The sequence below is a fragment of the Barbatula barbatula genome, assembly GCF_947034865.1.
Source record: "Barbatula barbatula genome assembly, chromosome: 22".
Classification (NCBI taxonomy): domain Eukaryota; kingdom Metazoa; phylum Chordata; class Actinopteri; order Cypriniformes; family Nemacheilidae; genus Barbatula; species Barbatula barbatula.
Window position 1 is genome coordinate 3,419,763 of NC_136785.1, and position 72,089 is coordinate 3,491,851.

At 39.2% G+C, this 72,089-nt stretch overlaps 2 protein-coding genes across 3 annotated transcripts in view; both read left to right on the forward strand.

Annotated features, from left to right (window-relative positions):
* Positions 1-12,471: 12,471 nt before the first annotated feature.
* On the forward strand, positions 12,472-56,404 carry ccbe1 (collagen and calcium binding EGF domains 1). Of its 2 annotated transcripts, XM_079487454.1 has the most exons (12): positions 12,472-12,617; positions 13,152-13,399; positions 13,553-13,633; positions 42,747-42,799; positions 43,708-43,842; positions 45,384-45,521; positions 47,332-47,438; positions 49,387-49,495; positions 49,749-49,888; positions 53,793-53,828; positions 55,776-55,811; positions 55,972-56,404. In XM_079487454.1, the coding sequence occupies exons 2-12, from the start codon at positions 13,293-13,295 to the stop codon at positions 56,230-56,232; spliced, it is 1,203 nt and encodes a 400-aa protein (XP_079343580.1). In that variant the 5' UTR covers positions 12,472-12,617; positions 13,152-13,292; the 3' UTR covers positions 56,233-56,404. The 2 variants fall into 2 exon arrangements, with proteins under 2 accessions (XP_079343580.1, XP_079343579.1); XM_079487453.1 differs by having other exon boundaries at positions 12,472-13,399.
* Positions 56,405-64,590: 8,186 nt separating this feature from the next.
* Positions 64,591-72,089, forward strand: part of lman1 (lectin, mannose-binding, 1) — an 11,075-nt gene continuing 3,576 nt past the window's right edge. Inside the window, exons 1-10 of the mRNA XM_079486322.1 lie at positions 64,591-64,898; positions 66,327-66,481; positions 67,410-67,517; positions 67,987-68,048; positions 68,341-68,440; positions 68,537-68,660; positions 68,796-68,854; positions 69,048-69,180; positions 69,712-69,899; positions 70,100-70,170. Of these exons, the coding sequence (XP_079342448.1) occupies positions 64,706-64,898; positions 66,327-66,481; positions 67,410-67,517; positions 67,987-68,048; positions 68,341-68,440; positions 68,537-68,660; positions 68,796-68,854; positions 69,048-69,180; positions 69,712-69,899; positions 70,100-70,170 (1,193 nt within the window). The 5' untranslated portion in view covers positions 64,591-64,705. The remainder of the gene's footprint in view (positions 64,899-66,326; positions 66,482-67,409; positions 67,518-67,986; positions 68,049-68,340; positions 68,441-68,536; positions 68,661-68,795; positions 68,855-69,047; positions 69,181-69,711; positions 69,900-70,099; positions 70,171-72,089) is intronic.

The following is a 72,089-nucleotide window of genomic DNA, read 5'->3' on the forward strand; positions in this document are numbered from 1 at the left end:
CTTAAAATAATTACAAATGTATAGTGTCCGTTTACAAAATTTAAGAAAAATTATAGAATCAAGCATAGCGTCAGTCCTGGCAGGTCAAGTTAGTCTAACTTAAGTTAGCTAATCAATGTTAACCAATATTTATACAACACATACTAGACTACGTCCTATTTAAGGGGCCTTTCTCTGCTCTTTAACCCACCTCCATCCCCATCTCCTCCATGTCTGCCATGTATCTGTCGGATCATTTTAATTTAATCCTGTTAAACTCTCCAGGTGGATGGAACCGGTTGCCCAGAACAGTTTCATTCCGCCAACCTTAAATATTGCAGCGGTGCCTATAGAAATGAATTTATTGATTCCTTATGTCATTGCTCATATATTTCGTTTGTCAGATTCATTTGGATTGGAAACGTGCTTTCATATTTCTGCAACGGTTTGACGGATTAGGCTTTATAAAGCAGCTTTGCTTTTATTCTGCATGTGTTTGTGTGTGTTGGAGAGTATGAGGGCAGACCCTGGCATGGGCTGGGCTGGTTGGATTACCGTGTGCCCTGTCTCATTGTTACCGAGCTGGGATGTGTTTACACACAATTGAAACACAAGCCACCTCACCTGCCTCTCACATACACCCACAGGGTTAGACTTACCAGGGTCTGCAAACAACGGCATTTTGCATCCTGTGTAAGTGTAAATAAGATTTCCTTCAGATATTGTTTTATTTGTTTTTTTTAAACAACAGAGCACATGCAGCAAGGTTAAATCTACCACCTGTATATATCTGGCAGAAAAGCGCGAAATGCCCTTCAAATGCCGAGCTGTGAGAGGTAATAATACGAATAATTAAACACATCAAACATACAACCAACTCCACACTGTTGCCATGGCGATAAGAACGTATCCTCCGACGTTATGATGACTTCCTGTTGGGAGAGGTTTCTTCCTGAATCAAATTAGAGCATTAGAGTTGGCAAAGTTGGTTTTGTTGAATGCGCAGCTTTTCAAACTACGCACGAACGATGTAAAGCCTGGATGTGATTTATGATGCAGTTATCTAGGCTGGGGTGGATATATCACCGACACAGAGCCTGCTGAATTATGGCCCTGCAGATTGTGACGACAACCTCGTGTAAGACAACATATATGGGCCAGAGAAACAAATGACCGAAAGACTTTATGCAACACTATATGCACAAGACGAGCGTGAAAGGAATTTGTAGCTTGTGTTTTCCATCTCATTATTTCAAGTGATATCTTTAAAATAGCTCTGCTGATATGACGGGCATAGAAATTTCAGACTGGTGCAGGATTGCTTATATTGGTTATACGTATAGTCCATTATTTGGGCAAAACAGCATGATGTTTGTTGGTAAGAACAGGTTTTTTGTCATTGTTTGATAACATGAATTGATTTTATCATTGTGTTCATGAAAAAAACAGATGTCTAGCTTTTTTCAATGTGAAAGATATTTCATTTCAAATTATTGTCTTCCATTGCTCAGGGTCCAGGATTTCTACTCTTTTGTGCACTTGGCCTTGTTTACAAGTTTCTATTTTTCTCATTTATTTCTTTTAAACCGATATAATTTCCAGCTTTGTAAAGTTTACAGCATCGCCCAGCTGAAAAATACATTAGAAACCATAATGGTTTCTATTAAAGAGCCAAACAAACTATTCGTATTTCCATTAAAACAATTACAACAATCATTTTGTAGTGTATTTAGGGCTTTATTCCAACAAGATTAATCTGCCAGAAAACATCCCACCAATAGAATCCATCACATACCAGCAGACATCATTATAGTTTCCATTAAAACCAATTCAATTCCCATTATAATCATTAAATCCATAACATTTTCTATTGTGTTTTTCAGCAAAGTATTCTGAACATTAGCATCATGCCAATCTAATACTTATATGCATAAAAACATACCTAGCACATGCAAACATTGGGTAAATAGACAACAATTGAAAAGACTGAGCTTTTCATGTCAATGTACATTGTGATTCGTACACAAATGTACAATTACAAATAAAAAAGTAATACTTAAACCCCGCCCCTAAAACGAACATCACTGGTGCAAATCAGCCACGTCTTAAAAGAGTTTGTGAGATTGTGTTGGCTTTGTGTGCAATTTCTAAAATGTAATTGCAACTATGACTTAAATGTTTTTTGTGACTTCTACTGTATGTTTAAGCTACTAAACATTACCATCTCTCTTTCTGCATTGCAGTCAGTCAGAGAGAGCTTTTCACATTCCTGTGACTGCGTTTTCTTCATCATCCTGTTACCTTCATCCTGGTTCTTTCCCAACCAAATGGTGTCATCATTCAGATTGTGTGTATCTGTATAAGTGCGTTTATACGTCTATGTCATTGTATTTGCATTTAAGAAGTCTGACCTTCGGCAACATTGTTGTCTCACAACCCTGCCTGTTTGAATCCCAGCATTAATATACAAGGTTTTTTTTGTCTCTAATCTCTACGTCTCATGCACACATCATTGGAGCAGATGGGAATCACCAGATGTTCATGATTATAAAGAATACAAAATGATTCCAGATAAAAAAAACAGACTTTTGGCCTGGGTACTGTGAAACAGACAAGGATGCCCTTCATGTACGGCTGTCATTTAATCACAGATGATTATATGGAGAAGTCAAACCGCTGCTCAGCAGATGTTATATAAAGCTGGACAGACAGAGAGAGAGAGAGAGAGAGAGAGAGAGAGAGAGAGACTTTGGTGTGGCAGGACTCCTGGAGTGGGTGATTTTATGCCATGCTGTTCAACGATTGGTTGGTACCTGGAAGAAACTAGTTGATAGACAATAACGAGACAGGATGGAGAGGAGATGTACAGACGTAAATTATGTATGTGTGTGTAATGCACCTTGTGTATGATATTATGGGAAAAAGTTTGTCTTTAATCTAAAGATTTATCAAGAAAATCTAAAAAAAAAATAGTTTATATTGTTTATTAATATTTTAGAAAAATACACACGTGACAGAATATGCAATTATTTATTGATAAATGAAATGAGTAGCTCAATTTATTAATATTTATATTTAAAATGTTTGAAAGAAGACTTTTGATTTTGTCAAATGTGGGCAAAACTGGGAATCAGATTTTTTTCCTGTAAGATCTCATTTCTTACTATAAGGTATAATTTCCCTCTGTTGAATCTCGTTCATCTCCGAAAAACAATTTAGATATTAAAGACATTTCATTTGTGATTTTTCTTCACTAGGGGCTGCCTCACACCAGTGTAATTGCTCTCCTGGAAGATTCCCTAATAAAACCGTTTTGTGTAATGACTGACCCGAGGGCAGTCTTTCAGAAGATAAAAGACTCCTTTGACGTCTTATCTGACCACAACTGTGCTCTTTCTCTCTCTCTCTCTGTGTAAACCGTGAACAAGCGTCCAGAAGTGTGGTGGGTTGAGACCTTCTACATAGAGCCTAAAAAGTCTTCAAAGTCTCTTTGAAAATTCTTATTAGTTCCTTGTTTTAATGGTTATTATTTCCTTTTGAGAAAAGAATAAATTCATATTACATTACATTTTGCCCCCATCACTTTTAAATACAATCTAAATTCAATAAATATCTACTATCTGGTCGGACCTGTATCTGAAAACCTTGTATGAGATTCTCTACTTTACATTTTTTTGTAATATAAATACAGTAACATTGATGTGTATCAAAATATTGTATCTGTACATTACATCTAGTCTTACAGTATAGGCCTACATGACAAAACACTGTAGGGTTAAGCTTCATCTTCAAGGGCAGTACTGAGACAGGAGAGCCGACAACTTTCCAATTCATAGATGAGTCCTTCTGGTATTTGAACCCACAAGCCGCTGAGCCAACACTTAGGCCTAGGAGGTGTTTTTTAATGACATGAATTGAAAACTTGATTTTCAGATATAGCCTGGACTTTGTTATTGCGTTCCTGTAAAATGCAAATACACACATATAACGTCTTGCGTGTGTGTGTGTGTGTCGTCTGGTCTTCCAGGCAGGAATGTCACATTAATGTGAAAGAGGATTCATGACTGACAGTCACCTACAGCCATATTTCACCATCCTGCTCTGAGGAACACTACCAGACGTCATGCCGTTCGACAAATGACTTTCACACACAACTGAAAGGGGAAAAGTTAATCAGGACAAACTTTGATTGCTGATTGGTGGAAGCTGAGCGGTTTCTAGGGGATTTTAGCTGGTTGCTAAGGTGTTTTCAGTTGTTGCTAGGTGTTCTTAATGGTCATTTTGTCTGGTTTCTAGGTAGTTGTTAAGATTTTTTTTGTGTTACAAGATGGTTCATATGCTTTCAGGATGGATGGATACACACAAACAGGTACACACAGCGTCCGGTTCTCACACTTGACCTTGTCGGTCGAAGCACCATGACCTAGTCTGATCAAAGTCTAGAATATCTGTCTAACTGATTTAGGGAGGGATCAGATGACCTGTCTCTCTGACACAGCATTCTCACACCAGACACCTGCGAGACTGTAAGTCGTGAACCACCGGGGCCAATGAAAAATTCAGACTGGTGTGAGAAGTCACTTCTTCCAGTGCAACATGCCCTGTGAGAGGACACATCATAGAAATACAGAGGAAATGCTATTCCACCTTGAGAAACTGATACTTCTCACATTTTCCAGACATTTACGTCCTGTTAGAGCATGTAAAAAGCTCATGTGCGTCACCATCCTGGACTGGCCTGTTTTATGGTCTAAATAAAGCCTAAATTTGATTTTGTTTTTATAAAATTCAGTTTGAGATCTGACAAATTGTCTAATAAATAATCTTGGATGATGATTAATTTTCTAAAAAATTATAATGATTGTTATGATAATTGTTTATACGTTTTAAGGCTTTGATAGATATTACATTAAATTTGGCTTTGTGCTTAATAATTTGATAAATATCACAGATTATGATTATTTATCCTGCTATCAATTTAATTATAAAACCATGATTAGGCAATTATGTAGTCATTGTGACTATTATGAAAATTATATATTTTTTTAAATGAACCCTTATGGCATACCAAATGTATAGTATGACTTCCTTCCTTAGCTGAACAAATATGGCGGCACATTATTAAAGTTGAATCTTATTGGTTTGTGCATGTCATGTGACAAAGAACTAATGAGATTTGTACTGTATGGTGCTATGGGCACATGACATAACAATCCCTAAATAATCTCAAAATATTTAATTTTCCCACAAATGTATAATTTCACTGTACTTTTTGGAGCTTGTCCAAGTTGACCCCTCATATAAGAAGATAACACGATGCTGTTTTAATATAACACTATTCATCCGTGTTCAACTGAAAACAAATCATAAACTGGGAAGGCATGATGGTGTGCAAATTATGAGAGATTTCTGCGAACCATTCCTTTAATATTCCAGCACATATCCACATGCAAGAGACATAAAACACACAGCACATCTTGCAAACACATGTCACATCAACCCTTTTCTCTTCTAGTGTGTGGTTAATGCGGTGACCTCCAGGGTCAGGTGAACTCAAAAGCTCTCCAGGGGTTAGAAACACTCAACCCTCAGGCCATATATGCAACAGTGAGAGGTACAGCCTCTTGACTGAAGGGGATTATGGGATATCACAAGTGTACGTTGCCTTCGTCTGCCAGATGAGCTGTCATATGTCCATTCTCATGGGGAGAACAGAAGAAGCATAGCTGTCCTTGAAAACCCTTTGTGCTGAGAATGTTAAAGGTGTAAAAGGTTGTGTTTTCCATTGCTTTCGTCTGGTCAGGATGTTATTAAGGTGTTTCATTTTCTCTCCGGGAGCTGTTAAAGGACAGAAACACAAGAGAGCCGCCTTTCACTTTGTGTTGCGTAAGGTAGAAATATTCACCCATAGGAACAGAAGCTTGTCACGGGGTAGCAACCGCACTTAACCCCTTTGTACACCAGACAGGGTGTTGAATGGAGCTACCGTATAAACCAACCTGTATTTTTAAAGGTACAGCGTCATAAAATCTTGCCATGGGATGTCAAAGAATTTGGTTCAGCAATGGAAAGGTCACTGATTCGATCGCAGACATAACACATGTTGATAAAAGAAATACAATGTTGGGGAAAACTGTGCCAAATGCTTAAATGTAAATGTACAGGTAAACAAATAATAGAGCCCCTCAATATGTCCAGCCTTAGCCGAACTATATTATTGATTTAAAGATAAAGAAAATCCAATATGAAGAGATGTAAGCATTAAAAACTAGATCTTCACATATTCTGGAAGAAAATTGCATGTGGGTTGAATAGGCAAGAACACAGGTGGCTTTTACGACGTATGTATATATAATTATTGTATAAATAAATACATCACATCATATTCAGGAAGACCACTGAAGAGATAAAACTAGGTCAAAAGCAACTTTGGTGTAATTATACACATAGAGACTTGATCTGAAGTCAGGTGTATTGATCGAGGTTATTAGAAAGGTCACTGCAGTCTATTATAATGTAAATCATTCATTTAAAAGCACGAACAGGTTCTGTGTGTTGCATAAACTCACTCTTACAAACAGATTTACAGTCTTTGTAAATTCGCTGTTATTGTTCTACACGTGATCAATCTAGACTTGTTCTGGCTTTTGTGATGAGTTTCTATGTTTCTTTGCTGCTGTCCTCCTGAAACCTCGTATCTCCATATTTTGCGATTTCTATTTTTTGCCAAAACTGATTATTATGGGTCGCCCTTATGTTTGTCATTAGGTTTTGCAAATATCTAACCAATAAAATGTATTATCCGAGGTTTCGGAAGGACAGCACTGTTATCATCATGTCTTCTCAATTTACATCCATCTTAGGCTGTCTGATGTCTGTTTTAAAGACCCAAGCAAACATGCCTGTTCTGTTGTTGCCGTCAGCATCACTTTTTTTCTCTCAGAAATATGTATTTGTATTAGAGTAAGCTATAATGAAACCCTTCAGTCCGAATGATGATAATTCAGTTTTACAATCTTCAAATAACAAAATAGAATTAAAAATTTTTTTTTATACATTTATAATAATTTACTGTCCATCCATCCATCCATTTTCTTCCGCTTATCCGGGGCCGGGTCGCGGGGGCAGCAGTCTAAGCAGAGATGCCCAGACATCCCTCACCCTAGACACTTCCTCTAGCTCTTCCGGGGGGACACCGAGGCGTTCCCAGGCCAGTCGGGAGACATAGTCCCACCAGCGTGTCCTAGGTCTTCCCCGGGGTCTCCTCCAAAGCTCATGGCCATAGGTAAGAGTAGGGGCAAATATTGACCGGTAAATTGAGAGTCCATGCTGCATCCCAGTGCATGCTGAAGGTCCTGGTTTGAAGGGGCCAACACGACAACACCATCCGCAAATAGCAGAGACGAAATCGTGTGGTCCCCAAACCTGACACCCTCCGGCCCCTGGCCACGCCTAGAAATTCTGCACATAAAAATTACGAACAGAACCGGTGACAAAGGGCAGCCCTGCCGGAGTCAATAGAAATCAAAAGAGTGAGTGTCATTACAATGGGAATTAAAAATCACATTGCATTGTGGAATATGTTATTTCAATGTGTTAACATCTTTATGCTTTTAACATGAATTATCAGTAGTAAAAGAACATGTGTGTTTATTACCAAATATCTAACATCTTCAGGTGGCCAACCAGTCTGTTGGTTTGGGTGGATGGATTTGCTGGGACGCCGGGGACTGTGTGTTTATCTGAATAACGCCACCAAGTGATGAACCCATATACTTGCTGACAGCTCTGTATGACAATGATGGATGCTGATGTTATGACAGCGTCCGTTTGCTACGCCAGCACTGGGTAGGTGCTGAAGAGAGCAGAAGAGAGCTGGCATGCGTACAGAGAGATGCTGCAAACAGATTATCGTGCGGTTCTTTAATCCGGCGTCCTCTTTCTGCGACAGTATTTTCCAAAAGTCATCAAACTCATCTATAAAAATGGTGTCATTTGTGTCCCTTGTAAAAATGATTTGTGAAAAAAATTGCTGACGCCAGCTTTTACTCTGTATGAATAAAGACATGTTTCTAAACATCAACAAAAATGTTTAACTTTCTAAACAACTGATAACAAACTAAAAGGAGCACTTTCTTTCACTTTATAAATACTAATATAAAAATAATATGCAAAATGTCAACCCTGTTGTCAGATCCCGTGGCCGTGTGGGCAGTGCTCCAGACGTCCTTTCCTGATTCTGCCCCCTCTCCTCCTTACGCTTCTTGTCTGTCTATACTGTCCCATCAAAAATCGAATAGCAAAAAAATGTCAACCCCGTTATCATACTAAGTATTAAAACTCTTAAATGGATAATTAAATGTATATCCCATAATAAAATGTATTCATAATTACACATTATTCTGATAGACGGTTTAAAGTAATAAAAAAACATTTAAATCACCTTTTTCAACATTAAAACAAAAGAAATGAAAGTGATGTAATAAAGCTGTAACAGACGGGCAAATTGAAGAAAAAGACATTAGTTTGGTCAAGTGTGTGTCCATAAGACAGCATGATGCCCTGCAGTGGACGTGCCAGGCGTTGTGTAATCACCTTATGCCCACCAGAGCAAAGCTTCCCTGAACACCGCAGGGCAATATGTGACAGACAATGTGAGATGTGCACACATTCATTTGGTGAGCAGTTTGCACACAAGCTCTGACACATTTTGAGCGCAGGTGATGCTTATGCGGGCAAGGGGAGTTCGAATCCAATACATTATTTTTGCCAGTTGCCTCCCCCCTCATTCTGCATGATTTAAAAATGCATTTGTTGTCAGTTGCATTGATATTTTCAAGCAAGCACAGTTTTGCACCACGAAAATAAACTGGCTCCTTTCGTAAACACTGTCTGTGTGAGAGATGTTTGCACCTGGAGACATAATGGCCCTGCTCACTCTATTTAGCTGTCTTCGATTTTCCTCCCCTCTGCTGAGCCATCAAAAACAGCAGAAACTTAAATGGCACAGCATGCACCTCCCTAGTCGTGACGCACCCCGGTATTTATAACACCGGTCATCCATTTTGTTTATGACGACGGAGCGCAGGCAGCTCTACTTCGGTGTTAAAGAGACAGCTGGTGGTCATCAGCGGAACTGCAATTGCAGCTGTTTTGTATTTAAACCTGTTCAAGGGACCTTTTGTCAGTATTTTAAACAACAAGAACAGTATCAAAACGTATCCTAGATGATACAGTGCACATGTATGACATGAAAAGCTTTTTAATCCATAATATCTGGACGTGTGTAGCGACAAGAAGATCCTGGGAGTTAATCTCAGTTCACAGATTTATTGTCCACTGTGGGTCACGTGAGGCGGAAAATCCCACAGATAGTAAATCTCAAGATCTTTAAGGAAAGCAGATTTAGCCCAAAATTGTGGGTACTACATAGAAAACATACTAAATGATGTCTTACGCGTTAAAAGGTTTGTGTGAGAGTGAAAACGAATTAGATAGTAATTAAAATAAACTGAAGTTACTGGAAGGTGATAGAAAAGTGAAATGCTAAATATATCACAGGTCTTGTCCTGGCCTCTGATGCAGAGTGGTAATAAATCCCACAGTCTCATTTTCTATTCACGGACTCTTTTTACATCCTTCACATCGATTCACAGAGCAGTAATTTAAACATGTCTTCCAAAGAGATGGTGTGAAGGGAGAGAGAGAGAGAGAGAGAGAGAGAGAGAGGGAGAGAGAGAGTGCAGCGCCCCAGGTTGACCTTGATTATGGACCATTGATTTGGGTCACCTAAAGGTCAAAATGGCAAATGCTTCCTGTTCTCACGCACACACATGTAAATGTCATCAGGCCAATCCTAACAGCCTAGTGTATGATGTGCATTCTGTGCAAAGACGTTTCAAAATCCCTTTCATAGAAACTATGAATGTCAGTGAATTTCATAACAAAAATATTTTAAACTAAATTAAAGTGATAGAAATTGTGTCATCATGTGGTCACCCTCTTGTCATTTCACACCTGCATGACTTTCTTTTTTCCGCAGAACACAAAGGAAGATATTTTGAAGAAAGTACCCGAACAGCACCGGCACCCATTCACTTGCTTTGGGTTTGTGTCCATACAATTGACCGGTTGGGTTACTTTCCAAAGAAATATCCTCTTCTGTGTTCTGCGGAAGAAAGAAGGTTTGAAATGACAAGGGGATGACTAAATGATGACAGCATTTTTGGGTGACCTGCGACTTTAAGAGTTGATGGAACTTGGTTCCATGGTTAGGCTTTGCCTGAAAGAAGGGAACTGACTTAAAAGTGCAAAAATGCCAATGATAAATAGAGTTAGTTCTGGGAAAAGCTCTACTATCGTTTGTTTAAACGTCCACATATTTTGTGGTCTGCTTTAGAAAATGTGCCTAGATATCGGATGCTCACAGCCAAGTAAAAAAAGGCCTAAATGTTTGCACAAAACAAAGAGGCTTAATCCAGATTCAAATTCATCCAATTGATTTTAAACTTGGCTCTCTGGAGCTTCGACTGTTTTAATGGCTGCGCATATTTTCCGACATTATTTCAAGGCTCAAGTCGACCTCTATTTCTTTAATAAAAAACAAAACTCGCAACAACGTCCGCAAAGGGCGTTCGTTCTCATTAGCACAATTTTTGCATCGTTTCGAATTTGGCTGACTTATAACTTTGTGTCAACACAATTCTTCATTTTGATGTAAATGAGACTATCCCCTTTGAAGCAGAACAAAAATGTTCAATTGTTTTATAACTAATGTTGTTCTGTTACACTGTATAAAATGCCTAGTTAAACTACATAAACACAACAAATAGATCATCGTTGTTTGATTAGTTGTTTATTTCCTAAAAAAGAGCAGGTGTTCTCCGTCTGAAAACAATTTGTTCTGTATTTATTTGTTCTGTTCTGTGTTTGGATGTTTGAACAGCACAGCATGAATAATGTAACCACCTGAGACATTCAAAGGATTGTACATCAACAGCTGTACAGAATTAAAAAATGGGGTCAGTGCAATTAAAATGTGATACCCGCCCTTGTGCTTCATCTGACAGGTTTGGAGAAAGTCTTCTGTGTTTTTTTCCAATGTGTTTGTGCTAAAATGTGCTCAGATATGCCAAGATACCAAAGTCAGAGGGTTGACACATTAACACATACAAATCACATTAAACTTAGCTTTTAAACTGTCTATGACTCTATATTGTATGTTTTTTGTATCTATTTTTTTTTATTTAGAAAGTTGTAAGACAAAAATGAGAATCACTTTTAAAATACCATGGAATTCTACCAAAAGATGAAACTGTGAAATGAGATCCACCAGCAGCATCAGTGCTCGAATTGAAGAGGGGCTGGGGGGATCCGGGACCCCCCATTAGGCATTAGGCACCCCATAACAAGTAAAAAATAGACTTAGGGGGGTACCTCAGATATTTTTATTTGAGTAAAAATGATATTGACAAACGTGATTAAATTTATACAATGGATTTGGTAAATTTTGTGAATTAATTATTTACAATAATTGATATTAAGTTTGTTTATGGGCTAGTTGTCATGTGACTTTAAATTTGAAACGCCAAACGACCGTTCAAATGTAATTTCTGTTCACCAAGCCTGTATTGATTTTTATGTAAGCCTGTTTTGAATAAATATAGTTATGCATATTATGATAAAATATATTGTGTGTTTTGTATACATTGTATATTTACACAAAAAAAGCCTTATGATGGGGACCCCCATAAGTCTTGATTCAATTCGAGCACTGAGCAGCATCATACAAAGAGCTCCATGAAGACTCGTCTTTTTGCAAGTAGTTCTAAACACGGGATGTTTTGTCATACTAGATGCTTCTGAAATGAGCTTTGAGATTATTCATGAGGGAGGATTTCTGCTCTATGGACGCTTGTAAATGCAGTGAGATCATTTTTAGTCTGGGCCACAAACAAGAAACGGATGCTGCTTTGTGAGCCACTAGAGGGCGTCCAACAAAATGTGGCCCTGAATCTACAATGAAAAAATGAAGTTATGAATGACAACAGCAACTCTAACATAAAAAAGAAAATATATAATGTAAAAGAGAAGGTATATGAATAATCAGTGGCAGTTAGGACAAAACAACCTAAATAGTTCAAGGACTTGCAAACGGAGAAATTATATTGTTATTCTAGTTTATTCCGTTTTGCATCTCAATTACAATTTAAAAGCGTCATTAAATATGATCACCACCAGCACACCAACACAATACACCAATTAGGCCACCGAACGCCCTACGCGCTACAGATGTGACGTCACGCCTCACGTTAAATGGGCTACAAATGACGTAACGTTACGTTTGTCATAAACAGGTAGGCTAATATTTACGAGTTATACAATATCAGAGCTAACTAGATGTACAGTAAACTGGCTCGAGGGTTGTAAATGAAGCTTTTTCACCTCAGGGATGCCCGGATTTCTTATCATGTACATACGAGGACACATTTTGTGCAGGCGCAGGACAGACACCAGTGGCAGGGATCAGCTCGAGCTGAACGCAAACTTACTTTGGTGCACTTGTAGTCAGCATAACACGCGTTTTCTCAGCCTGACAGTTGCATGGGGCGTCAATGGTAGTAAATTAACACATTAAGGTCATTTTATACCTGCATGAGTTATTTGAGTGCATTTCTTGTTGTTGTTGTTGTTGTTGTTTATTTGCGCAGCGAATCCATCATGGCGGACAAATGTAACAGCAGGTGAAGTTACAACAGGTCAACGTTACATACAGTTTATTGTATTTTTAATCCACGAATTGATAATAAACTTAGGTGTTTAAAATGGGATGGTCCAACAAAACTGCAATAAAAAATAATTAAAGCCGTCATATTTGCAGGTTGTATTAATGGGTATTTGATTGACTTTTGGGTGACTATGTGACATTGGGGTTAATTCAGGTAAATACATTTATTCAAGTCTTTGATAAGTCATCTAAACATCAAAAAGTGTTTATTTACCCGAATTCGTATCCCACGATGATGTAAGAAATATAAAAAGTAAACGCACGTGTTATTTGTCAACAACCTCACTTCTTTTACATTTCGAACCGTTGCACGCGGTACATCATTGCAGGAATAACTTTTAATGCAATGATTCAATGTTAAGGTTAAAACTTTGGTTTGGGGTAGAAGTTGATAAAGTGTGGCAGTGGGAGGGGCCGGAGGGATATTCGTGAACTGAGGAATCGCGCTCGTGGCTTCGCGGGAGGTAACCGATCAATACTCTCCCAATTCCAATGGAAGAAACGCAACTCTGGCTTTAAACGGACGATGAGCTACACGGGCAGAGGAACTCATCTCGGTCTCGCTGTCGTCGCAATATTGTTCTCATTGGGGACGTCGTGGACGTTCCGTGACGAGAAAGAGGATGCGGACAGGTAAAGTGCGCGCGGAGGGCGCTTGGTCTCCAAAGACGCGCGCGGTCAGTTTGCTGTAACCGCAAACTCGGAGGGAATTAAAGTTTGTCTGCTGTGTGGCAGATGTGTTTTTATGAAAAAGAAACAGCTGACGGATCATTTGTGTTATTGCAGAGATGTGTGTTCGGAGAACAACATCGCCACGACGAAATATCCGTGCGTAAAGTCCACGGGAGATCTGGCCACATGCTACAGGTACGAGACTTTTTCTTGGGCTTGTTTTAATGTGCGTGTTTTATTTAATACTGTATTTATGTGAATGTTGCGGGCACTCCGATACATCACATCTTATTCCTGTAGGATGAATGTTCCTATAGGTATCCGTGAATACATTTTAATTTTACGCTTTATGTTCATAATTTAGCATTGGCAGAAATGTCCTGCTGTGCTTTACACGCTTCGTGGTTTTTATTGCATAAACGTGTCTTGCCTGAAGGTCATCTGGAAATATTATTGGCAGGGTAGCTTCCAAGAAATTATTTTTTGTAATAGTTTTGTGTTTAAGATTGAAGTAAGGTCATTGGTTTCATTGCCAATGGCTGGTTTTAGTTTATTAAATGTATTGGTTTACCACAGTTGTGGTTAACATATTTTGGTATTCTACATCGCTAACAATTCACAGACTAACTGTGTTTTGTTATTTTTAGATGAGATGGTGTTGTCCTAACAGTTTTGCTCAGCGAGTGCATTGCTATAAACATATTTTTAGTATGTACATAAAAAAGACTATTGCAAACATGTTCTCAAAGAAGGGACATCTGCCATTTCCGTCATTAAAGTCTTTCTTTGTAATGTTGTTGTCTGTTAGTGCTGTGTTTGTGTCCTGTGAGGCAAATAAAATAATCCTGTTTTCATTCTCCGTGAGCGTTCAGAGGTAGTTAAAGAAAGCTGTTACTCTTTGAAGGTTAGGGATTAGGATGCTGGAACTTTAAGCTGGCTCCAGGTCCAAATAGACCCAGGCTCATCCGATTTACCATGATAACTTAAGCCAGTTTTTATAGCAGGTCTTATTGTTCTGGTCTGGACTGTTATCTGGGGATGGATATTATATTTTAGGGTTATTATGTTGCAGCTAATCCCCTCAATTGAATAGTAATTTGTCTGAAGTTGTTGTAAAAAGCTGTTTTGTTTTCCAACTTTTATTATCTTTTTCAACTTTCTCTCCCTTTTTTCTTTTGTCTTCTCTCTGGATTTTTTGTGGGAATGTGTTTCAGTCCACCTGCATGCCGGAGGTTGCACGTTAATGCACAAACTACTACAAGTCTTTTATTTCAGCAGGCGTTGACGGCAATGCTTTGAAACTCATGCCAAAATCGTTGTTAAGCTTGTTCTTGTTAAACGCTCGGCGTGTGTGGTGCGCCGGCGCTAGTGACCTCCCTAGTCCCCGGTCTCTCGAGCGTGCACGGAGAGCGTTTGTGTGCTGCGTTTGGAGTGAGAGGGCCTGTCATTACCATCTGGTCTTTAGCAGATCACTGAAATGACTCATGGCTGTTTTAATGTGAGCTCATTGTAAATCATCAGGTGCATTTCATTTCATTTCACCCACCACACCTCTGTTAGGTTATGGCTTGGCAGCTTTAAAAGTCATTACACGGTTGGTAAATATTTGTGTTATTGTTCAATTCATGTATTAATGCTTTAATGTCTCCGGTCTTTGTTCATTAGGTTTTTGAGCATCTTGCATTTTACGCCAGCGAGCCGTGGGTTGGTCTCTTCTGTAGATTAAAATGTCAAACGAAGGAGCAGTACGATGTATTGAGATATTATTGTTTGGTTGTGATCCATTTTGGAGTTAAACGGCTGTGAAATCTGGCTTGACATTCTCTCAATCATAAAGATGGGGTCACGATGAAAAACACGTTTGCCCTGAAGTTCAGCCAAAAATTTTAATAAACATGCATGACTTTCTTCAGCAAAACACAAAAAAGTATTTTGAAGAATGTTGGTCTCCAAACAACATTGGCAACATTTCTCAAAATATCTTATTTTGTGTTCCATAGAAGAAAGAGCGATATACAGGTTCTGAAGAGCACATTTTATTTTGTGCTGAGCGTTTCTTTTAATATGGCACAGACAGATGTACCAATTGCTTGAATTTTTTTGCATTCTACTGTTTTCGGACACATGAATCATAAAAGTGATTTGTATGACCCATCAGTCAACAAGTTATTGCGTTGCCTTACTAGCGGGCTAAAAAATGTGCAGTTTTTTGTGTCCTTACTGCATCATTGAGTGTATTTGAGCTTTCTTTGGCTTCAATAACTTCTGTCCTGTCTCTCAAACTACCTACACATGTGTGCTAGTGTAAAGCTATTTTTAGTGCTTTGTTGCTCCAGTATGTATGCATTCGACTGCCAATACGCGATTGCTAAAATGTGTCCCAAAGATTAATTGTGCAGTCAATGCAAGGTTTTATTGAGGGTTTGAGTTTAACAGAGGAAAGCTCGGTTTGCTCACATGCCACTGTGCAGGTTGTTGATATAATGCAGACTAATTTAAAGGCCTGCCGTTTAAATGATCCACACAGCAAACAAAATGAGTTGGCATTATAATTTTTGGATTAATAGATGTATTGTTTCTAAAAACTGGAATCAGGGGAAGTATTAAAAAGCTGGATGAAAAAGATCACGATTAGCCACATATGGGAGGGGTTTCTAAAAAAACGGCACCCTTTTCAGCACTGCAGCGGACTCGTAATTGAAATACGCTTGGTTGTTCTTCCAAATATTTCTGGTGGTTACAGGCCTGTTCTGAGTTCTGATGTTAAAGAATTCCAGGCCAAAGACAAAGAGATCCAAAGACAAAAGCTGTATCGTATAAAACTTCATGGATATCTTTCATTCGATTCCATCGCAAACTCCCCCAAAACAGCCTTGAACTTACACGAGAAGTTCATCTGACCACAAGCACTTGCTCATCGCCAGCTGAAAGCTTTTTAATTATTGGCTCAACCTTTAAAACAAACTAGGCGTCCAGGCACACGTTCTTTCTTTGCCCTAGGCTTCATCTTTATGTCCAATGATATCTCAAGAGAGCGTTTCCAAAAGCGAACGTGAATCGAGACGGGACCATCTATTCATATGATGTTTTTCAGGTCAGACATATCTAAAAGCTCTGTTGAGCAAATGCAGATGTGTCTGTCCTATGCACAGTAAGTTACATAGCTTGAGAACAGTAGTGGCTACCTACTGCTCATTAGATTCAAGGTTGGTTGTTCAGGCAATATAAATTTACTTTCCAAGCATAGATTGTAGCTTATGTAGCAATTCATTTTTATTTAGTTATTTGATAAAGTAGTATAGATTTCGAATATTGCAAATTATGAAAATAAATTGTTAGAACTTTAATATTGGCGTATTTGGAAAAATATTGACTTTTGATCTTTTGTCAGAGAAACTCAAAGATCTTCTTAAGTTTTTAAATATTTTATAACTATTGTTTTTGGCATTGCAATAATAAGTCTTTTTTTGGGTGTTGGTGTAATGGAATGTAGTCATCATGTCATGCCTGAAGCGTGATGTCCTGGCTCACACTGTCTTTGGATGTCACCACGAGGCTAACGTTTTATTGTCAGGGGACCGTAATCTCATCCCACCCTATGCTGAAACCAGAAAGAGAGACTCAAATTGAACTAATGCTTGAGTTGAGGAATGTGGTAATGGTCTTGTTTTTTTATTTATTTGTGGAAGATTTATTTTTATGCTTGTGGTCATATTTGAGTTACTTTGAGGTTAAGTTAGTCCACAGATGTAAATGAGCCGTGATCAGACGGAGCGGTCAAGCCAAGCGAAGTACACACTTTATATCGGCATGCTTCTTTCTCAAATTCGCGCCATGTTTCCTGTCTGTGCATAGCAGAACTGATATATCGCAATTGTGAGTGAGTTTTTACAATCGATCACTTTTAATTTGTGTAGATGTTGCCAGCGTGTTAATCAATAGGACACTAAAACGATTGAACTTTGGCAGCTATTAACACTTTTTCGCATGATATTTGAAGCATGATATTCCCGCCAGTTAAAAACCAGAATACCTAAGTATGATTTATTTCCAACAAATATTTTTTGAAGGTTTTGTCTTCAACATTTAACAGACACAAGCTGGAAGCAATGGATGCAGTTCGCTCTCAGAGGATCTGCCCTTTGGCTTTCCAGTATATTTAGTTTTACGACTTGGTCAGAAATATTACGCAATTTTAGAGTGATTAATACCGTTCTTGGTTAAGTCCAGCAGATGGTTCGTATCAGCGAAAATCTTCATCGATCAGTTCAAGTGCTCATCAGGCAAGTTCTTAAAAATGTTGTCATCCAAACCACTGACCTCCAGCTCATGAAAATCGGCGGAATCAGATATTGGCATTGTTGACCTGTGAATAGAGAATGGCGACTTGTTTAACAGGAAATCCTTTTATATTGTTCTCTGTCTCTTTACGACATCTGTTGGAATTAATGGCAGCGGATCAAACCGTGCTCTATGTCCCCGTCTTTATTTGTGCCATTGTTTTTTGAATTCCTTGTGCATTCCTGTTGGTTTACTCACACAGGACAACTCTTTAAGAGAGTTCAGTGGTTGCTCAGTGGTCCAAATGCTCTTATTTTGACTAAAGTATGTGAATGACACAATTGCACTATGGGTGTTTATTTACCTAAATCAAACGCACCTCTGACCACTCCGACAACACCACTTGAGCATATTAACAGGCCTTTTAACTTGTTGGTATTTATGACAGGGATGACCCCTTTTTTCTCCGACGGTTAATAAATGTCCACTGGAGTTCTCAGCTATTCAATAACCCAACACCGCACGTTGAAGACGTGAGACGAGAGAGTTAGATTGAATGTCTGATTGTTGCCGACGCAGCCAAAGTTTACTCGGGATCATTTGAGAAGAGCTAGTCAAAGCATGGAGAAAACTCAATGCATTACCCAACAACCCCTGGAATTTACACGTGGTGCACACAAGGCCCCGATGGAGTCGGTGATAATCCAAAGAAAGCGGTGCCAGTGGAAAAAGCCCTTTGTTTTTCGCGCTCCTTGAATCATTTTTTCTCCCTGCTTTCTACATCTTGTCACAACGGTGGTTCTCGCAACGACGGGTTGAGCACTGCTGTGTGTACACAGCTGTAAGCTATGAATTTGTGAACTTCTTAAAAATATCTTGAAGAAATTATTCAAGGTGAAAAATGGTTACGGCCCATTTATATCTAAACAAAATGCGTCAAGTTGAAAGATTTGCTCATGCAATCTCATAAATATGATTTTGGCGTGTTATGGTATTGGCGATAAATTGGTCTAATTTGACCAATTATTCAAATCGGTCATAATAAAACACATACAGCTACAAAAAGTAGCTGAGGGAAAATTGACCGAATTACGAAACAACCGCAGTCACTTTGTGGTATGAATGATGTGATCTTAATATTAAACAAGTGCATGTTTTGACTACAACTACAAGCTTGCCGGTCTGTACATGAAAAGCTTTTGAATGATTCAATAAACCACAGTGGTTAGTGAGAAATAAATCTTGCCAATTATGAAAGCGATTTAATGTTATTATAATAAGATCTGATGATGTCACATACAAATAACAGCATCGCTCTTACGTTCTTTCACAAAGGTTAATTTCCTGGGCAGTTTTACATAGTTTGGCTAATAATCGTTGTTCTCTTTCAGTAGTTGGAAGCAATGGTGGTCTGTTTTGTCTCACTGGTCAAACCGATACAGTCTCTTGGTTCGGTCGGTAATGGTTTGCGCATGCAATTAGGAGGTCAAAGGTCAACAACCTGAATAATTGTGGCCTGCTGTTGGAAATCCAGTTAACCATGTTGCAGTTTAACCAAAGTTCTCATCACTTTAGATCTCTGTTTGTAAGAAGCTAATGTAGAAGTTCAACTTTTACATAAAGAAAAGGAAATGTTCTATTGAAAAATAGTACTGTTTAAAAGTTGAGATTGTAGGATCGAGGAGAGAGGGGTTATCGCTAAACTAACATAACTGATGATGACTCTCGGCTCTCAAACACTGTCGCCAGTTGGCTGAATCCTCCCAGCTCGACTTTTGCCAGTCTTTGGGTGATGAATAACTCCACATCTCAGCTCATTGAGAAACGTCTCGGCTAAAGCAAATGTAAAATGTGTCTGTCTCCATTCTGGCATCAGAGATGGCTGGAAGCTTCTCATTTATCCCCAATTCTCCAGTAGTTTACTGAAAAAAAGCATCTTTCATCACACCCTGAGAGCTCGATTGAGCAATGCGGAGTCTGTAGTTTTATCCGAGCAATCTTAGCAGACATGCGGGGGAAGAGAGAGAGAAAGAACGTGTCTTTTTTGTTTTGTTGCATTCCTCAGTGATGTATCAACTCTGGTCTTGCTCTCGCCAACATTTGCTGATTATGCGACATGTTTTAGTCCCTCCATCCCATAATATCCACATCACTGTCTTTCGTCCAGCTGTCACATGATCCGGGTGCGTTCTTAGTGCACAAAAGTACAGCTTTAGACGGAATTTCCAAGTCAGCCATTTATAATTTCCAAGTTGGCACCGGTCCAGATAACTATTGTTCCAAATATTTATAATAATTAAATATATTCATATTTTGGAGAAAGAATTATATGTATTTATTTAATATATGTTAAATATAAATATTATTACTCTTATTTTATTATTCTTTTTTGTGTAGTAAAAAGTTTCAAGTCACGTTGAATATTACCTCAGTTCTGTGTAGAACATTGTGAATGTTCAAAACAAGCTTTTTGTCCTTTTTCATTGTTCTCATGTCAGTCTTGTAAAAACAATGCAAGCTTCAACAAAGCGAAGGCACTAAAAAACTCATTGTATTTTGCCCAGGTGAAACTCTGTTATTCTACTGTACCTTCTTTATGTATGATTTTCTCTGGACTATCATGGCTGTGAAGATTTAAAATGCCTTTTTTGCTTGATGTTTTTGGATAGCCTTTAATAATTTATTCCGTATTGTATTATAGTCTTGCTTCCTTCTGCAAAGAGCCATATGTATTGAATCAATTACATTGCAATGTATTTCGTTCATAAATAAAATTCACAAAGACATATGCATATCTGCTTTTATCTTGAATTCTCCTGGATTTAATGATTCATTTATCATCGATAGGAGACGCTTCTACATAACGAAATCCTTTTTGAGCTCGTATCAGATGAGGTCAAGCAGCAGTATCTGGGAGACGAAGGCAATGATTGATGTTCTCTGAATTTAATAAAGTTTTCAGAAAGAGCCGTCGGCAGGGCTAATGTGAACACTTAATTGATTCGAAATTTGGACGAATGTTGCTTTTGACAGGTATCTTACAAACGAATGAATTAAATATTGTGTATACAGCAGTGTTAAATCTTGACAGACTGATAACTTTGGATTTTTGCCTGAGCTCATGTAATGAACTGGTACAGGAATATCACAGCAGGATATCTCATCCTATGCCAAAGCATTGGCAAACCACCACATTAAATGTCATACACGTCTATGAAGTCGTATATATTATCAGAAGTGTTCTTGGTTATGGCTGTAGGCAATGTATATTTTATTGTCAGTACTATACCATAGCGTGACTATTTATGGTAAAGTGTTTCTGAGTTCAATATGAAAAAATGTCAATCCAGTTTTAAGTTGTTAAACACCTTTGGTGTTGTTGTGCTTGTGTAGAACTGAAATTGTTTGAATATTTGGCTCTATTTATAGGCACTGTTTATATTTTGACGTTCTTGGATGGTTGTAGTACGGTATTTATGGTAACACCGTAGTGGGGAAGTTTAACGTGGAGATAACTGTCATTATAGCGACCCATTCGCTAGTTTTTTAGCTTATTTGTGATTTAGTTTAGAGATCCTATTAATCGCATAAGTCACATAGCTTCTACTTCGCTTAGATCAACAGCCATAAAAGCACCGCACTACAGCCAGTGAGTCTTTCACGGGTAAATATCACCCGCGCTACTCTTTCACAAGCAAAACAAGCAGAATAAATTTGTAAACAGTATCTGAGTATTTTTTACGTAGGGCTGAAGAATGAATTGCATTTGCGATTAAATCGCGATGTGGTGAAATGCGATTTTCGAATCGCAAAGGCTGCGATTAATTATGTGTATGCACAGTGTGATGCGACCCTGCTCCGAGCTGACCAGTACCATCTTTACCGACCGAACTCAAAAACACTGAAATGCATGGAAAATGTGCGGCATTTTCTCCTTTCCCCCAAAGAGCTCGGGACGGAAGCTTGCTCTCTCGTGGTGACTGCGTGCACGTAAGGAGAGCTTGTTGCACCACATGCGCCGCTTCCCGCGCTTATGCATTTAAAAAAATGACCTGTTTTACAATGCAAGTTCCTTTAGATGAGACGTTAAACCGAGGTCCTGACTCCCTGTAGTCATTTAAAATCCCATTGCACTTTTTGTAAAAGAGTAGGGGCGTAACCCCTGTGTCCTGGCCAGATTCCTTCCAATGCCCTTGTCAATTATGGCCTCCTGAAAATCATCCACCTGGTGAACGCAATAGCGCTGTTGTACTGTGGCTGCCGTCGCATAATCCAAGTGGATGCTGCACACTGGTGGTGGGTGAGGAGAGACCCCCTCATGTGATTGTAAAGCCCTTTGGATGTACAGCAATACACAATAAAGCGCTATATAAATGCATCATTCATTCATTCATACAATAGCTTCAGGCTCGACAGGACGTGGCACTGTGGAAAATGTGTAAAAGAGTAACAGCACTTACATAATAATAAAGACAATATATAAGATAATACATAGGCCTATATTAAAAAAGTACATTCTTTTACTTATTTATTTAAAGATTGTCTAGTAAGTTAATAGACAGTGTTTAAGTGCATACAACATGTTTATCATATGTTTATTCCAGTGACTGCATTATCAAATTACTGAGTGTGCTAAAGCCACAGTTTTGTTTAGTTTCTGAGATTAACGACTTTCATGTTACATCAAACCTAGTTGTCAGTGCTTTATGTCATGATAATTATTACACGATTACATGGCTAGATATTTTTTAAATCATTCAATATATTAGTATGATTGAGGTAGTTCTATAAAAATATGTCAATCAATTCATGCATCAATTTATATAATCTTAAACCTGGCCTATAGTTGATAAATCTGTCTAAGATTGCGTTGGTTACCATGATTTATTGATTTTCTTAATTAAATAATACAGAAGATAAGGTTCTTAAAAAAGAATTGCATATTAAATCGCGATCACATGTTGATTAAAAAAATAACGATAAAAGAATAGAGTTCTATGTATGTCACATGAGGTATCGGTCTTTGGTATCGGAGTGTCATTAATTACGAGTAAGAGTACATGAGCTTGGTTTCGGGCCCGATACCGGTACTGGTATCGGTTCATCCATAGTTATTATATAAGAACTCATGTGACATTTTTGGGTTAGCTTTGATTTCTTCAATGGAAAGTTTTTCTTTTTATGAAGCTTCGGGGGAAAAAACTATAATTTGTACTGGCCTGAGTCCTGCCAACTTAATTTCAGGGCCAATAAAGGGAAGTGCAGTTAGAGGTTCATTCATATTACAGCTGCAATCTGTGACTTTTATTGGTTGATATGAACAAAAAAACGTTATTGAGGAAGTATATGAAACATCATGGTTTTAAAACCAATAGTTAAGGATTGTAGCTTTTTGTGAGCAGTGACCTTTTCAAGAAACAATATTAACTAAATGATTTGTATTTTAAAACTAATAGAATCAGTAATGTTCAAAGTAGTTTTTTATTTGTTAAATAAAAAATGAATTTTGAGTTACCTACAGAGGAGACTTTGATAATGATCTTTCTCTGCACCGATGACATCTTTGTTCCAGGGCTTTATGTTGCATATAAACTAGCAAGCTAATTGATATATAGCGTTTTATATATGCCAAACCTCGACCAGATGTAAAGAAGGCACGTGATGAGCTGCGTATAGTCAAAGTTGAAGTAATTCAACACAGGTACCCTATGTAACCTAACAGTATAAATGTGTAGTTGGCTCTTATCCATCATCATTGATTGTACCAGACACAACTTTAGCTGTCCAGACCTGTTAGCCGGGCACTGAATCATCTTCTAATCCATGCGGTTAGTGGGTAGGTCAGATGGGATGTGACGGAGCATGTCGGTAACTTTAACCGTTAAGACACACACGCCAAGCCATGAAACTCTGATTCACAGTTCTGTGGTTTACTTTTTCAATGCTAGCCTCAAGGTTTTTGCTTGACAGAGGACAACTCACCCCACCTTCAAGCTTCTGTAGATCACGGGCGAAGTCATAGATGATGCACCTCTCGCTCATTATTTGCAACTACGAAGGGCATGTGTTTTTATAAACTAGTTTCATTTGAAGTATGTTGTCATGGGTTTATCTACTCATGTTTAGACTAAAACTTCCTCTTTTTGACAAATATTTGTCCCCTGCCTGGAAAGACTGGCGCGTAGCTTTGTGACCATTCGCCTGACATCAGTTTGTCTGGGAGTTGTAAACAGATGTCGAATGTTCAATTAAAATCTGTTTCATCTTTGTTTTTGGCCTTTTGGTCACTAATTGGTACAAAGAGTAGCCAGAGTGCATGAAACAAGGAGAAACAGGAAATGTTGTAAGTCGCGTTGCCCATGTGAGCTCCAGGAATGACAGTATGTGTTATCCTTTGGGATGGTTCACCCAAAAAATGAAAAATTCTTTAATAATTTACTCATCCTCAGGTCATTTCAAAGCTGTATGACTTTATTTCTTCAGCAGGACACAAAGAAGATATTTTGAAGAACGTTGATAACCAAACATCACATACATTTCTCAAAATATCTTCTTTTGTGTTGACAGAAGAAAAAGTCATACAAGTTTCATATAATGATAAACCATTTTGATTTTAATAGCATCGTCACCCTGTTTGTGCCACACCATGCTTATCTTTTTCTGACAATATTAAATTTCCTCTTGCCATGGTTTCAGTGGGTTCATATTGAATAGGTGCCAGTAGTTTGAATTAAAGCTGCCCGGCGGAGTTGGCTATGTAAAGAGAAACAGATGTGTGCATCAGTCTCAATTAAAGCAAGAGGGCCTGAACACAGGTTGATGATGTGTAGGGCTTTGTACTGTGTCAACATGTGCATGTGTGCGTTCATTTGGTTAAGCGTGCTTTGATGGAAATAGTACCCTGGACCTAATGATAAGATGTGAATACTGGGATATCCTGAGAATTTAAGAGGACTGTGTTTTGCATCAACATGACCCCCGCTTGCACCCTCTGAAAATTAGGTTTACATACTCGAGTTAGCAGCATTAAACCCTAAAACTAAAGCTGTAAAATTATTCTGAGTAAACTTTTATTGCTTTTTCTAATGTATTGTTGGAATTGGCTTTTCATTATGATTTTGGAAGGAATTTGAGCGTGAATTTCATTCAGTTGTTGCAAGTTTTATCAATGTGATTTACATTTGCATACATCTATACGCATTTGGCAGACACTTTAATCCAAAGCAATAAACAGTGATTTAATGCTATACATTTTTATGATTATGTGCATTCCCTGAAGAAGGAACCCATGAATTTGGCGTTGCTGTCGCTGGTCTCTTTAAAAAAATTGGAGGCAGGAAAGCTTGCAAATTAATAACAATTTTGCAGGATTTGAACGTTTTCCCACATAGGCAATAAAATATTGAAAATGAGAATTCTGATTTAAAAAATAAGAACATTAATGTGAATTTTGTGTGATTGATGTACCACGGGTGATTAAATCAAACATTGTGATGTTTATGTGGGTATGCACAGGAAATTGTACATGGTCTTGCAAAACCGCAGTCTGCGTTTATTCTCTTTTAGATGGTTAACCATATGCCTGTTATGAGATTTACAGCACATATTTCACTGACTGAATGTTTGGCTGTTTTGGTCTTGCTTTTTTACACAGTTCGCGGTAATTTTAACTCTTTATTTAGTCTCCCATTAGGAGAAAATATAATTTATCAGTCCTTTAAGGATTTTAGCCAGTAAAAAGAAACGTTATGGACAGCAAAGAGCCACAGTACCAACCTCTTCTATTGCTAACAGCTGGATATTCTAAGTTAATAAAGAATTTGCTTGATGTAGCAAATTTTGACGTGACTGACATCGTAGCGCTATTGTAATCGTGTACGCTTCTGAATTTGAATATTTTTGTCCGTCAGATGGAGTTGCTGTAAATGCCAGGTCATGCATAACTCTGGCACGTCAAGCTGATCTCAACTAGACATACGGGTCTCGGTTCTGGACATGCACATCACAGTCGTCTCGTTGTTCTCTAACTCGAAAAACGGTGGACATTTGATACCTCGTAAGCCTGTGACTCTGTGAAGGTTAGATGTGTAATGTGTGAGAATACTTGAACAGTGCCCATCTTTAAAATTGCCTTGTTGATGTGTAGAATGTATATTTTCCCCTTAACCGATTTGTCCTGATTAGGTGTTTTTGTAAACTTTTCATTCTCCAGGTCAGTGCCTGGGGACCAGTTACCATTAGATCCGTTTTTCAGCTTTTTTTTTTTGATACATTACGTCCATCGTTTATTCACGTCCACCACCGCGCGTGTCCTCGGGCATAAGAAAGTGTCGCCGTTTATAAGGTGGTCAGTCCGTGCACTTGACGTTTTCCTGGAAATTTCGTCCATTAGTGAGAAAATGGGCTGCCTGTTGACGGCTTCAGTAGTGAAAGCAGTCTCTCCACAGCGAATATGGCCCTGGGCCAGGGGTGCAGTATGGTTCGAGTTAAAAGTATAAAGGCGTCCGTAAAAAAGGGATGTCCGTAAATGTGGGCTCTGTTGAACAACTTATAGACAGACATGTTCTCTGTAATTTCCGGGGTTGTCAGGGTGAGAGACATCACGCATATTCGAGACAGTGCCAGGCCTGCTTAACATGCTTCTAAAGATACCTTGACTTCATCCGCCTGTCATATATTGAAGCCAGACACTCCAGCTCTCAGCCTTGTTTTGCTGGGGCCGTGTTCGAATCCAAGACGACACACACATCTTTTCTTTGTTTTGTTTCATTAACCTTCTCTCTAGAAGGTTTTGCCTAGTGTTTAGATCACGCTGATAACGAAATTGGTTACTGAGTGTGAAGACACAGATAGACATCGCTCCATATCAAATTTGTGTGACTTCTGGCCAAAGCGAGATTCTGAACTACATCTAACTACAACCACATGGGCTTTGGGGGTCCTTTCTACAACCATCGACTCTTGTCAAGACTAAATAATCAAACCTTTTTAATGCCAGCAAATGTGCAAAAACTAAAATGAGACCTTTTCAGTCTTCGGTTGTAATTTGGATATTTTAAAACCTTCGAAAAACAAGACCTCACACAATAATGATATAAATATTTGGCATTTGTGGGTTGGCCAGAGTGTCATTCAGGGCCAAAAAGTGTTTATCAAAGTGCTTTATAGAGTCTGTTTTCAGTGACATGCTAGATGTGTTTGGATATTATCTTAAGTGTTTGATAAATATGAATCTCTCTTTAATATTTGGAAATGTACTTTGTTGTGTAGTTGCAGTTTGTCGACCATTTTAATATAATCTGCATCTGACAGTGTTTCACTTGAGAATGTGCAACTGAGCATGATGTGGAAGTTAAATTTAATTAAACCAACCGTTCATGCAAGTTTAATATATACATAATTGCTTGTTTGAGATGAGACTAGACATGAATAAGAATTGTTGAGAAACTGCCAGGCTGTGTTTTTTCTAAATTGTATTTTATAACAGATGTTTACATATCGAATCCTGGAGAGGTGAGGTCTCTGAGTCCCGACATCTCAATACAGGGGTGCCTCAGGGCTCAGGGCTTGGACCGTAACTCTTTTCCGTATACATGACATCCTTAGGTTCTGTCATTCGGAAACCTGGCTTTTCCTATCATTGCTATGCGGATGATACACAACTCCACCTGTCATTTCAGCCTGACGATCCGACTGTTTTGGCACACATTTCAGCATGCCTGAGTGATATTTCGCTAAGCATGTACTGTAAATACCCTTTTCAGCATATTAAGGACATTTCTAAAGGAAAAGATACTTAACAAAATTGTAATTTACAAATATTACCCATATTTTGATATATAGTATGTATTAGACAGGTTTTTGAGATTTTACATTTGGGAATGATTGATCACCACTGGGACACCTGACCTTTCTTTAAGGGATGGTTAAGCTAGAAATCTTTCATCATTTAGTCGCTCACATTCCAAACCTGTATGACTTCTTCTGTAGAACACAAGAGAAGATTTTCTGAAGAATATTGGTAACCAAACAATATTAGACCCCATTGACTTTCATTGCGTGAACATGAAACCACCGAGACATTTCTCAAAATATGTTCTTTTGTTTTCCACGGACGAAAGCATCATATACAGGTTTTGAACAACACGAGGTAAAAAAACAACAGAATTTCATTTTTAGCTAAGATTACGTTTAAAATACTTTTAATATTTCTTCATTTTTAACGTTCAACATTATTTTACTTTGGAAACATTAGTTTCTCACACTTGGATACTTGTGCGATAACATCACCAAAATCCCCCGAGTGTTTCATTTAAACAGTCATTTACTCATGTTTTTTTTCAGCTTGACCTTTGTAAAGTGCCCCATGGAGATTAAACCAACAACCCTCGCATGACTAGAAAATTCAGAAGCCCAAAGATCTGATCTAGAATTATTGTGTTACAAAAGAGCAAAAGCTACGCGATCAGAGCCTGTTACACACATCAACCTGTGCACAGCAGGTCTTAAGAGTCATATCCTTTTTCATGACAAATCGCCTTGTCCTCTGTACCTCGTACAATTATATCATAAATGCCAAAGTCAATCCAGTGTGTTGGGTTTATTTTAGAATCCCAAGGCAACCGTGCAGACTGCAACTGGACTACGCAGAATCAAAGACGTGAACCTAACAGGAAAAACATTCCTCTCCAGACTCCCACCACCAAAAAGAAGACAAGATGAATTATACCTTGCATGTGAAGTTCCTTCAAAAGATTATCTACAATTTGTGATAAAAGGTGTTTTTGACAGTTTTCTCTGATCTGCGAAGCATCCAGCAGTTCAGATATTTTTAGCATGGGAAAGGAAGAAGGATTATAAAAGAACGATAAAATATAAAGAACAGAAAGGTATCCAAGTGTTTTTCAGAGGTAGCTTTACTTTGTTATTTATGTCTTCCTGTAACAGTATTCCCAGAAGGCTGGGTGTTTTGGAGACAAAACACTAGTATTTTTCGACAGAAATCCTCCTTTCTGGAACGATCTTATGAACTTTTTCTGGCATCGACTTTTATTCTCACAGCTCGGTTGAGTAACCGGCGTTACATGGCAGGCACTTCGCTAACCTCTGTGGTGAAGATCAGTTTATACTTAGAAGTTCATGTTTTGACAGATAACTCGCTGCGGTTTTGCCATTGATTACATAAAGCGAGTTATCGGAGCAGATCGACCAAACATGACCCCGTTCTACTATAACACATTGGGTTCTTGAGATTGTATTCTTAGCTCGTGTGTTGATGTTACCAGAACAGCCAAAGAACTGTGATGGATATCAAACTCGCTAAAAATTCAAAAAAGATTTGGGGGATTCCTCATTATTCTAACATAATATGCCCAGGGGTTTAACATGAGCCTTCGTGAAAATAACTTATTTGTGAGGTATATAAACCTTTTGAATGATTGTTGCAATAGTTGAGCTTTATGACTGATATTTTGATGTTTATGTATAGGGTAGACTTTCCAGACAATTCCCAACGATGATCGCATGTGTTTACTGGCTCCCTGTTTTTTGGCTGCTTTATTCGTGAACGGATCATAGACACAAACATCAGAAAAGACCAAACTACGTACAGTTGTTTAAAACTGCAGACAGATCCAGTCATTTCATCCAACCAATATGTTAAATGTAGACGGCTTCTTTTGAGCTGTTTATTGCGAACAACATAGAACAGTCCAGGGAAATAGAGAAATTACTCTCAGAGAAACAAAGAAATGACTCGACACAGATATTGGATTTCTTGAGTCTCTCAGGTTTCCTGAAATATGTCCAGCTTGCCAGTCTTGCAATGGAATTTTCTCAGACTTAAATTTCTTTAAAGCCTCGTCTTCCCTTTTCTTTTTTTAGATGTTATATCATATGTTACTAAGTATATCCTTAATATCCCTTTTTTTTTGTCAATAGAAAAATAAATGAATCTTGTAGTTTGTAAATTGTGGTACACTTAAAAGAAGGTGTTATAAAAGGTTAACCATTTAACCAAATTAACCATTTATGTATGGTTCCCAAAAAAACATTCATGCCAAGAACACATTTCTTTCTTACCTTTTCATAATCTAAAGAACCTTTTTCCACTAAAAAGGACCAAAGGATGTTAAACAGACTGGTTCGTTGGATGTTAAAGATGGGGTAACACACAGTTTCTGCAAATCTCATATTAATCTTAAGTGCGTATACAGGAGAGATGCACGATTAGTCGTTAAAAGATTCCTCACGGCCTGGTCCTCTTTCGCCCTTCCATGTTGACTCTCCTCTCTTATGCTTCCGGAGCTCCTCCGTGAAAGATGCGAGACCAGTGCACATGCAGCTGACGCTTGTTATCACTCCCGTCACCGGCCTCGCGCCGTTCCCTCACGGCTCTCGTCCCGCCTTGCTCGCCACAACTGTGTTGGTGTTAATCATTGGTATCATTCTTTAAAGATCTCTTCAAGCCATCTGTAGATGTCAGGCAAATTGATCAATCTAAAGACCTTTAATTGCAGATGTCACCTTTTGAATTAGTTTGCTCGGTGGATGACGCGTGGGCGTGCTTTTTCGGGAGAATGGCCATTAAAAGGAATTGGATCCCTGTTTAAACTTTCCGAAACAAGTTGGAGGTTTGGGGGAGTGTATCGAGCACAGAAATACTACGTTATACGTCCAACTAGTTTTTAACAAGTTGACCATGTTAAGCATGAGAATTCAGTACGTTTAACAGTGTAAAGATGTCAGAATGCATGAAATAGCATGTAACCCCATCTTTGAAGGCTCTTACAGGCAAAAACGGTTCTTGTGTTGCATTGTGTAGCGTCTTTATAGCAAGGGATATATAGATACTGAATTTAAGAATATCATAAATAAATGTATATTATTCATAAAAGTATAATTTTTTTTATTGCAATTTTATTTGCAGTATGTGTTTATTATTAAAATTATTGAAACCCGCTGTCAGACATAAAGTACTTTACTACTGCCCTTAACCCACACTAATGTACATTGTGCTTCTCAAAAACATATGGCTTTCATTTTATTCTGCAATGTGACAGTGACTCAAACTAATTTATCATCTTTAGTCTATGTAGGGCAATGAAAATTGACTTTAAATTGAATTGCACTGTCAAACACTGTTTCAAATAAATTTGATTTACAGTAGTTGCTGATTAATATAAAGAGAGGTTAAATATAACTGGATTATATGGTGCCAATGCCAACATAAGGCTCATAACCATCTTTCTGAATGTATCATAGCTTAAGCAAAATTGAATATAGACAGTGCTTAAAACGAAAGCCAAATGATTGCTGTAAACCCGATTGAGAACCAGAGGACTTTAGTCCGGTGGGTTACCAGGAGCGCACAGACTCCCTACCCTCATAAAAGAGCAATGGGTGGTGTTACAGTACGCAGGCGAGAGATGGAGATGTGGAAAACAAGGACTCACATCTGGGGCCAGTGTGGAGGAATGTGCAGAGAGTATTTTGCGTGTGTGTCAGATGCTTGATCAGTGCTACATTATCAAGATTCCTCTAAGCATTAGTGCAAAGAAGGTGAAGTGGCTTTCTGCGTCAAAGCTTCATCAAAACATTCAGACCCCCCCCTGAATACGAACAAGCACACACGCACATTTGGCGCACAAGCACAAAGATCGAATCAGTTTTCACAGGTCCATGTCAAGAGCACACGTACGATTCACAAACGAATGAGACTGGCGTTTTTCATTAAAAAGATCAATACTCTTGTAATATTAAAACTTCAAACAACCATACACATTCACCAGGCCTGTGCTGAGTTATACACTCATTATATATAGTGAAATGCTAATGGATGGCTGTGTAATTTAAAGGTTCCAGCTGTAGAGCTTTTAGCTTGAGGGGGGAGAGAGATGCCCACCATGAATTCATATTATAGTTCGACCGCACTCCATGTACAGCTGCTAATGACTCAGGCACCAGGCCAATGATCTGGATGTTAATTATGAAATACATTTTGGGTGTCTGTGTTCTCCAGCTGTGAGCTTTTGAAGACTTTTACCGCTGTGCTTGATAGTGGTCCTCATTCAGAAGATTTTCCCGGGTTTCCCAGACGCTTTCAAGTTTAAAGTGATTCAATTAAAAATTATTTATGAAGCCCTTGTCGTGGGTTTTGCAGGAAAAGCTTTGAAGAATAAGTAGTGGAGACATAAAAAGTATTAATATAGAAATTAAATAAATAGTGAAGACACAAGAGAAACATAACGGAGACAAAAGAAATCTTAGAAAACTGGAAAATTATGAAATGAATAGTAATACAGGATAGAACATTATACTACAGCCTTTATATAGTTTACTTCATATATTTATTTATTCATGATACAGTTTGTTTAGCAATTCATATCTTAAAAACATAACATACAGCTTGATTTACATACTGACTTTAAATCATTATTACAAGTCTATCCTTGTGAATGGGGTATATGCACACGGAGCTCACATAGCGTCCAAAGGGAGCAATGGTATTTTTCATTCGGTCGCTTGATGCATGTAGGATTCTGGTCAACAACGTAAATCAAATCATCCAAACACTACGTCATACATCGACAACCAAAAAGGAGATTCGCTTCAGGCTACCCGTTTCAAGCTACCTTCAGAAATATGAAAAAAGCGAAGTAAACTTTTGCACGTACTCAACACTTGATCACAGAGGTGCACTGCTCAGCTGAATTCTAACGTTTTCTTACTAAACACATCATTATCAATTGGTGAAAAATGACCTCAGCTCTATGAGAGGGGATCGTGGTTTAGCTGGCGGAGAGATTTAAGCGGAAGTACGTCATCGCCTTGTGTGCATATACCCCATTGTGGTGAGACCCCACCTTCACAGTTTGCACCTTAAATTCAATTTGAATTGAAGATAATGTTGATGAACGCAGAATCACATGGTATGTTTCTCAGTGTGTCTGGTATAAAGTCATTATATTGTTTTGTGGTGTCTGTGTGTGTGTTTACTTCAGGCCTTTACTCGGTTTGTTTTTAAGGTAATTAGAGATCCAAGAGCCCAGCATGTGGGGTTGAGGTCACACTAATCCGGACCTGATTTTCTCCTGGTAACCAGATCTCCATCAGCCTGGGAAATCAAATAAACAGAACATTATGAAAGCACAGGTGCTACCGAAGCCGCTAATAACATCTGACGGTCTTAATGGCTCTGAAGAAGAAAGAACTATGTGTGTGTCTGTGTAAAACCAAATGAGACTCATGGTAAATGCACCTGTTTTTGTTTGCTAATGGTCTTGGAATGTCACCGCTCATTCATTGAGTTCCCGTGCTTTGCGTCTTTTGTTTACCAGAAGTGTCTACGTCTCTAATGAATCGAAGCAAAACATTCTCGGGTCAGTTTTGGGCTGTCTAACATGTTTCAGGACTACCTGACTTGCTAGAATAAGTCAGCTTTTCTGTTTCACCTGTGATTAAATGCACCTGTGACATCACCAGAAAGATTTATATTGAACCTTTCTCTCTCTCTCTCTCTCTCTCTGCCTCCCTCTCTTTTTCTCTCTCCTCCTTATATAACATGGAATAAGTTAGAAATCTTTCTGGGTGAATCAACCTGAACTAATCCTTTTCATCCAGTTTTAAGCCTCCTGAGGTCGTGTTCACATCTGGAATTGTCCCCTGACACATGCAGACCATATCAGAATAATCAGACCACACTGCGATACCCCACTACTTTTCAATTTGATCTTATCTTTGTGATCTGGCCCTGAGAGGATGTTAAACAGTAAATGATGCTGTGGTCTGCTATTGCAACGTGTTTTATTTCTTCATTAGTTTTTTCTATTTTAATAATCTACTAAATTAAAACATCTGGATTTTGCGCATTTTCTAGCTGCTATACTACTTGCTATCAAGATAGCAAATAAAGAACGGTGCAAAGTTTGTACAAATGTTATTGGTTGTCCTTCTTAAAAGTGTGAATGTAAAATATTCTAGAAATTTTGTTTAGATTTACTTAAAGGTCTTTGGAAAGGCTGTATAAAGACATTTATATAGTAGTCTTTCCTACTATGGTGGTCAATGGTTGCAAGAACTCTTCCAAATATATTTCTCTGTGTTCATCAGAACAAAGAAATGTATAAAGATTTGGAAGAACTCGAGGGTGAGTAAATGAAGACCGTTTGCATTTTTGGGCGAACTGTTCCTTTAAATTGACAGATATAAAGACAGCTATACAACAAAGCCTCAAAGCTGTTGACCATACATCTCGATACACCTGATCCTAACCAGGTCCACAATTTACCTTTGTGTGACTTACTGTATATAAACAAATGTCAGCATTCTTTGAAATGTTGCCTTGTAAATCAACCAAACAAGGAAAACTACTGTAGTCTCTGAACAAAGCAAAAGATCTTCAGATTTATGGCCAAACTCTTATGATTTGGGCCATGAACCCACAACAACCCAGCAATGTTGGTAGTTTGCGCATGTAAAAGATGACAACTATGTCTTTTAGAAATATAAGAATCTAGCACATATTTAAACACTTTAATAACCGGTTTCAAGCTTCTTTCATGTGCAGAAGCATAATGTTATGAACGTGTACAGGTAGTGTTAGGACTCTGTCCTTCCTGTCTCGAGCTTTCTAGCTCCCTGGGCAGAGTCATGACATTGCCACGTCTTTCGTGTTTCTGTAGTGTTATGTGTGGAGACATGTGGCTTTATGTTGTTACTTAATGCCACGTGTCTTCCTGTTATGTCTCTAAGCCCCACCCTCCTATCTCCTGTTAGGGTTTCATTCCCATCGTCTGTTTTGTAATTCACCTCGTTAGGGTTTCATTCCCATCAGCTGTCACCACTCTCCCCATGTAATCACTCCTCGTTAGTGTCTCCCTTTATATGGTCTCAGTTGCTCTCTGTTCAGTGTTGGTGCATTGTCTTTATCTTTTGTCTTATGGCTATTGTCTCACGGTAGTATCACAGTTTCTTGTCGTGTTGGACTACCCTGTTTCCTGTTTCGGTTTTGTGAAGTGTTTTGTTTCTAGTGTTTGTTTTCTAGTGTGTTTTTGTTCTTGTTTTTCCCCATTGCGGGTGTTTGATTTAATAAACATTTATATTTAACCCCTCGTCTGCCTGCATCTGGGTTCTGTCAAAACCATTTCGTGACAGAATGCACCAACCCATAAGAACCCAGCAGGCGGCGATTTTCCCTGCAAGGCCTCACCAGCCTGGTCCCCTCTCCAGCATTCGCCAGGGGAACTTGGACCGGGACGAGTACCTGGACAGGTTCCTGGAAGCCGCAGTGGAGGAGCTCTTCGGGGAGGAAGAGGTGACGGCGGCATTCAACAGCGGACTGAGGGACCCCCTATCGCCTGCGGAGATGAGGAGGCTGAGACCGCTTGGCTTCGAGGGTGTGCTCCAGTTCGCCATGAGCCGACCGGAGCCCAGTGTCTCCGTCTGTCCGAGGTTGTCTTCTCCGTTGGGCCCCATCCCAGAGGATCATACCCTGGAGCTTGGGGTGGTGACCACCACCGCACCATCAGCCTCGGACCCTGCAACCTCTTCACCACCTACCAGTCTTCAGGGCAAGCGTGGAAGGAGAGAGTCCTGGGGGTCCTCTTCGGAGGCCTCCAACGCGGAGCCAGCCCCGTCCTTCACCTCCTTCCTCCAGCCGACTACCAGGAGATTGGCTCGGCAGAAGAGGAAGAGGCAACGGAGGGGGGCACGTAACCCAGCCCAGCCGGCGCTCCTGCCGGTTCTCCAGCCGGGTTCACAGCCAGCGATCCAGCAGGCGTCCAGACCTGCCTCTCCGCAGGTTTCCAGACCTGCCTCTCCGCAGGCGTCAGGACCTGCCTCTCCGCAGGCATCAGGACCTGCCTCTCCGCAGGCATCAGGACCTGCCTCTCCGCAGGCGTCAGGACCTGCCTCTCCGCAGGCGTCAGGACCTGCCTCTCCGCAGGCGTCAGGACCGGCCTTTCCGCAGGCGTCAGGACCGGCCTTTCCGCAGGCGTCAGGACCGGCCTTTCCGCAGGCGTCAGGACCGGCCTTTCCGCAGGCGTCAGGACCGGCCTTTCCGCAGGCGTCAGGACCTGCCTTTCCGCAGGCGTCAGGACCTGCCTTTCCGCAGGCGTCAGGACCTGCCTTTCCGCAGGCGTCAGGACCTGCCTTTCCGCAGGCGTCAGGACCTGCCTTTCCGCAGGCGTCAGGACCTGCCTTTCCGCAGGCTTCAGGACCTGCCTTTCCGCAGGCATCAGGACCTGCCTTTCCGCAAGCATCAGGACCTGCCCTTCGGCAGGCGGCCGGACCTGCCCCTCCGCAGGCGGCCGGACCTGCCCTTCTGCAGGCGGCCTTCCAGCCGGTGCCTCAGCCGGCCTTCCAGCCGGTGCCTCAGCCAGTTCTCCGGCCGGCATCACCTCAAGCTTTTTTCCCCCTTGGACACACACCTCTCCCTAGCCCCTTCAAGTCCCCGCCGGTCTCGTCCGGTTGCTTCAAGTCCCCGCCGGTCTCGTCCGGTTGCTTCAAGTCCCCGCCGGTCTCGTCCGGTTGCTTCAAGTCCCCGCCGGTCTCGTCCGGTTGCTTCAAGTCCCCGCCGGTCTCGTCCGGTTGCTTCAAGTCCCCGCCGGTCTCGTCCGGTTGCTTCAAGTCCCCGCCGGTCTCGTCCGGTTGCTTCAAGTCCCCGCCGGTCTCGTCCGGTTGCTTCAAGTCCCCGCCGGTCTCGTCCGGTTGCTTCAAGTCCCCGCCGGTCTCGTCCGGTTGCTTCAAGTCCCCGCCGGTCTCGTCCGGTTGCTTCAAGTCTCCTCAACCTGTCCCACCCTTTTCTGGTGTCCCCAAGGTTTGGCCTCCCATTCCCCCACCCCCCCTCCCATGTTTGTTGTTTTTGTTGACCCACCCGAACCCCTTCATAGCCTCCATTATGTTCCCCTTAGTTTGTTCTGTGTTGTGCTTGTGGTGTTTGTCTTTGTGCTTTGGTGTTTTGGCCCGCTGAAGTTTCTCCCTTGAGACGCCATGGGGCGTTTCTGGGGGCGGGGGTAATGTTAGGACTCTGTCCTTCCTGTCTCGAGCTTTCTAGCTCCCTGGGCAGAGTCATGACATTGCCACGTCTTTCGTGTTTCTGTAGTGTTATGTGTGGAGACATGTGGCTTTATGTTGTTACTTAATGCCACGTGTCTTCCTGTTATGTCTCTAAGCCCCACCCTCCTATCTCCTGTTAGGGTTTCATTCCCATCGTCTGTTTTGTAATTCACCTCGTTAGGGTTTCATTCCCATCAGCTGTCACCACTCTCCCCATGTAATCACTCCTCGTTAGTGTCTCCCTTTATATGGTCTCAGTTGCTCTCTGTTCAGTGTTGGTGCATTGTCTTTATCTTTTGTCTTATGGCTATTGTCTCACGGTAGTATCACAGTTTCTTGTCGTGTTGGACTACCCTGTTTCCTGTTTCGGTTTTGTGAAGTGTTTTGTTTCTAGTGTTTGTTTTCTAGTGTGTTTTTGTTCTTGTTTTTCCCCATTGCGGGTGTTTGATTTAATAAACATTTATATTTAACCCCTCGTCTGCCTGCATCTGGGTTCTGTCAAAACCATTTCGTGACAGGTAGTTGACGAAGAAACCATTCATGTGTTCTGTGGTGTGACGGTAAAAACGTTGCTATTTTATGTTGTATATATAAATATAAATAATATAAAATAATGTATTATTTTTTTGTTTTCTGAATGTTTGCTGTTACACCATAGGACACACGCTACTGTTTATTTGTCAACTACACGTTTAACTAATATGTCTATGAGCTTTTGGGAAGACAATAGTAAAGTGTCTTTTAGAGGTCTGGCCTCCATCAGCCTGTCAACTGATAAACATTGTTAATATAGGGAGTGATTCAGTGGTTTTACATCAATATCTGCCATGCTGTTAAATGCTGCTGTCATTGACCTTATGTTCTTGTTACTTGGCTGTCTACATATACAGCTAATTGTTTAGCCACACAGACAGGTGTTTGGTTTAATGTTTATATGTTTTCCAAGCGATGTGTCACATGAATAATACGCACCAAGTAGTCGTAGTGTATAGCGTCCAAACGAACATCTGTGGTATCAGAACTTTTGTGAAGTTTCGTATATTTACGTAGTTTTGGATCGTGTGATGTTTACATTGTAGTTTGATTTTATGTTTAAACATTTCTGCCTCTGTTTAGAACATAATGGGATTTGGTCCAGCTGGAGTTTGTTCTGATGGATGTTATTATGCCGGGTGATTATTCACATTAATGATACAGAGACTTGTAAATATTCTGCTGCAGTCCTGATGTCTTGCACAAGAGCTAAGGTACTAAATATTTATATAATGCAAATTTTTTTGTAACGTCCAATACATTTATAATAGGCAAAGGGTCAATGTGGATATGCATATATAATGAAGATGCAGGAAACAACTTTGAATTTATTTTGTGAAATTATATTTTGGAGGCAGTGATGTCCAACTGACTGCCACTCCCATCCTGCATTTTTTTTAAAGTGAAGCGTGATGTTTCTGCACCACCAAACACAAATGCACCTATAATGGTTGTTTTCAAACTGGTTTTAGATGCTCTTTCCATCTGTTGTTGGTTGAGCCAGTGCTGTTATGTCCATCCCCTTCGGGACATTTAAACAAACAGACTTTCGATTGTCTGCTGAATGCAGAAATGACACAATTCACATTAAAAGACTTCAGTTGTACAATATTTATTTTATTAGTTATTGTCTGTATGATGAGATCATCAATATATCATCATGACATTTAAGATCGTAAATGAATTGCCAAACCCTTAAACTGTAACCAATTTGAAGGCACCAGATGGATGGAAACAGCTCGGAGAATCAATAAATAGAGCCCTAAAAATATTGTTGGAAAGCGTAGCCCGGCAGACACAGGTCCAGGGTCAGTTCTGACTGTTCTCTCTGTGCGTGTCCTCATTGAGTTGTATTTGGTGCTTTGCTTGTTTGTCAAGATAGTTTGTGAGTTTGTAAGGGTTCGGGATTAATTTGCAGTCAGAATACCAGAAAAACTCAGCGTTTGTCTGTCTCCATTTTGTTTCCATTTGCACTCATTGAGAAACAGGTGACATATTTAACAGATTTGTGTATAATTATACATTTGTGTTTACAAATTGATTTTGAGTGAATCTGACACTGTAAGCCACTGTGTGCACATGACCACAAACATGCCTAGAAGTGTGAAATTCACCTCCTGCTCACATCCCGTCATCACCTTCCACATCAAGAGATTTTGGCTTCTTCTGTTCTTTTCTATCCTCCTCTTTTACTTCTCAACACTCCTTCCCTCTGGACTCTCTCCCTCTGTGCCATTTTTCACCATCTTTCACATTAAATGTGAGTTATAGTGCATACGTGGAGTCAGTTTTAGAGTTTGACTGGTTCAGAAGAGGGATCTTCGGTTTCCCGGAAAGGCATTAATTTAAACCAGGACTAGGCCTTTATTAAATTGGAGTATTTAAGTACATAAAAAACATACCTCACAAATAAATACTGGTGTGCATCTCGAGAAAAAACAATCACACTGATCTATTTTAAGATGACAGTGAACAAGTTTACATACGTAAAAGGTGTAAAAACAGTTTCGTTTTCTAATAATATGCAGTTATTATTACCTTACTTCTTGACTGAGTCTCAAATGATTAGTTCGGCCATTCATCGGTCTAATCCCCTCCTTTCTGTCAGCCAAATCTGATTTGATTGGTCAGATGGTCTAGTCTGCGGTGATTGGTCTATCGCACACAGCGTTGCAAAACTGAACAACGGCGGGCATTACACGGAGTGACGCAAATCTGAAATTAGAACGACAAACGACTCGTTCGGATGATTCAGTCGAGTCCTGAATCCCAAGGCAATAACTTTATTTGTTCACTTTTGGCTTTACAACTTGGCAGACTGCTTACATTAACACACAGCAACCGCACGAGATGAAATTTTAAGGACATTGTAATAGTTACTCTTTAAGTTAGTCTGAGACTACTCGTAAGACGGGAAACCGCCCCATAAAGTATAAAACAAAGTATAAAGCGTCCTGTTCAATATTTTCTCTGTATCTTCTGTTCAGCCTTCTGGACTTACTGAAGCAAGTCTAACCCATGGAACATAAAAGCCGTTTTCCTGACATTTAAAGACATTTAAAATGGTCTTTTGGCATCTAATGAACTCAAAACGGTTCACACTATAAAACCTGTTTGGAATGGTTATAAATATAGCGAGCAGCAAACAAATCCAGTCGAGGTCTCCGTTGTGTGAATATTACAGGTTGTTGTTAACGGTGTGGGAAAATAATGGAGTTTTTTATGGAGGTTCATAGACAGTCATTTGTTCTGGGCAACATACGGCCCAGGATGTGGAAAAATGGCAAATCTTGAAAGCTGCCACAGATTGTTCTGAAAACTAATATTTTTTAATAGGCAGTAATTTGTGTAAATGTAATCTTGTCTATATTGCATTACATACTCTCTGTCCTGGTCTGGTTGTTATTATTATTATTATTATTTTGTGCCTTATGATATTGGGAATAGTGTTTTGTTTTGAGCGTGTATGAGTGTGAGAGAGACTTCCCAATATTTTCATCTAAAACATCAAACAAACCAGTAAAGCCTTTCACTGTGTGAATTGGACCAGCGGGACCACCTGACCAGCTTCATGATTAAAACTCAGACGTGCCTTATTCTTGATCTTGCCCTCGTCTTTGGCTGTAAAAGTGTTCGTCTGGAAATATATTAGCTGTTTATTATCTTAATGCTCTAACTATGACGCATTTAAAAGTTTATCACAGTGATATTCTTTTAAAATACCCCATTAAAATCTGTTTATCAAGTCGCTTCCAGATTATACCAACAGAGCCACTCTACACACTATACGTCCCTAGAATTGATGAGTAATACATTTGGAAATGTTGTTTTACATCAATTTTCCCCCGTTTGTGTTTTTTGTGTTCGTTTGGGATTCTTGGGAAACATTCGGGAATCGTTGTAGCATAGTGTTGAAATGAGTCATTTGTGTTGAGGCTTCCCTCGCGGTGCCAAAAGTAAAACCGCTCCACAATGGATATCCAGACAAGAGGAAGGGTTTGGCACAGATGTATTATTGTTTTTTAAATGCGTTACCTTGGAGGTAAGCAGTCCATCACTGTAGAGGAAAAATGTTTATGGATCTTTTTTGCTGTTCTGGCTCTTCTATCTGTCTCATTTTGTGAACTGGATATCCCATTAAATGTCAGGACAATGCAAAACAGAGGAGACACTTATACATATTAATAATGTGTGTGAAGTAAATTACAACCACATGCTGTGTTTCTTCAGACTTATACTTGGCTTATACACTAATAAATACTACTATTGCTCATATTTGGTTTGTAGTCTGACCAAACACCTTTAAGTATTAAACTTGGATGCAAACCTCATTTGTGACTAGGGTTGGGTACCTATATATCCGGTACGTAACTGGACCGAATCAAAACGCAGATTTCAGAGCCTCATTTCGGTGCCACTTAAATGCTGACTGAACCGTCAACATTTAACCTCATTCATGTGAACGAAAGTCGGAAAGCTCAGATAATGCAAATCCAACACATCGTACATAATGGTTAAATGGATCTCGAAGGATCCGTGATCCGCGTGGATCGCGCTCACCCCACGGATAGAAAAGCGCGTGACCCGTGGATTCATCATACTGGAAGACAGTTTTTATGCGCACTCTCTCTCCATCCCTCTATCAGCATTCATCACCTGGCGCCGTCTTTAACTTCAACCACTGCATAAGGCAAGTTTTCAAGTGAAAATAACCTTAAATCGAAACGCACATGACTTGTCTGTAATGCAAGCGATCGCAATAAAACGTGTGTTTAAGATCAATAAAGCGCGTGCTGTGTGCAGTGGAGCTCATTCTTAACACAGTAACGCATTTGACAAGACAGACAAGTGAGACCAAGCAATGAAAGTGCAAAAACCTTTTAGCATCCGTCAGTCTGAACTGAATAGGCATATCATCATACTTATTCATACTTATACTGTCTGATTTTAAAATAATGTTGTAATAAGGCTCTCTGTACATGGACTTAATCTGTTGATATATTATTTAAGGTATTTAATACAGCTATGGTGAGCATTTAGTTGTAGCTGGATAGTAAACAGTAAACACTATAACATCTTTCAATGTCCATGCTCATTTCACATTCATTTGAACTTTAATTGTGAATTTGTTGTGTTTTTTATTATTTAATAAATTCATTGAACTTATTGTTCTTTTATGTCATCCACCTGTGTTTTGCGGCTCTTTTTCAAAAGTATCGATCGATCGTGATAGATTTTTATTTTATGCCAAAATCATTAGGATATTAAGTAAAGATTATGTTCCATGAAGATATTTTGTAAATTTCCCATCGTAAATATATCAAAACTTTATTTTTGAGAGCGGATGGAGCAAAATCGCTAACAAAAAAAGTCGGAAACACGCCTACAAACGTCACTCGCTGTCCACTTTTTAAGAATTACCACCTCAAGTTTGGTGTCTATGTAAAGCTTAGAATTTCAGCTTTCGGGTTCATCTACTCTCCACAACGTCATTACAGCGGTAAACCAAAGGAGAGCGTTAAAACAAATCTGTATCTTCTTAACAGCAGCCTGCTACAGCGCCTCTGATGGATGCGATTTTCTCAATGTTTAGATTTTTTGCATCCGCAGATTCCAGAGTTGAGAGAGTTACAGCTCGGCCAAATATTGTCCTATCATAACAAACAATATGTCAATAGAAAGCTTTTTTCTATTTATTCAGCTTTCTGATTATGTAAAAATCTCATTTACAAAACATTTATCCTTAAGACCGGTTTTGTTGTCCAGGGTCACATTTGTGCAATGGAAAGTTTTTGTGGTTAAGTATGCAATTACAAATGTCCAATTAAAAGTACTCCACACATTTTTGCGACCACATAGCAGTGACCTTGAAACTGCAATAACACTAGCAGTTTTTTCCTATAAAAAAGGTACAAATGTTTTTATTTCTGTCTTTCAGAAAGAAGTGCTGTGAGGGTTTTAAGTTTGTGCTCGGACAGTGTATACCAGAAGGTAAGATCTCTCTCTTTCTCTCTCCCTCTCTCTCAGTTTGGGACTCCTGGGTTTAACTTTCCCTGAAATTTATTTTCAAAGTTTTCCCTTGCCAACCATTAGAGTTTTAAAGCGAATCATTCCGTTTGGAAAGCGCTCACATAGTGCCTTTTCAATGTTTTTTAACCTTTCCCCGCACACCTTAAAAAGCTTGGCAGCGTTTTCTCACAAGTAACAATTGCTTGATTACCCTGTCTGTGTTTTTATAGTGGGAACAGGTTTGCTTGTTATTATTATTAGCTTATGAAAAAAGTAATATACTAGAGTTCAAACCACTAACAAGTTTTTTCTCGTAACCGTCAAATAAAAACGGGCAATTATATGGTTTACGTTCTGGAGGTCACCCTGCCTGGTTCTGCAACATTCAGTGTAGTGTTTTCTGGAAAAGTCCTGTGAGAGACGGTCGAAGGCTTGTTTTTTTATCTTTATTTTGTTTCCATGCGGTTTATGTTCTGTGCTGTCCTCACCTGCTCCCTCGCCGCTGATGAGAAACGCATAACGGCTTCTAAAGAACCGTTCGACAACAGACACATATTTCTCGATGTGCATACTGTGCCGGGGATGGTTTGGCTCTTTCGATAGTACTTTGGGAATAAGATGCGAGACATTCTTGGGCTTGAAATTGCAACGTCTGTTTCCCAGACTGCTGTCTTCTGTCAGCGTTATGATAAAATGATGAGGAACGATGTTTGCAATTATACATGTGCGTATGATGTTTTTTGATGAGAGGAGGAACGGAGAGATGACTGATTGAGAGATTTGTAGAGATTATTGCTTAAATGTGTGTTATAATTTATTCCTAATTCTGTGATTTTTGGTTTCATTCTGTGTGTGTGTTTGTTTGTATGCTTGTTTGTTTGTGTTTGCAGACTACGACGTGTGTGCCGGGGCTCCTTGCGAACAACAGTGTACGGATCACTTCGGTCGTGTGGTGTGCACCTGTTATACCGGTTACCGTTATGACAGGGAACGACATAGAAACCGTGAAAAACCATACTGCTTGGGTAAGACGTTGCTCTACGTTAACATTACATTTCAATGTTAATTCATGATGTCATTCTCCTCACAAATGGTATTCCTAATTTTCCAGATTAAAGATATTACAGTTATTGTTTCTACTAAAATATTTTGCACAGTTTACATTTTTATTAATTTACAAAAAGAATGCATAATTTTGTATAATGTTGCAACACTAAGGCAATACAAGTTTATGCAGATTTAATACACAAAATGATTCGCATATAAACTATTTACAAACAGAAAAAAGATACAAAATGAAAGAACGATTTTTAAAAGAGAATGTACTAAATCACAATAAAAGATACTTAAAATAACATTAAAAATAAATGTTATCCCAAAAAGGATGAAAAAGATATACTGGTAACACTTTACAATAAGGTGCTATTCAGTGCTGGACTGGTAATCTGGCATACCGGGCATTTTCCCTCAACTATTTATGTTAATAATAGCAGAGGTTTATGGGTAAAATGTAAATGAGTGGCGCCAAATGAACATTGTATATGTTTTAAGTGGTCAGTGCAGCGGATTGGTTGGTGCCACGCTGCCCATCGGTTGGCGATAGGAAATTGAATCGCGCAGATGACATGTCAGCGTGGCGCGAGCTCTGTAATACCCCGCTGTCTCATCCCACTATTGGATTGTTTGGCTTCCCTTACTAACGCTCAATTTGCGCGAATCACACCACAAGTAGGTATAGGTCTATCACCAGGGAGTCAGTCAAGAGAGAGTGAGTACACTGGTCCACTTGCACTGATACACTGGTCCATGGCACTTAGTTCTCAGCTTTGTAGGTTTTTGGGGGAATGGAACAGTAGATATGCATATCTACAGGGACCGCAAGGATGGTGTACTGGTTGGTTGTGTCCGACCCATTGTGGTGGTAAAAATGTAAAATGCCAGGGCCCTTTTTTTGTCTCAGTCCAGCCCTGGTGCTATTAGTTAACATCAGGTGCTATTAGCATTAACCAACATCAGGTAACAATGAACAATATCGTTCTTCAGCATTTATTAATCCTTGGTAATGATAGATCATGTCAATACAGTTATTCATGTTAGTTCATAGTGCATTAACTACTGTTAACAGTTACAACGTTTGCTTTTAATAATGTATTTGTAAATGCTGGAATTAATATTAATATTAACGTAGAAGTATTGTTCATTGTTACTTCATGTTAGCCTAATGCATTAACTAATTGTAAACAAATAGCACATTATTGTAAAGTGTTACAGATAGACTTTTATAGAAATGTTATAAAATAAATGGAAACATTAGCGCCCTCTAAAGGTTGTTTTAAAATCTCTGTGTTTGATTTCTCAACATCTCTAACATCAGAAAGAGTGTTTCATAAAGATTCTGACCTCCCAGACGTCAAACTGCTGATGTGTTAAAGGTTGATGTGACTTCAGTCAGATTGTGTTTCTCTGGCTGATCTCACTGAAGCGCCTGAGGAGCGAATATAACATCCCGGCTCTTTGCCAACTTTCCGTCTCTCACACTTTCTCACTTTTCGCTCTCTCTTGTCAGACATTGATGAATGTGCCAACTATAACGAGACGGTGTGCTCGCAGATCTGCGTGAACACACCCGGCAGCTACCGCTGTGAATGCCAGCGAGGCTTTTACCTGGAGGATGATGGGAAATCATGCACCAGGGGCGAGAGAGGTGAGTGTATACTGTATGTTAGTTAGTATTTCATCTTGTCTACTGTAGATCAGGGTTTCTCAAACTTTTTGGGATCCTGTTAATGAACTCTGACGTCAGTTTGATTTTATCTCTATTTTGATCAAATCAAATTTCATTTCAACTATCAAGTAAAGCGCGTGTAATTACACCAAGTTGTCTTTAAGTTTTGTCCTGAACATTTCCCTTTCGTTAAAAGAACGAAGACCTTCATTTTATTTTACTCTTTCCTTTGTTACTTCCCAGTTTGATACTGTAGCTCAAGACGCGAAACTCTTTATAGAACATGCCAGTGAAGAAATGAATGGAAAATAGACTTCAGGGAACACAGGCCTCTGAATTAGTGGGCAGTCCATCGCTTGCCATGTTTTTTCCATGAGGAAAAACAAAAATTCAGGAATTTTCCACAGATCCTCAGGGATTTGCTTCGTATACTGAAGGGGGCTGTATAAGATTCCTGAATGGAGGCAAAAAAGATGGAAAATCAAAGTTCGAGAAACATCAAGGCATCTTCCGTTCAAAACACCTGGTAATCTCTGCCCTTCCATTACAGACCATAATAAAAGCATTTTCCTGTTAGTAGCTGATGTTCCAGAACTCGCAGTTCTGCTTTGATTCACCCGATGCTTTTCTGACAAACAATAACAATGGAGCATAGAAAGGCGAATCGCTGCGGTTTGAAAAAGAGCGCAAACAACCATAGATATTCTTTTCCTGTCTGGGCCTGACCATTCACAACCCTCCTTCTGTCACACAGGTGTAGAAAGAATTATGAAATGGTCCAGGTCATGAATCTGCCAAATGCATCCTCAAAACTCGCTGTCCGTATACGTAGCATATGTGGTCTCCATGCGGAGACAAACGAAGATGGTGCAAAAACGATGTGAAGTAGAATGATGTAGTCAAAGCTGCAAACCGTTATGGTGAAAACTAAGTGCATAAAACATCAGGAAATGTGTGGTCGATATCATTTTATGTAACCTGCAACGTCATGATTCAAACAGAGATGGAGATAGAGAGCCAAATATAGTCATGCGTAGTCTGCGGAGTTAAATCTGTTGGGTCCTCAATTAACTTTAGTTATAATAAAAGATAAATATATAAATATTATGTTAGATTTTGTTGTGTAAATAAGTTGGCGGGTGCCACTTTGAGGAATTTTGACGTATAGTTAACTCGAGTAAGCATGAAACTTTGTTCTCTTCAGAAGAGTTTCAGCCCCGATCTATGTCAAACATGGCTTAGTTCTTAAGCTCTTTGTTTACAAAAAATCCATTCTGCATCCCCTTCTGCTTTGACACTTTTATAAGACATTGCTTCCTGTCTCCCTGCAGGAAGTCCAGTGACCCATCACGGTTAATGACTTTGGACACCAGCTAGCGGTTAGCATTAGCATCAATCACCCCTCACATCCATCTCCATCTCTTAGCCTTTCTCGTGGAGCGTGTCAGTCTGTCTGTTTCCTGTGCACTGTTTCCTCTCTTTCGGGTCAGGGTGAGCGCAAAACAAGACGATCTTTCAGAACGCCCCGGGTTGCCACAATCCAGATGTACTAAACAAGAATTCTGGGAATTCCAGAACGCTGATTATGACGTGTGGTTCAGAGGAGGTTATCAGTTACAAGTCAAACTAAACTGTAGGGAGTCTCAAAGAGATTGTGATTGAACTCAGCAGACGTATGACAGGAGCGGCACCAGCTAGCACACTTCTGGTTTACTATGTGGTGGTTTAAACCACAGAGCTGGTTAAAGTGACAAATTTCAACATCCACACATCTTTTGTGTCTTTCCAGCATCCCTGTTTGAAAAGTCCGACAACGTCATGAAAGAAGGAACTTGCTCGGCCACATGTGAGGACTTTCATCAGATGAAGATAACCGTTCTCCAGCTCAAACAGAAGGTAACCTGTTCCAGCGCCCACTGTTCTTTTCTCCATCTGTAGGACCTTGCCAGGGCTTGTTCACTAAAACAAGCAGCAAATTTGGTTTTATATGCATATCCTCATCCGCGGACCCGAGCCGACCCACCGAGAACCTACCTGCCAATATTTCACAAGCAAGTCCGACTCCGGTTATACGGGCCTTCGGGGACGTGTTGGCGACTTTATTGACTAAATAAAAAGGCATTAATACAGAGCCCGAAAGCTTGAGCAATCTAGTAGGTTGACTTACGTCTGTCCTTGCTGCAGGCTAGTAAATCATGTCAGACGCGGTAGTGCGGTTTAGACGGGGTAAGGGCCCAGAGTCAATGTTCTGCAGTCAAAGCCAGACTGTCAACAAATCCACTCAACGCCCTCATGGTCACTGCTTGATATATAGCTCTCGCGTGTGGTCCTGAAGACTTAGAGGGAACGATTGAGGGGATGAAAAGAGACTGAACGTGAAGCTGGCCTACGAGAAGATGACGCACAAATATGATAGAAATAGATCTTTCGTCTGAGAGCTTTAGTAACTTATGCCCAGTTGCTTTCTTTGGAAGGGGTAATATCGACAGGCTTGAGTAGCTGTATTAGTCGTGTTTGCTGAGGCCAGCATCCCTATTGTTGGGGAGAGGGGGTTTAGACTCAGAACATTGAAGGAAGGACACGAGCCAGATGAACCAGAATATTATACAGTGCTGTTTTTTGCCTTGGGAATGTTAGTGACCAATGAGCAACTGCATAGCAATCATCTAGCAACACCCTGCCAACCATCCTAGTATATGTTAACAACCCTCTTAAAGTGCTCCAAACATCGTAGCAACTGCATAGCAACGCTGAAGCAACCAGAATTTTTTTATTACAGGGATACAGGAAAAGTTCACTGATGAAAACCTGTATACGACCTGTTTCTTCTGTAAAGCACAAAAGAAGATATTTTGAGGAATGTCTCCATGGTTTTGTGTCCATACAATGAAAGATAACGGGGCCAATGATGTTTGGTTGCAAACATTCTTCAAAATATCTTCTTTTGTGTTCTGCAGAAGAAAGAGCTTCACGAGAGTGAATAAATGATAAACAAATGTCCGTTGTTGCATGATGTTTCCCTCGCGGTTAAGTGTCTTTCCTCAGAAAATGAAGTTTCGACTTTTTATCAGTTTAACAATCGAGTAAATAAACGTGAACTTGTTTTTACCTCTGCATAGTCACAGAGTTGTAGTTCTGCAGATCTTCTGTGCAAAACGGATTGCTCTTCACGCCACATGATTCTGTTAATAGTTTGCGCCATCGTAAGTGGTTGACATTGGCACTCGGTGTAGTGTGGGATTGAAATATAGGCAGTCCGAGAAACCACCACAAATCAAAACCAGAAACAACGACAAATGGGATTTAAATTGCATGCAATGGGCTGAATACAGACACTTACACAGATTTATGCGCTAGGCCTGAGGCTGTATCTACCGTGTGGTGGCGAGACCTCAAAGGCCTGCGTTAGTGTGTGTGTGCTTGCATGTGTGTTGTCCAAAGCTCAGAGGTTAGAAGGTAATGGATACTTCCAGTTCAGCCCCAAATCTCAAATCTTTGAAGTGAATACTCTAGTAAAAGACAGGTACTGATCCCAATCTGTCCCGAACCGACCTGAATAATTCAAGGTTTTCCTGTTTTTGCAGATGGCGTGTATGCAGATGTTACAGTTTATAGATCAGATTTCACGCTGAATGTTACACGCTCACTTTATTATCAGATCATTTAGTCATTGGCTCCTGTCGGATTGTTTTTAGGGGAATTATTCCTTTGGAAATGACATCGAGTCGATTTCGCTCTTGATTCTGTCTGACTAGCGCAGTGTTTGAGCGAGTGTGTGTGTGATTTTTCTGCCCTGTCGTTTCTAATAATGTTCTAGAGAAATCCTTTGTACATTTTTCCTCAGATCGCCATGTTGCCAAGCAACGCAGAGGTCAGTAAGCAGTTGACCAATGAAAAGATGCAGACGACACACCCGTTCTTACCTGGACCTCCGGGGCCACCTGGGCCCTCGGGTGAGACTTTGAATTCCTATTGAAGTTAAAGAGCTACTTTAAAAAGGTTAAAGAACATGTGTTCTTTATGGTCTTACATGTGGTCTTACAAACGTTAAATATGTTTTTTATTAAAAAGATGTATGTGCGCTGTTCATGTGTATCTTGGTTTATGCAAACATTTGGTTTGCATGTACCGTAGTTGATTAAACATTTTCTGCTCTGTTCAGTTCTGCGATAAAAAACTCTATTTGTACTTTTCTCTGTTCCTCAGGGAGCCCAGGACCCAAAGGTTCTCCTGGCCCTCCAGGACAGATGGGGTCACCAGGCCTGCCTGGTCCCCGGGGTGACATGGGTCCCATTGGGCCTTCACCGGACCTCTCGCACATCAAACAAGGACGACGCGGTCCAATGGTACGCATCATTTCCAGCCTCACGACTAACAGGAAATGATCACAAATCATGTTTAGACCTTAAATGGGCATCTCGATGTTCAATTGGTCCTACATTTGTTACGATCTACTAAGGCATATATCGCTGCTGTCCTTCTCAAACCTTGTATCTCCATTTTTCACGATTTTGATCATTCATTTTTTTTAGTCCCCCTTTATGTTTGTCACTTGTCAACGTTGACAGCGCATTATTTAATCATTAAAAAAACAGTGAGGTTTTTTCCATCTCCTGAAAAACTGCAAGTTTGGACATTAATGTTTCAGAAGGACATCGACAATATGAGTTGTAAGGATGTGAAGCGTTGGTCTTAAGTTATCTTTTAATCGGCTTGTAAAACAGAGATCTGTCATTGTGCAGTGAACCGGTGAAACCTTGTTAAGACCTGGTCACACATGAAACAACCAAATGACATTTGGTAAATATTGTTTCTTCCTTTGCACTTTCACCTTTGGCTCGTTCACAGGAAGCAGTAAGGCACTGTTTTCTTTAAATGCTGCATAGAAATAAAATCTATTATTAAAGGAAGAGCTTTTCTTTGATACTTGAATTGTTCGGTATTCAAAACTACGAAACTTCCCTTTTTATATATAAAGAGTTATTGGCCGTCATAGTATGATAATCTGGATGAAGTTGTTTATAGAGATACATATTGTGTGTTGAAAACCGAGGACCCCCAGCGTACAGATTTCATGTCACGTTGCACTTACATTCTTAAGATGCCATCGAGTTTCCTGATAGTTATACTTACTCTTGACCTGACTTTCCGCAGTTTAATACTTCATTCTTTATATGTATCATGTGACTGTTACTGCATCAGGCTACATTTCAAACCCCGTATGAAGGTGTCAGACCTCATTGACCTGCGGTTGCAGTCCTCGATGACATGCTTTACACTTCCTGTTACGGCCGGTTAACCCTCATTACTCTTTCGCACATTCTTCTCCATACCGACAAACATAATGAATTATCATCTCGCTCACACACTCACTCAAATTACAAGTGCTGTGAATCACACCAGACTCTAATGTTAACCTTCCATCCGAGTCATCACAGTGCTGCATGTCTATCTGGCCTCCGGAGACCAGGTCTAAGTTCACGACCAGGAATATTTGTAGCTGTACTGTGCGACGGTCTGTTGTTGACAGCGAAAATGTCCCTAAATGTTTTCCGTCTGCACTTAAGATGTGCTCATACTTGAGATGTTTTACTCTGAGGTCACGCATGCTGAGTAAATAATGTAATGGCCAGGCGCAATTGGGACATCATGCGTTTCGTTCATTCTTAGTCATGGAATTCCACTTCACGCTTGCTTTTAAAGGGACAGTTCATCTAAAAATAATAGTAAATCTGTTATCATTTAACGGCCGTTTCAAAGTTCTGTGGTTTTCTTATTTGTGTTGAACACATATGGAGGTGATAGAGAAAGGTTTTGACACTGCCTTTTTTTTAACACAAATGAAAAACATACAAAGTGAACGGGGACTAGAGATGCCAACCTCCAAAAATGTAAAATATGAATATAGTAAAGTTAAATTATACTCTAGTTTTGTTTTGAGATTCATTTTGAATTAGATTTGACTTTCATATCGATATAATAAGGTTTATGTGTGAAACAGATCGATATTTGTTATTTACTAAAAGTCTTTTTCTAGTCTCCATTCGCCTTTGTTTGAAAACCAGCGGTATGATGGCAGGTATGGGTTTGTGTTAATTGGAAATTAGATAATGAAAGAGTTTTTATTTTTCAGTGAACTGTTGCTTTAAAAGCTTCAGCAGCCGTCTAGGAGTGAAACTGGATCAGCAGGTGCGCGATCGGTTTCATTTCCACTAAACTCCTTTGCAAAGTGTTTGGACCAGCAGCACTTGAGATGAAATGAAACATTTACGTTTACGTCACGAGGGCTAACGGCCAGATCCACCGTTTTGATACGCTTGGTTTTTATGTCTTTTTTCTGTTTACATTAACTTGAAGCAGATTTTTTTGTGAGTTATATAATCGTGTTACATTTCCATACTTGGCTCAGAAACAGATCTGTTTTAAGAGTCTCAAAAGGGTCCTGTATCAGAATATGCCTAGCTAGGTCACCTCCGTCTGGGCTAGTGCTTGAGCACGTGTACCCTAAACCTCCTGACCTCTTCAGCTGGATGACTTCTGACCCCCGGAAGGAGGGCGGCCCTGCAGGTGGGCTTGAAACTAGGACACAACATGATTTACTTTCATCATTTTTTTCTTCTTTTGTTGTTTTTTTCTTCTGTTTGGGCACATCTATCTTCTGTCATAGTTTACTTAGTAAAACTTTACAGTTGATTTACAGTTAAGCACTTCAGATTATTTAGCTTTTTTGAGCCGAAGCACGTACTGTACAAACGGTACGTTTCTCAGGATGGCAAAAAGAGATGACAAATGATAATGGATCTAACAGAGAAAAGACAGAGAGCGTTACGGCTCAGGATTGCTTTCTTTGGCCCATGCGGTTCGTCAGATAGCATCGACCTCGCGCTTTAAACGCATCGGAGCACGCCGCTGAAGCGCGAGTCGTCAATGAAGAAAAATACCGGATTGCTGTTGTATAATAATTTATGAACCCTGCATGTTGAAACACGAGACATTCAATGCTCTCGAGTCGTAGCTCAAAGTATGAATTGAGGTTTAGTACACAGTTGCTTTTTTTAGTTGATGGATGAGAAGTCATGCAGTTTGGGATGCACTGCTTGGAAATGCCGAACAGGAATATTCCATCGTGATGTTGCATGTGACTGTGTTTGTGTGTAAGGTTGGAGACTTGTGTGTCTGTTTGTGTCAGCTAGTGGTCGCGGGGCTCCCCTGTCACAACCACTTCATCTACAAACGCACGTATTCTGTGTTTTCACTCGCAGCTGTTATATAAAGGCTGTTGACGTTGCCAGCGGCCCCCACCAGCTTTCCATAATCACCCGTATAAAGACGCACAATCAATGGTGTATTTTAAGATATATGAATCATATTTTCCATGTTGAAATGCATCAGATTTACCCTCGAGCTGTGGACAAGCATGATTTGATGTGTGAAAATATTTGAGTTGAATGAAAAGGACCATCAAATCTAATATTCTTTCAGTTTAAATGTGACTTTCACGGCGCGCCGAGGGTCTTTTAATTTGGCTTTTGGCTGGCATGTGGTTTTGTTCAGATAATAGTCTGTTTTCATAAAGCTTGTTGGAAGATGAACTGATAAAGTTAATCATTCAAACAAGAACGATTGTGTATTTTTTTTACATGTTTGACGCTATACTTTCCCTTCATAAATGCTTTTTGGTGGGGGGTTTTCTGGACAATGGTACGTTTAATGTGAATTTTTTATAAAATCACCTTTAGAAATGTGTTTCAGGAATGCAATGAAACTAATGTCAAACTTTCACTCATAACAACTGGAGAGGAATTGTATACGAGATAAATGAGATTGAAACTATAACCTTAGCTCTAAGATTGAAAAAAAAATAGAGATTATTTATGGAGGAGATGGAGGGACGCAGGAGAATAGTTATATTATAAGAATCAGTTATATAGATATCATCCAAAAACAGTGTGAATGTTACACTACGCTGTACTGCACCTTCTTCCTTCTTCAAACGTCTGTTTTCTCTTTTCATATTGTTATTTAGATTAAAAAAAAACTAACATAAGCAGGTTTACTGGTCTTAGTTGGTTTAAGATGATCTGGTTTAATCAGACTGACAGACCAGCAAATCAAATCATTTTTCTCATCTGGGAAAATAAATGTGGTGTTGATTTCCATTCTAATTGCCCAGTACATGCGTGTTTGTTTATAGCGTTAACATATTGATATGTGCAATCAGTGTGTGTGTGTGTGTGTGTGTGTCTGCAGGGTCCTCCTGGAGCTCCAGGGAGAGATGGCATGAAGGTACAGTATGTTTTTATCTCTATCTTTTTGCTTAAAATCACACTGTAGCAAAGATAAAGATGTTTAAGATCACTCGTAATGTATCACTAATGAAATAAGCTCGGGTCATAGTGGAAATATGATAAAATATGACACCATCGATGGTACAGTAAAATCTTTGGTATTTCAAAACACCATTATTACATTTTGAAAATGGGAAATTTGATTAGTTCAAATATTACAAATTTGATCTGAAGAATATCTCAGGACTGTACGATACAGAAACAGTAAACTGCGGTGTATGTATCATTGTTTAACTCTTTGTCATGTTCAGATACAAATCCCAGCAGGTCGAAGTTAAATGTAGTAAATATAACATTACTCACAAGTCGGACTATAACATATCATCTGCCAAATCAAAGTCTATATGACAGACTGTAGAAGAACCAATCGGGCTGTTTTGCCAGTTGTTTTTAATGTTCGCAAGTTCATGTTGTTTTTATGAGTCCATCGTAGAAAGTTCAATGAAAATAACATGTTTCGCATGTACACGAAGATGTGATCGCTTGACCCGGGCATTGCAAGCATGCGCTCCTGAGCTTAGTACTGAGCTTAGATTTCTGAAAATAACTCATAACCAGATATGTTATTCAAGCATCTAGATTATAGGTATGCACATGGCTGATTACGATAACTGATAGTTCTTTAACTTGGAAAGCCTACAACCAGTCTCTTTTACATTTTCCGAGCCTTACACAAAAGGCAAAAAGTGGAGAGGTGCTTTTATTTTAAAACATTGACTACAGAAACAAGGTAACAAGTTATTTTTCTTTCTGAAAATCAAGCACCCAGACAGGAACTCAAGTTAAATATTCTTTCACATCTCTGTTATCATGTTTATTTAATAAACAAATATAGATGTTCTTTCGGTGCAACACAGAAAAGCGTCCTCAATCACCAAAAATGTATTCAACCGGAGGAATTGATTTCATATTTATCAGCTTTAATATATCGGCCTGATTTTATTAGATAACGTTTAAAATGACCATTTATCGGAAAATACCGATATAGCCGATAATATATCGCACATCCCTTCGCACATCTAGGTGTCATGTAGACGGAAAGCGAATTTCTAAATAGTGTAGAATGAATCATTCATTTTGTCTTTGGTTTTACGTAATACACAGTATTTTCTCCTAGCAGAAGAAATGTGACTAAAGAGAGTTCGTACGATCTGAATTTAAACAGATACTGAAGAAGACGTTTTATTCTATCATCTGACACTGTAACACACACTTGCATTATGAATCGCATTCTCCACATGAAATTTAACTTATGTAACTATAAATGCATGCACGTACGTGTATAAAATTTGTTTCAGGACACAGGTGGACCCCTATAAAAGCTCTTTACCAACGTTTGTTTGTTTAAACGTGTGCAAACGGAGCTTTAAGGTTGATCATATATACATATTGTGTGTGTGCACTTCTGTTACATGTTTGTATAGACTTTTTCTCCTGCTTTGTGTTCAAATCAAAACCATCTGGTCCCGCTCTGTACCTCTGCGCAAACCCTGACCCTACATAATCCCAGCAGAGGGGTCAATATCTCACAGTGTCTGTCTGTGTGGTACCTACTGCCATACCGCAACCCAAATGAGCTACAGACCAACTCCAAATGGAGCGCAGAAACGGCGCTAAGATAACATTTAGATCCACTCTGATGCTAAATAAACCCCTTTACGTCTTTTGGTTTCGCACATTCGCTAAATCTTGTGATTAATCTGCTGGTATATGAGACGGGGAGAGTCTGAACGAAGAAGTCTGAGTTTGACGTGGCTGGCGATGGCTTGTTTGCTCGCATGTGATCGTGTTACTGAGAGATAGAGGGCAATAACTGTCACACTAGACTTCTCATGGCTTCTTTACTGTAATCCTGCTAATACAAATATTTGTTTGGATTCTCCAGGGGGAGAGAGGGCTTCCCGGGGCTCCCGGACCACCAGTAAGAACCTCTTATCATGTCACTTTCTCTCATACTGTTTGTATTTTTATCGGTATTGACCCCTTTACAGTTTTTCTCACAGCCTCACCTCTGAAATTCAATTTCATATTTAATTTACATGTGTATAATAAGTAACGTTTTGATGATGGGATGTTTTCAGGGTCCGCCTGGATCCTTTGACTTCCTGTTACTGATGTTGGCCGACATCCGTAATGACATCGCCGAGTTACAAAATAAAGTGTTTGAAAGATCGTTACAATCTTCAGGAGAGGATTTTCCTCCCGCCCCAGACAGCTGGAGAGAAAACCAGGACAGCCTGGATTTCGGATCCGGAGAGGACTACAAACCCCAAAGTTCCCCCAAGAGCACCAGGAAGAGGAAATTACCCCGGACCTTAAATAATCCTGTTTGGCCAATTTGAGGATATTTCAATACTAAAAATAAAGAACTGAATAAAGAGCGATTGAATTGTGTAAATATTACAGAATGGCTGCTATTTAACGCTATACTCTCTGAAAAAAAGGCTGAATTTATTTCATTGTATGAAATCTCTATTTTTATAACATAAAGGATGTACATTTTTGTAAAATCTGCATTGTGCACGAGTCATTTTTTGGTCAAATGCACACAGCGTGCGAGTTCTATGAACACATGAAAAGAAAAACAAACTAAAAGGGAAATAAGTTATTGTACACATTACAAAACTGATTTTTCTTTTGAGTTTTACACTTAAGTCCACGCCAACATGAAAATAAACACATAAAAAACACCTCGTGATTTGGTATTGAAATCAGTGCTTTATTTTAAGGTCCCAACCGTAACTCGAATTTGGATTCTTTCTTTTGAAGACATTAAATCCAAATTTGGTTTGACTGACCTCTAACCCGCACAGAGTCGAAGATTCCCATCGCCGGGTACCCATCTGATTCTAACACTTTCTTCACATTTTACGGTTTAATTGTACAGATCCCTGTGAGAATCGTACAACAATGACCCATGAAAGAAAGCTGTCTGAAGTAACCTGCCAACATCTGCGGTCGGTTCACCCTGTAGGCCTTTTAAACACAGACTTCATCACAACATCACTTTCCGTTGAGTCAAGAACAACTTTGGCAGATAATATTTTGATTTGACCGAATGAAAAGATGAAATGAAAATATAAAAGTTTGGATATGGCCAGTAGGTTATGTTTCCTTTATTAAATGATGCCACTGTGGGGTCAGATGTAGTTGATTTGTACTTTTATATATAATTCTTGATCTCCAATAAAATAAGGTGGAAGTCAAATATATCTGCAATGCAGAATATAAGAACTAGCATATATATATATTTTTATACAAATTAAAGGTGCAGTTTGTAACTTTATTTGCAGTTAAATATCCAATTACCACTAGGCCAGTGTTACATATTTTATTTAGTTGAGTACTTATAATATCTCAAATGTGTCCAACTATTTGTAAATCCTGAAAAAAAACACTTTAACAGAAAGTTATATTTTTAAAATATAGAGGATTTACATTTTTGTCATTTCTGCCCTAGTCATTTATTCATCAAATCACCAGAGTTGTTATAGTTTTGATTTTAGTTGTATTGAGGTTTGTCAATACTTTTAAATTAGCTTTTATTTTCTAATTTTTCGTTTTTATTTTAATTTAAGTTAAAGTTTTAGCAATTTTGGTATATGCTTTTGTCATTTTATTATTTATTTTCAAAAATTTTTAATGTAGTTTTATAATATTAATTTATTTCTATATTAGTTTTATTTTAGCTTTTGTTCATTATTATAATTTCAGTGCTTTACTCTCATTTCAGTTTATTTTTGATGCAACATTTACATTTTTTCTTTAGTTAAGTTTTCTCCCATAATTTTTAGATCAATATTGTATCTGATTTCTGAAATGAACTTTTTCAAAGTTTTGATTTAAGTCAACTTAAATAACCTTGCAAATCACGAAATTATTTGTCTTGTTTAACCGCCACTTAACCACAAGATGGCAGCAAAACTTCGTATTAAACTTCTGTAGCTTTGGAATAGATGATGACTCGGTGTATGTCCACAAGGTGGCAGAAAAAACAGGTTTGACAGACTGTAGCGCAAACTGTTTGCCTTCTCTTATTTTACTGTTGGACCTACACCCTGGGCTCCAGTGACAGACACAAAGTATAATAGAAAAACAGTTTCTAAAACACATCCAGGATGTTTGTACGGTATATTTCCCTTCATAACAAACAAAATAATAAAATTAAACAAAAGACCCTTCCTTGGCATGCTTTCCGTGTGGCACAAACCCCTATAACAAGAAATCCATGCTTGCTCCGATCTGATCCCAATTATCTCATCTCAAAGGCCTGACACCCTTTCCATGTCCTCCGTTTGAGAGATTTTGTGCTCCATTTATCTGACCAGTAATTAAACTCCGTTTAGATCTGTTTCCACTGAAGTAATTATCACAGTGATAACAGGGTCAATCTCCCGTGTTCAAAATCAACCTGAATTGAGCTCTTGTTATCTGCTGATGGGCAAAATTCATGTTGTTGGACAAGTCTGGTGGTCTATTTACTATCCCTTGGTAAAAGACCCGTGTGAATTTCCATGCACGTCAAGATGGCTTAATGCTTGATTATACTCGTAGTTGATATATAATTGTTGATAATGCTGGTTCTCATAACAACAAAGCACATTTATGTTTGTCGCACAAATCATTTACATTCTAAAGTTTAATATATTTAATAAACTAACTAATATAAGTATTGATGTGCATACAGATCATCAGTAAGCACATACAGGAGTAATGAAATCATGTGACCTGTCTTATATACATGCGTGACCAATGAATGTATTCGTAAATATATCTCCTTCCGCAAAGAATCAAAAACGCACAACATGTTAGTACTGGGCCAGCCGCCGTAGTGCTTCAAACGGGAGGGGTGGAGTGAGCCGATGGTTGAAATTCCCAACCTCGCCGCTGGATGCCGTCACATTTCATACACTTGACCTTTAAAGGGTCATTACAGGGATACTTCACCCAAAAATGAAATTTCTGTCCAAAACTGTATACATTTCTTTGTTGAACACAGATAAAGATATTTGGAAGAATGCTTATGACCACACAGATCTTGCCCCCCATTGAAAATGTAACTCTAAGGTGAGTATATGATGACATAAATGCCTTATTTTTGGGTGAAGTGTCCCTTTAATGAGGTCACAACATACGATAGCATTATTTCATGTAAGTGATAACTAAAAATTATTTATTTGTAATCTATGAATATTCAGAAAACCTGCTGTGCTACATTTGCAAAATAGTGCATTGCATCCCATCGTTTCTTTCCCGTGTTTTGAATGAACCGCAAGTAACATCGGTCCGCATTTTACATTTTGATTGATTCCTTTGATCAGATTGCTTGAAAAGATATTGAAACCAGTGAAGTCATGCGACAAGTATTCAGTAAATGCATTACTGTATGCAAAAGGTCTTTAGTCTAACTTGTGTCATGTTAAACTAAAGCTTTCCTGCTCAGTTAGAAAGAATAATTCATAAAGTTGTATTCTTCTTATACCTCTTTAAAATAAAGATGTAATTTCAAACTCATTTTGTGTCATTAAGGCCCACAACGTTATTTACAAGATCAAAAAATGAAGATTCTTTAGATTAGATAAGAAATATGTGGAGGAGGAACAAGGTGACTGTTACGATTCCAGTCTGTTTTCCCTTGTCTTGTGGACTTTTAGTTTGTATGAGTTCCTGTTTCCTGTCCTGTGTTGTAGTCCTTTGTAGTTTTTTTGTTTAATTGGTCCTTTGTTCATTATCTTCCCTAGTGTTACTTGATACTTCGTTTTCCCAAACGTATTTAAACTCCAGTGTTTCCTTTCTCTAGTGTGAGTTGTTGAGTGTTTGATCATGTTCCTGTGTCCGGTTATTTGTGGATTACTTTCATTACTTGTTTCTTTGTTCTTTGATTATTTTGTCATTTGTATTTTGTATAATCAATTCTTAACTGCATGCGAATCCACTGCCTTCTGTTACAGAACGACTCACCAAAACATGGATCCAGCAGTAGGATGGACCACCTTCTCATGCTCTGCCAGGGCCACCCGCTCCCTTGAGGATCTTTTTAGATCTTGTTCCAGATACCCACTACCAAGATAAGTCTCTGACTGTTTTTAATCGCGCCGGTCTAATTGAACCACTCAGATCCCAACTTTCTCAGTATGGTCCTCAAGGGGGATTTGCGGACTTTGTAGAGCTGGGCCAGCCCAAAGGCCAATCACAAGATGGTCGCCAGCCCAGAGCCTCCAGCCATCATGGCCGCCTCGCCAGTGGTCACAAGTCCGGTGGTCCCGGAGGCATCCGTTCTTGAGATTCTGAATTTGAGTCTTCTCTGCCGGGGATGGTTGCTGCCTTGCTGTCTGTCTAGGGTGTGCGCTGTTCATCTTCACCAGAATCCCCTTCCTCGTCCAAGATGGCTTCCACTGGCCTTCCAGCCCTGCCTGAGCCTCCCTGGCTGCCTGACCAGCCTGTGCCTCTGCTCCACTGTCCTAGCCCTGTACCACTTCATGGGCCTGGCCCTCCATCCTGCTCCACCTCCCACATGGACTTTTTGTTAGGAGTGTCTGGGATCCGCTCCTTAAAGAGGGGGCTCTGTTACGAGCCCGGTCTGTTTTGCCCTGTCATGTGGACATTAAGTTTGTATGAGTTCCTGTTTCCTGTCCTGTGTTGTAGTCCTTTGTAGTTCTTTTCTTCATTGGTCCTTTGTTCATTATCTTCCCATGTGTTTCTTGTTACTTAATTTTCTCCAATGTTTTAACCCCAGTGTTTCTTTTGTCTAGTCGTTGAATGATTGTTCATATGTCCCATTTATTTATGTATAACTTTAATTCCTTGTTTCTTTGTTCTTTGATTATTTTGTATTTTGTTTAATCAATTCTTAACTGCACGCAGATCCGCTGCCTCGCCTGCAATTCGTTCCAGTGACATTCGAAGAGAAATATTCGTCAAAATCCCATCTGGAAGTAATTAATGGACAGTGTACAAGAGCCAGCCTTAAAAGATTTCAAATATTTGCTGAAGTGCCCCTTGTTCCTAATTATATCTCACTGGGTGCTTCCCTCATTATTTAGAACTGCCCACTATGAAGAAAACACACAAGTGAGAGCGAATGCACCCCCCTGCCCCCCCGGGGACCTCCCGCTCGGGCCCGTTCAAACAGCATCAAGCTAATTCGTACAGGCAGCTCCTGAATGAGTTACTGTGCTGGAATAAAAGTAATTAATGAGGTAATTTTATCAGCGGTACTTGCTCATCCAGCCACGATATAAGACGAGAGAGGGAAAACTTACAGCGTCGACGCAGGAAATTAGGGTTTCACTCTGCGCTAATTAATGCCTTCAAGAGATTAAACGGGAGCACCAAATTAACTGCCCCAAAAAACCTTCATTGAGAGAAAGAAATACATTGTTGCCCTCCCATGTAATTACAGGACAGTGCAAATTCAATTTTAATGAGGCGAAAGCCACTCCTTCAGCTCGCTTTTTCTTTTTTCCCCTCCTCTCCACTCCACGGAAAGAAAAGGGAGCGCAAGTGAAAGCTTGCTCTTGTTGAGCCTAAGTTAAAGGAAGCAGTTGGCGAACAAAAGGCGATTGTGTGCAAACCGAACGCTTTAGAAGCCGTAAACAGGTACAGGGGATGAATAGTCCTCCTTCTGAGACTCCCGGGAGGCCTAGCTTCCCATCTCAACAACACAGGACACTCAGAGAAGGAGAAACGGGTTGAGGAGGGTGTGTCGCCACTGAAAGGGCCCCAGAGCTGCGAGCGACCCAAGATCACACAGTGTTACTCTCTGCATCCCTCATTGAGTTATCTTTATACTGGTTTTGTCTCTTCTAATTGGAGCTGATGGGTGACTAATTGGTAGCTTTCTTACGCAGCGCGGTACTTAAGCCACGGCAGGTCGAGGGAGACAGCATGAGCAAAGTTAATGAGAGGTTTTACACAAATAAAGGTCTTAAACTGTGCCCTCTACCTCGGTTGAGGGGGCCGCAGAGAGAAAGTTGAGGATATCCTTTTGTTGTAAATTTCTCTCTATTTTTCCGTGCAGGTATCTGAAGGGGGGGTGGGCCAGGGGGATTCAAAGGTGGAGTACTTGTGATGATAAAGGAATCCAATCCATATTGTTTCATTTTCGTGTGTCGGTAAATAAGAACAGAATACGGCTACGGTGAAACTTCTTTAGTTCGGACGGATAATGAGAGAACACTCCACACACACACACACACACACACACACAAGACAGTGTTGAGCCACTTTAAGGCAATGTGTTGAGTGCCCAAAACACAGCACACACAAAGGGCACAAATCCTTTATGTAGACATCCCCACTTGAACACACTCACACGTAAAATAGATGCCACGAAAACAAAGCGTGCAGGGAGGAACCACATATTTTAAACACTGTTAAATATGAGCAACATTTCATAACATACACATTTAACTAAATATAAAAGAACATAGGGTGTGCATGGTCATAGGTTATTCATTCAACAAATGAACACTCACAAGTCAATGGCTTACAAATCACTAATGATGAATATTCATAACTAGACTTACTACTAATAGGACCTGAGACGTCCATCCAAAAGGGGTCAAATCTTTTCTATCACTTCTGTGCTATAATGAATAGCTCATCCAGAACTGAAGTGGTCACCATAGTGATGTGAATTCCCCGCAGGTGATGGATAATAAATGCGACACGCTGTTTTTCTTACAAGCCGTTTTTATTTACACACGTTTTGTTGTGGAAATACTTGTTGTTTTTTCTGTGTTTGCATCAGTTCGCCGATTCAATGCAAAAGACGCACTGAATACAGAAAAGGAAACCCAGCTGAGACACGACAAGCCTAGCTCAGCTGCACGACATGGAAAGAACCGTGCGCAGGGGGGCGATGGTGGAGGGTTTACGCACGACGCGTTCTTGTGTTGAACGCGCAAGACGCAGCGCGGAAGACGCGGGGTTTCCTCGTGCATTTTGATAGTCAGTTTTGAAAATACAATCTGTTTTTAATAGTGACTGTATAAGAGTGAAAAAGCGAGGCCCGGCGCAATGGTCTACAGATTTCCAAATGGCGCAAAATGTGCGTATTTCCGTCTTATGCGCAGAAATACACACGACTCCTATTTTGGAGACATAATTCTAAAACGGCCCTTTGTACGACTGTTTTTATCTTGGTTCTTTTTGTACACAAACTTAATACAAACATTTAACTGTGACGTTTTCACAACCGCTTTCCAAAAATAACAAATCGGGGATGCCAAGAGCGCACAATTAGCTGGCCAAATATTTGCGCTGACTAATTTGTAGAGGTATTCTCCCAATGTGTAATCCATTAGCTCCCATCAGGTGCCATTGTCTCCGATCCAAATGAGGTATTTGCATTTCCTTTGTCATTTAAATCGCGCATTTCCTCCAAACTGTGAGAATTAACTTCCTAATGAACTTCAGATAAAGGAGAAAGGACCTCAATTACAAACTCTCTCCTCGGGCTAAACTAATGATGCGAACAAGAGAGACACTTGTGATGATTAAGGGAGTATCGTGAGCTGGAGAAAAGGCCACAGGAAGTAGCCAGCTGGAGTGATGCTGTTTGGCTGATGGATTACTCACAAGCGGAGGGAATCCGGCTCGGGTTGTAACAATGACGCATGACATTAAGGCTCTCCAAGTGCACTGAAAATGCAACGTGACATTTGGTTTGGAGGCAGAAGATGTCAAGAAAAAGAAAAAGAGCCTGATGTTTATAAAACACACACAAATATGACAACATGAACTTAAATGTTGGCAATACAAGTAACATTTAAAATCAAAATTTGTATGCATCTAAATGTTTGATGTTTCTTTGCCTTTTTAAAAAGTATTGAAAAGGTGCTGTTTAATGTAGTTTTATAGTTATATAGACAATAGGACGTTCCTGTCACTGTTGTCACACTCTCACTTTGTTTAAACAATAAACTTTCAACACAAACACACATTGTGTCGCTATATGGTTGACATTTGTAACAAATTACACAGGCTGTCATCCACAGCAGCTCCCTCCATCTCTAAAGCTTTTAATTTCAACTGTGACAGGGTCAGCCGATTTTGACCTTAGAGTGAGGTCGTTCCCTCATTAGCCCTGAGCAATTAGCATAGAAAGTGAATGGCGAGGATTATGACTACCCCCCGCTGAGGGTCCGTACAATACTTGTACATTTTCTCCCATAATGCAAATTGTAGATATAGATAAGTACATTTATATTCAATATGCAGTCGTAACTTGTGGTTATGTATTCTGCTTAGGGTTTATGATTTCCCCTTATTAGGGTTCAGTTACCCCAAACACCTTATAGTAAGATATATAGTCTATATAAAAAATGTAAAGCATGATGTAAAAGGTGTATTTTTTTTAGTATCGTGCAAATTCAGTACAATTAAACAACCTATAACGTATCCATTACTGTCAAAAATAAATAATACATAATTAAAATAAAAAACAAATCCAGAACACTGTCATTTCACCACATTTTCTTAAACGCAATGACGTCATCGTTTAAAGTATGACCTGCGGTTTTGTAATAAAACCGTGAACCGAGTTTTGCAAAAGTACTAGAAAATTCATCAATGTTTAAATGTAAAACATAATAAAGAGGATTACGTGTTATTTTGTATAAATATCCACGGTCGCTATGGTTACCTCGATGTATGCAGTGACACATCTGAAAACGAGGCAAATATCGCTCGCCGCTTCAGGTCTCCGTCTGTCAATCAAACGGCTCAGCCAATGAGTAAGCGCCCTGTTGGCCCTTCAGCTGTTCCGTCGTCCCGCCTCTCTTTGCGCTACGTCAGCACTCAGACTGAAACATGGCGGTGCCCATAGCAAAGTGTCTGGCGTCTCATGCTTATTTATTACTAATGTCGCTGATATTTCAGTCCGTTTTTGCCGACAACACAGCCGGGGACACGCCGCATCGGCGCTTCGAGTATAAATACAGTTTCAAAGGGCCGCACCTGACACAGAGTGATGGACGAATCCCGTTCTGGGTTCACTCCGGGAGTAAGTTTGTAGATGGGAATCCGTCTGTAATCTCTCATGCAACTATATCACCCTCCGTTATCTGTCAGTGAATGTACACGTGTGCTTTAAAGGCAAGAAAAAGTGTAGGCAGGGTTGCTTTAAAATGAAGTCAAGTTGTATTCTTGTATGAATGATAGGCTGTAAAAATGCATATGTTGAAATGTACATTTTTTAACCTTTCCTTGGTTTTGTCATTCTTGTTTGAGAAGCCACCAGCCATATGTTTTCAATCTTTGATTTGTTTTTGTCTATATTGTGCAGATATAAGATTCATACAATGCCTTTAAATGTGTGATTTATTATATTGAAGTGTAGGTCAACAGATGGAACCGGTTTCGACATCATCTGAAAGTCGTTCAGTTTCAGTAATGGAAGTTATTCATAGCAATCTGTTGAACCGCCTAGAAAGCAGTGTAATTCAAATTGCAGACGCAAATGATGTCTTTGCATTTTACATCCACATGCTGTAATAACGGGTTAACCGGACCTTTCCTGGCAGGTGAAAGAAGCGACGTTCTGTATTGCAACACTTTACAGTTCTGCAACATTCACCTCTTCGTGTTAGCTTGTGCTCTACATATGTTTGGTCTTCGAAAATAGATTTATCTCAAGTCTGTTGTCGGTCGACCTCTCACTACCTCACATGATTTACATTTAGTCATTTAGCAGACGCTTTTATCCAAAGCGACTTGCAGAGAGTTCAGGGAGCAATAAGCGATGAGCAATAATACGATAGGTGCTAATACAAAGGTTTCAACAAAAGCCAGAACAATAACTGTTGAGAGAAAGAGTACAACAGGTGTACATCACAAAGCCGCTGGTTTGCTGAACGCAGGGTTCTTGATGGGGTGTAGGAGGGTGTGAAACTATGCCAGTGCAGATCCAGTGATAGTCCTGTAGGCAGGCATCAGTGACTTGAACCTGATACGGGCTTCAACCGGTAGCCAGAGGGAGATGATAAGGGGTGTCACATGAGCCCTTTTGGGCTGTTGGAAGACGAGGTGTGCGGCTCTGTTTGGAACCAGCTGGAGTGGTTTGATAGTCTTGGAAGACCAGCAAGATTGAGATTACCAGGGCCTGGACAAGGAGCCGTGCCGCTTGATACATGTTGGCATCGGATAATGATATTGCATAAATTAACTCTTTGCCGACGCTGATGTGATGGATTTGTTGTACACAGATTTTTTTTGTTTTAAGGACAAAGCTTTGCATTGCAGATATGCAAGTTCATGATGCAGTGCTCGAAAACAAGCCTACTTCACATTACACCTTGTATTCTTAATAATCAGCCTTAAAGTTATCTGTTCAATCATGGTTATAGTCCTAAAAGGGTATTTATGTAATATTACGTATTGCATTAAATATTCTTCTATTGATTTTGTTTATCGCTTTATTTTCTATCTCCAGATGCCATTCCAAGCGCAGATCAAGTTCGCATCACTCCTTCTCTGCGGAGCCAGAAGGGTTCAGTATGGACAAAATCCCCTGTAAATTTTCAAAACTGGGAAGCTGAAGTGGCGTTCCGGGTGTCCGGACGAGGCCGGATGGGAGCAGATGGATTGGTGAGAGAACATTACATTTTTTACACATTTAAATGTATAATGACTGTGAAAACCTCACTTTTGCGTTTGCACAGGCCTAGTTGAAACGTTACATGTTTGAAGAAATATCGATGAAACATTGATCATGGCATGTAGCTCTTTAGCATTTTGACATTGCATGATTTTTCCTGTAAACACATTATTAAGATTGTTAGACATTCTCACTAAATCGTCTTTTTAAACACCCGTTGGACTGCTGTCATTTGTGTAGTGATCTCTCTTCATATTGATATCTGTGTCTCTTTACGGAATCAGGGAAAATGTCTTTTGTCCTGCCAGCTGTTGTTGAAAATGGCTTGTTTTATTCACAATGCAGGTGTTTTGGGGATTTGTTTAACCCGTTTCTTTCTGCCTCATCACACCTCTATGCACTGTATAGAGATGCAATTGTCTTTAATCCCTTTTGAAACACTAGTCTCATTGACAATAAGAACAAATGTGTCCTGCAGAACTTTTCCGGGCATATGTACAGATACAGGACATCAAGGAATTAAAATGTATGAAGTCATTAGAGACAGGAGGGCACCTAATTTCATATCATAAATTTTTACCTTCCTCCTACTTGTTTTAAGAACTCATGTATGGTGGCTTTATGCCTTGAGTGCAAAAGTTTTTTTACAGTCATGAGTTTTAGATATTTCCTATTATCTTGAGTGGGAGTGGCTTCTTTTGCAGAGAAATCATTTTATCAGGACAAGCGTCCATAGGTCAATCTTGCACATCTGCAATGTAGAAGGAGTGTGTACTGTGAAGTGTTGTACTAGTAGCGTGTTCTCTCTTGAAATTGTCCCACAGTCCTGTGCAGCAGACCACACCGATCTCAAGCACCACTTACCAAATTACCCATGCTCAATGAAGAGAGTCTGATGTGTGTGTGTGTGTTCCGCAGGCCATATGGTTCACAGCCAGTCAAGGTCTAGAGGGTCCTGTGTATGGGGCCGCTGATCAGTGGAACGGTGTGGGAATATTCTTTGACTCGTTTGATAATGATGGAAAGGTGAATGCACACAATTGTTGTTTTATTTATTTTTAAAAATCACATTTTATATTCAAGTTATATAGTAATTTATTTCATACGTTATTCTAAATAAAACAACTCCCTTCCACTAGAATTAAGATCACTATACTTTTTAAAGAGCCTGTTCACCCCAAAATGACGAGAGAATTTTGGTGTGAACTGTTCCTTAAGTTGAATTTTAGAAACGATTTTAATGCTTTTTAAACATTTTGAAAAGCGTAAATATTCATCACATTTTGTTTGTGTCAGAAATCATCCAACTTTGTTTTTAAACGCAACATTTGTTTTCCGACTATAGTCTTGGTTGAGTTAAATATGTATTTATAGATAGATTACTATTATCGGTTGTTCTTTTGTCAGGAAATCTTAAAGCACCTCTGTAGATCTGTATTGTGTTTTCTCAATACTAAACAAGGATTATCTCTCTTCTGTAACCTTTACATTGTAGAAAAATAACCCTGCTGTTTTAGTCGTGGGTAACAATGGAAAACTTGCTTATGACCATCACAAGTAAGTAAACATTTCGTCTTTGCTGACATCAGCGCTCTCATTTGTTACAATTCAGAGACGATTAAGAAATATGATTATTTATGAGAGAGAGTCTAATCCTCAATCCATCCTAATCTGAGAGAGACAGTGAAAACCAGCGGGGAGAAATGTTAGCAGCATATGTTTGAAAAAAACACAAAAGAGAAATAGTGACTTTTTACCAATTACATGGTTAAAGCGTTTGTGTTATACATTTTTTAAGATAAACCACATGTGTCTGTTTATTTAATAAATGCACGTCTGTTTTCCTCAGTGATGGCTCGACTCAGGCTCTGGGTACATGTCTTCGAGACTTCAGAAACAAACCCTACCCTGTACGCGCCAAAATCATCTACTACAAGCAAAATTTATCGGTACTGGCACCTGTTTGTGTATTTTTAGACTCATCCCAGTGTCGTCCAGTTAATAAGAGATTATAAAATGTCCAACCCAAATCTCAATTCCTTCAGGTGTTCATCAATAACGGTTTCACTCCTGATAGAGAAGACTATGAGTTCTGCACTAAAGTTGAAAACATGATCATTCCTGAATCCGGATATTTTGGCATCTCGGCAGCCACCGGAGGACTGGCAGGTACGAGTTAAACACGAGCTGTTTTTGATTTCTCCGTGTGGAATTAAATTCAATGTTCTACATGTGAACGTTCGACTAGCAAAGTTTGACAAAGTACATTGAATCCTATCTCACACACACACGTGATTTTCACAGATGACCATGATGTGCTGTCGTTTTTGCTGTTCAGACTCACCGAGCCCGGGCAGAATCTGGTACACAATCCCCCCCCCTCACAAACACACATGCACGCACACATTTTAGTGTGATTCAAAAGAATCGGCCATACTTATTTCATAAGTGTCCACCTCCTACTCCATTGCTCTTGTTCATTATAATTGGAGTATGCGTGAGTGTGTCTGTGTGCGTGAGCGGGTCTGAATGTGTGTTTTGTGTCTTTCTACAAAGCCTCCCCCAGAAAAAGAGATTCCCAAAGAGGAGAAGGACAAGTACCAGGAAGAATTTGAGAATTTCCAACAAGAGCTCGACAAAAGAAAAGAGGAGTTTCAGAGAGAGCACCCTGACGTCCAGGGGCAGCCCAGTGAGTCGTTCGTAACCCGTCTGAAGTTTCGACCTCAAACTTGGAGCGTTTGTGTTGTTTGTAGTCAATAGAAATGAGCATTGATGTGTCGAGCATGAACTGTGCTTAAAATAAAATAAGACGGATATAAACATGTCTTTAGGCCCGGGTTGCCAGATTTAATTAGTAAAAAATATTCAATATATTTTTTCTTTTTATTTTCTAAAATTGTATATATTTAGTAATTTTTTAAAACTTTTTTAGTATTCTTTTTCTACATTTACTTATTTTATTTTTCTAAACGAAGCATGTTGGGCCAGTTTCCTTTACATAATTTATTAAAAAATAAATATATACGCTTGTTTATTCTTTATTTATTTACTTGCATATATAAATTGATATATACATATATTGTTAAACATTTATATCCTCTCTTGTACTCATAAAGAAACATGTTTTTGATACTGTATTGTTATAATTCATTGTAATGATTAGAATTGTAATGAAGTAAAAGATCTGTTTGTCATCTTCTGTGATTTGCTCTTCTGACAGTTGAGGACCTGTATGAAACCGTGAATGATCAGGAGATCCGTCAGGTGTTTGAAGGTCAGAACCGGATCCACCTGGAAATCAAGCAATTGAACCGGCAGCTGGCCATGATTCTGGATGAACAACGGCGATACGTGTCGGTCATCACAGAGGAGATCCACAAACGCGGGTCACAACCACAGTCAGGACAGGTAGGTCGAGATGTATGAAATTTTCAGATTGCTAATTGTTAATGCTGCTTTTTACACTCCTATTGATAATTAAATGCTTAATAAATAATATATATATATATATAACAAGATGAATGAATAAACGGAAAATGGTAGAGATTGAGACTTAACACTCACAAAAACTGTGATTTTAATAAACTTTCATTTACTTGTTTTTTTAGGCTGCCAGCCATGAAATGGACACTATTATAAACACACAACAAGAGGTTTTGAGGAATCTTAATGAAATAAGGTAAGTCAAAGAAAATATGACGTATTAAATCTCAAACAGGCCCTGAGTGAAGCAAGAGGTTTTGGTGCATTACGAGGCTTTTCATTGGACTGAACAACGCAACAGATTAGGTTTTGTTTCCGGTGTTTTGTGCCATTACATGAAACCCTAAAGATGTTCAGTGTTTAATCCAGATTAGATACATTTGTTTGTTATTCTGTTTTGGCTTCGGTGATGTTTGTTTTTGTTTTGTTAGTGGACAGTTGTTTGTTTTCCCCCCAGGTGTTTTCGAAGCGAGGTGTAGACGAACAAGGATTTAAACATCGAACAATAAAGCTTTGGGATTAGACGGCAAAATACAGCATTTAAAAGTCCTTTAGTGTGCAAGTAGAGGATTAGCCAACAAAAGAGTGTTTTTACAGCTCTTTAACTCTGATGTGATCAAGCTATAATGATTGCTTAACTGATTTTTTGAACAACACTTACGGATGCTTTTTTGCGACAGAGCAAGATCATTTTTTGTTTATGGATGTATTGAGAATACGAGTTTTGTTGTGGAGGAGTATTTTGTTTATTTTATACATTGGTTTTATTACAATATAACTTTTTTTATTTATATTTTATTTAACTTGCAATGATCCAAATTACATTTCACATGTATTTATTATTTTATTTAATGCTCTTGCAGTTAAGTTTGATTTAAATGCAAGAGCATGTCTTGAATGCTAAATATAATACATTTTATTTGGTTCATTAGCGGTTAAATAGTTTGTTTACAAGGTAAAATCACGAAGGTATTCTAAAACATGATCTTTTTAACCTGTCATCCCAATCATTAATGCTCTAATATGGCTAGATATTATAATTTTATTTTAATTAAATCAGTGATATAGTTTTATTGCGATGTCATTTACAATTTTTGTCCCCAAATTTAAAAGCCAAAGGCGTCATACCGTGCTATTAAAGAGTGCTGTTTGCACACTTTGCTCGTGTCATCCGCACAAATTAACAACACATTAGTTTGTTTTCTTTATAAAGTTACAATGCGTTAAATCTGGTATTAGTTTAATCTTGTTAAAGCTCTAATAATTGAATTAGAAAAAAACATAATGCCCGTTTGTGTTTTTATATAGGCATAAATTAAAATCGTTGTATTTATATCGTTTAAATAACTAATCTGTGTCGCTAACAACATGCAACATATTCTTTCTTCTGTCTTAACAAGGTCAAGCGGTGTGTGAGTTTTAATATGAATGTAAGCAGTATATAATACAATTGTCTTTATGAAAAAGGTAGCGTTGAGGTCACATTTACCCTCCTATTGTCAGCGAAACAGATGAGTAATCTGTGTTGATTGTTCATTTTGGGTTTAATCCTGTTTGTATTCGTATTTAAATGACGATCCACGACCAAACGCTCTCATTTGATCAAATTCATTTTCTAGATTATGCCCATATTAAGATTTTGACCCTTTCATCGTAATTTGATTTTTCTCATCTTGGCCCAACAAAATTGTCGGAGGAAATAAAATGCATATAGGTCATTTGAAGTGGATAAAGATTATGGGCAGCGTTTCTAAACGTTCACTTTGTGCCTCAAGGGAGATTTAGGGTTGGTTCATTTTTCTCCCTTAAGAAACAAATTTGATTTTGTTAAGGCTTCTCACAGGGGTTCTGTTTGCTGGATTAGATGCGAGTCTTTAAATATATCTATCATACGGCAGCTCAAACATTGAGCTCTGATTTATGTCTTGTATTTGTAATTCCCCGATAAGTCTGTGCTTATGACGTTTTTTATCACTGCCCTCATATTTTTGTTTTATCCACGTAATCATCTTAGAATTTTAAAAGCGCAAACCAAAGAAATGATGAAAGTTAGGCAATGAAACGTTGTAAGATGTGTTGTTTGTTAAATGGTTAAGCGACATGTTGCTCTTTTAA

Coding starts and splice junctions, on each gene's coding strand:
- ccbe1 (XM_079487453.1), top strand. CDS start 13,293: ATGAGCTACACGGGCAGAGGAACTCATCTCGGTCTCGCTGTCGTCGCA. Junction 13,634..42,746: donor GATCTGGCCACATGCTACAG/GTACGAGACTTT, acceptor TCTGTCTTTCAG/AAAGAAGTGCTGTGAGGGTT. Junction 47,439..49,386: donor TTCTCCAGCTCAAACAGAAG/GTAACCTGTTCC, acceptor ATTTTTCCTCAG/ATCGCCATGTTGCCAAGCAA.